This window comes from Monomorium pharaonis, chromosome 1 (genome assembly GCF_013373865.1).
Source record: "Monomorium pharaonis isolate MP-MQ-018 chromosome 1, ASM1337386v2, whole genome shotgun sequence".
NCBI classification, from domain to species: domain Eukaryota; kingdom Metazoa; phylum Arthropoda; class Insecta; order Hymenoptera; family Formicidae; genus Monomorium; species Monomorium pharaonis.
In genome coordinates, this window is record NC_050467.1 from 14,826,756 (window position 1) to 14,898,844 (window position 72,089).

Below are 72,089 nucleotides of genomic sequence, written 5' to 3' on the forward strand. Positions count from 1 at the left end.
TCACGCAGCTTCACTCTGGGCCCGACGGCCTGACGCGCGTCGTTACCGTGAAAATGGTTAACTCGGAGTATAAGCGTCCGACTAGACAACCTCCCCGTCGAGGATGTAGCGTCGAACGATTAAATCGTTCGCGACTGTAGTCTTTAAATTTAATTGCGTCGTTAACATTGGTTTAGCTTTAATTTGCGTTAGATTAAATTTAGTTTTAAGGCATGCGTTTAATATTATATTCTTTCTCCGTAGATTTAAGTAGCGTTCATTTTTTGTATCTTTCTCCTGTCATTACGATCTTGTCTCGTTACGGCAAGTCATCCAGCATCAATTGTTATTCTCGTTTCGTGTTCATAGCGGCTAACGGACTCGTATCTTCACGTGATCTTGTTTTCGCACTCTTTGAAATAGTCGTTTCAAGGCGGCCGGTGTTTAGAGCTCGAGCTCTAACGCGTTTTCGCTGCTTCATCTCGCGTATTGTCGACGTGCCGTGTCAACGGCTTTCGGCGATGAGCGAACGGTAACACAGCGATTACTCGCTCCCGGCATGAACCGAGACTCTGTGAGTCCGTGCGTGTCATCCGAGGACCGCATGATTTTCTGCGTTTAGGGATCGCACGACGTTTCGGCGCGATCGCCGATCGTCAGTCTTGCGCCTGCTCTTGCCCGCCAAGCAACTCACAATTTTCTTTCGTCTTTTCGCACTCTCTAAAACTCTTACATCCGCTACTCGGCGGTATTCCTCGTCTCAAGTATCAAAGGCGAACTCAACTCATTTTGAATTTAAGACTTCCTTCTTTTGTATTGTAGATTTGTCCCGGATCGCGAGTGCGAAGTGCATGGTGCTAATTTTCCGAGAAGCGACATTGATCTCGCGTTCGCGATCGAACGTTTGCCTCGCGATCAATTCTTCCGTTTCGTTCGCGTTCAAGATTTCCGTCTCGTTAGGGCGCTTTGACACGCGCCCGGCAAGATTTCCGTCGCGACGACGATAGGCAGGAATCGAGCGTTCGAATAAAAGATTTCCGGCTATCCGAATTGATCTGTCGCTCCCGAGCGTTATCGCAATCCATGATCCAGTCACTATAGCACTGCTGTACATTGACATTTTTTTTGTGTTATTACCAATAAAAGGAGTGACTGTGAATTAAACGAAACAACTTCTGAGTGGTCTACATTTTTGTGCTTATCCTTTCCTCCAGTGAGTCTCCGGATTCGCGCAACAAGCCCTCCGCACTCAACTCTGAGCGGTTCCGGCATTCAGCGCGAGCGTACGCCGTCGGCAACGCATTCGCGCGCACAAGGGCGTATCATGCGCGCGAATACTTGGCGCTTTTTCATCTTTTTTAAAAAAGGTAATTTTGTTGGGATTTTACTTATTTTGTAGTATCAGATATCTCTTTTTTTTTATTAATTAACTAACTAATTAATTATTTAATTAATTAATTCGGAGCCATCTGATAATACTAGTGCTTATTATAACTTCGTATCTCTAACCGTTCTCGAGATATACATGATACAAGGTTTAATAAATAAATAAATAAATTAATAAATTAATAAATAAATAAATTAATTCAAAGACATCTAATGATACTAGTGCTTATCTCAAGTTCGTATCCCCAACCGTTCTCGAGATACACATGTTACAAGGTTTAATTAATTAATTATTTAATGAATTTTAGATAAGCATTGACTCTCTAAAGTGTTCCGATGATACTACTGCTTATCTCAAGTTTGCATCTCCAACCGTTTTCGAGCTATACATGTTACAAAGTTTAATTAATTAATTAATTGGTTAATTAATTAAACAATTGATTAATTAAATCAAAGGCCTCTGATAATACTAATGCTTATCTTAAGTTCATATCTCTAACGGTTCTCGAGATATATATGATACAACATCTGATCGTACAGCCAATCAGCATCTGACGGCACAAAAAGTGAAAGTACAAATCCCCACCACTTGGCCGGGCGACGATAATAACGACGACTACGACGTTTCTTAAGCAAATTTATTTTTGAGCTAAAAATTTTAATCGCGATTTCTCCGCTCGTATATCACGTAGTGGAAAAATAAAAACACTTTTATTATATAAATCGGATGCGAGCTATCTATTGAGCCTATTGAGAAATCCATCGGTTCAGTCGTTATTGAGAATCCGATAACTACGGATTTTCGCGTACGTCTCGCGTAAAAGAAGCACGGTTGTGCTTCGCGCTGCGCGTACACTTGGCGCGAGGCACTACCGTGCTTCTTGATTTATAGAATTTACTTTTAATTACTTTTTTTGCAATTGTACTTTAAAATTATATTGTTTTGTACAAAAAAGGGTAAGAGAGAAAAAGAGAAAGAGAAACTGGCCAGTTCCAATCAATCATGTCACTAAATGCAAAATTTTTATTAACACTACTTGAATTTCGATAGATTACGATATTACAAATATCGGATTGGTCAGAAAGTTTGTACCGTTATCGACTTTTTTCTCGCATTCAAAGGGAGGGTGCGTAACGCTGAAAGCATCTGCCCTATGTTTGTTTTTTAACAAGTAAAAGTAGTCTTTCACCGATACTTTGACGCCTGTGTTATTTGGGTGGTAATTAAAAGTGTTGCTAATGCGTTGAAGAATGGACAATATCGCTAAACATTATCGTCATGCGTTACTACTTTCACGAAAGACTCAACGCTGCAAAAACGGCTCGTAAAATTTGTATAGTTTACGGGCCTGATGCTTTAAAAGAACGTGTAGTTTGAAAATGGTTTGCGCATTTCCGTGCCGGAAATTTTAGCGTTAAAAACGCAAAACGGTCAGGACGCCCGCAAACAGTGGATACGAATAAAATCACAACTTTGGTAGACGCAAACTCGACAGTCGAAGAAATCCAAAAAATTCTCAGTGTGTCGCACGAAAGCATTGTGGCGCACTTGAGAGGCGCTGGTTATATGAACAGAGCGGATATGTGGGTACCGCACGAACTAAGCGACAGGAATCTGCAGCAGCGCTTGGATGCATGCGACTTGTTCCAAAAAAATAAGGATCACCCTTTTTTAAAGAAGATGATTACCGGGGATGAAGTATAAGTCGTTTACAATAACGTACTACTGTGATAAAAAAATAAAGTGAATTTTTCATTTAAATTTCGCAGGTACTATAAAATCATGAAATTATTTCTTTGTGAGTTGGTAGTACTGTCCTTAACATCTATGCAGAGTTTCATGTCAATATATTTAATTGCTGCAGAGCTACACAGTGTTTTGGTAAACATACAAAAGTGAATTTTTCAATTTTTACTATGTATGATTTTGTTGAGCAAAGAATTTGCTTTAAATTTTGTTTGCGGAATGAATATTCTGCCGCGGAAACATTGAGGATGTTGCAGAAGGCCTTTAGCGATAAGGCTATATCAGCAGAATATTCATTCCGCAAAATTTAATGTAAATTCTTTATTCAACAAAATAAGACATATTAAAAATCGAAAAACTCACTTTTGTATGTTTACAAAAACACGTGTAGCTCTGCAATTGAATATATTGACATAAAACTCTGCATAGATATCAAAGGCATTACTACCAACCCACAAAAAAATAATTTTATGATTTTATAATACGCGCAAAATTTAAATGAAAAATTCACCTTATTTTTTGATCACAGTAGTAAAGCGCAAGAGGTCCTTTATATCAAAGGATAGTCCCCAAATTGTTTCTAAAGCTGGACTCCACCCGAAAAAGGTAATGCATTTGGTGGATATCAAAGGTGTGGTTTATTATGAGTTGTTCCCAGAGAATCAAACCTTCGATGCCGGCAAATACTGCGAGCAACTCGACCGTTTGAGAAAAGCTGTTGCACAGAAGTGTTCAGAATTGGCCAATAAAAGGGGCGTGACCTTCCATCATGTCAACGCCCGGCCACACACATCTTTGCGCACAAAACTGCTTGAGTTTTTCTGGCATGTTTTGCCGTACTCTCCGTATAGTTCTGACCTTCGGATTATCATCTATTCCGTAATCTTCAAAATTCTCTTAACGGAAAGAATTTCCGAAATTCGGATGCCGTCAAAATTCACCTCGAGCAATTTTTCACGGAAAAGCCTAAGATGTTCTGGGAGAAGGGCATTCTTGATTTGCCTAATCGTTGGGCTAAGGTGATCGAACAAAGGAGTACATATATCCAGAGTTCTAATGCATTACTTTTTGTAATGCATTACGATTTCATTAAAAAATATTTTTTTAACAACTAATGCGAAGATCCTTAATTACGCATTACTTTTTTTAATAAGTAATGCGATTTTTTTCATTACGCATTACTTTTTTAATAAGTAATGCGTTTTTTTTATTACGCATTACTTTTTTAATAAGTAATGCGATTTTTTAAATTACGCATTACTTTTTTAATAAGTAATGCGATTTTTTTTATTACGCATTACTTTTTTAATAAGTAATGCGATTTTTTTCATTACGCATTACTTTTGAAATAAGTAATGCGAATTTTTTCATTACGCATTACTTTTTTAACAATTAATGAGTAAAGAAATAATTATTTATTTAAAAAATAATAAGTAATGCATTATCTTTTAATTTGCATTTTCATTACCCTGCATACATCAATAAAGATTCGTACGTGCAATATATTTGGGTCCACATTTAAACCAAAAAAGGGTACGAACTTTCTGACCGACCCAATACTTCATACAAGGGAACCTCGCAAACCCGAAAATTCTGATTTTAATGAAACTTGGCATAAATGTAGAGGGAGTAAATGCATGAATTTAGAAATTTTTAGTTAGTGCTTATAAACGGTTTAAAGAGTTGAAACTACCCTTCAAAAATCGAGTTTTTGCCTTTTCTCGATATATCTAGTAAACTAAAAAAAATATTAAAAAATGTTTTATACAAAAGTTTTACAGCATAAATACTTCTATTTAACTATGCTGTTTTTAGAAAAAATTTTTATGAAATTGACTTTTATGTATCTAGCCTTTATAAAGTAATTATACTATCTTATACTACGTATCGGCCTTTTTTCCCACTTTTACAATTTCACGGTTTTTCTTTTCTTATAGTTACTATTTAAAATTTTGTTTTCTGGTTCACAATTATTCTCATTTTCAGGTTCATAATTATCATTATCATTTTTTAGAAATTCTTCTTTTTTATCTGTTACAATTTCTATGTCATTTAAATCCGCTTCCCAATAATTTTGAAATTCCAAAGCAGTATCGGTTCGTATAACAAATGCTACATTATTTGTTATAATATCCTGTATCACTTCATATAATTGTATTTTTTTTTTATTTATAAGCGTTGGGGAAATATGTGTAATTTGAAATAAAATAATTAACATATTAAGAACATTTGCAACATTTATATGTAACATTATGCTTTGATTAAAAATTTAAACAATTTAACAGAATAATCGAGCACACATTGGACGTCACTTGATACTGATGTGAAAATGACGCGTAACATCATTAATAAAGATACAAAACTTTTTATTAATAGGTGATTTCTATTTCATATATGATGCCGTGACATGACGAATGTAAAACATGAATGTGAAATATGTAACATAGACAGAATGAACATTGTGTGAAAACAACATGACTACTCTAATATTGCGCAACTGTCACTCAAAAAATAATATATGCAAGAATGCAGTTAATATAATTATATAGTATTATAACATAGGTAATATAGATGATATAAATAATACGTAGTATACGATAATATAATTACTTTATAAATGCTAGAGAGAGAGAGATACATAAGAGCCAATTTTATTTAATATATTTTTTATAAAAAAATATTTTCAATTAAATTTTTTTTTTAATGAACAGCGTAGTTAAACGGAGTGTTTTATACAAAAGTATTTATACTTTTGTATAAAACATTCTTTGATGTTTCGTTAAGTTTACGAGATATATAAAAAAAAGGCAAAGAAAATCTCTCAACATTTAAAGTATGGTTTTAACCCTTTAAACCGTTTTCGAACACTAATTAAAATTTTCGAAATTCGTGTATTGCCCCCCTCTACATTTGTGCCCCCCTCTACATTTCACTGAAATTAAAATTTTGATGCAGTAAATATTTAACATAAAGAAGGTATAAAGGGTAAATTTAAAAAAAAATTTTTTTTTCAAAAAATAAACAGCATAGTTAAATAGAAGTATTTATGCTGTAAAACTTTTATATAAAACATATTTTGATACTTTGTTTAGTTTACGAGATATATCGAGAAAAGGCAAAAACCCTCAATTTTTGAAGGGTGGTTTCAACTCTTTAAACCGTTTATAAGCACCAAGTAAAAATATCTAAATTCATGTATTTATCCTCTCTACATTTATGCCAAGTTTTATTAAAATCAGAATTTTCGAGTTCGTGAGGTTCCCTTGTTAGTAGTCACAATTTGCCAAGATTTTTTGCTTTTGCACAAAAAATATCTTGCACTTTGTTTCAGAACCCATAGTAGCGCGTGTTACATGTAACATCGTATACAAAGGATATGCCTTGTAAGACTGATTAACATATATGCATATCGATAAAATTTTCTTTGTTTTTAAAGATCGGTCCCCAAGAACCATATTTGTCATTTTTTCGTGATAATTGTTGCTGACGATACTGCTGCTGCTGCTGCTGCTGCTGTTGTTGTTGTTGTTGTTGTTGTTGTTGTTGTCTGGATATATGTTTTCCCTTGTCTTTCCTTAAACATTTGTAATTCAGCATTATTATTTAATATTTTCGCGCCTCCGCACATGCGCGCGCGCGCACGCACACACACACACACACACACACACACATATTTTTTATGTGCTCTAATATTTTTTCTTTAGTATATAAACAAGAAGGATTCTATTGAATGGGGCAATCGTCGGGTTGCGGGGAGGGGGAGTAGAGATCTTATTGTTAGAGGAGAGTTAGAAACTACTGGGAGCTCAGTGATGGGTGTGGTGGGAGAGGGTGATGGAACGTATGATAAAAGGGAGTCTCGGACCTAATCACTAGTCCTCGGTGAGAGGCATGAATAGATACAACCTGTGATAGAGGTTATGAATGAGAATCCGTAGTGGATTCTGCCGCATATCACGGATGAGTCTTTTGCTCGTTTTGCGACGTTCACATTATTATAAATGGACGAGTTATTTTTTTCTGTCTTGCGCTTTCGTAGAATGGAGATACGTGTGTGTTGTAAATCAAACCAAAGACGGGCGATTCTTTTTCCTGTTTTGTGGTATCGTCGTGTTCTAATCAGTATTATTTTGCAGTGGTAAGCGAAACGTGTGTTTTTGTTGTCGTTGAGTATATTGAAAGTATGTAATTAATTTAATGATATCTAGTGAATCATATTAAATATTTTATCATTTGTTAGATATTGAAGAAAAATATGGATGTCGAAACGATCGGTGAAGGGAATGCGGTAGGTCCATCGGCCTATCCTTCGTCGATTGATTTACTGACGGAAATATGGAACGCGTCGTTTTTGGCAATGCGGACTATAAGGATACAGCTGTACCGAGTTGTATAGCGAAAAATGGAACACTTGAGACACGTCGTATTTGCAAGAACATGGAGATAAAACATACAATCAAGGAGATTTACAAGTTGTGAGTTATGAACGGCCCGTTAGACTCTATATGATGCCAAATGGAGATGCAGAATTTTATGCAATGTAATATTCTTAACGATGAGGGGTCTAACGATATTTTTAGACCCAGGTTGCAGAGACGTTCTTGACGGCCATTCTTTTCTTATGTAATGGTTTGTTCGATCTCTACTATCCCATTCACATAGAAAGCATGGATTTTTTGTGTAACCTAATTGTTGACCCAATAATATGGTGAGAATTTTTAGATTCCCACAAATTTGCCACCTATGTTCTGTGTATTTAATTTTTTCAAGAATTGTTTTCAGGTTTGTGTACTCTTCTTTTATCAGTACAGTGCACTACAGAAATGGAGGCATATACATTAGTATTGTGCAGCAACACTGCTTTCAAGCTTTTCTTAGAAGAATCGATGAATAATCTCCATTCATCAGACTTGTAACGTCCAGGTTTCAGTTTGTTCATTAATCCAAACCTTCGAGAATGAATGAGTTGTATATAATAGAAAAAGAGAGTGAATTTTCTATGCTATTTACTCACAGAAATTTAGACTTGTCATACGTTTTGAATTTTCCTCGGATAATGTGGTTACGCAAGCCTGCACACTCTGGATTATACATTTGTGACCCAAACTACTTTTACAAGGTGTTTTTTGAAGTTAGGAAAAAAACCAATTCAGCAATTCTGACCTTGAATTTGGATTCAGCGAGTCAAGATACATAAGGATTGACTAGTCTGGTCCGCCGGACCAACATTAAAAAAAATTTTTTATTTGAGGTTAGAAAATGCGAGCTAACTTTGCAATTCTGACCTTGGATTTGGATTCAGCGGGTCGAAATACATAAGAATTGACTAGTCTAGTCCGCCGGACCACTTTTTTTTTGTCTGCCTGTGTAATTATTTTTCGAATTTCACGATGACAGGAAGAGAATACTGAAGGAAGACAAACTGCGCGCTCGACGAATTTGAATAAAAAAATTAATGTAATTCTCATATCGACCGCATATGTATATGTATAATATAATCTTTCGAGTGACATATGTACGCAATAATTGTACACAATAACTGTATTCATTATGTCGAAAAAATATAGTATACAAAAATATATACATAAAAAAGAAAAGGGTGTTCTGTTCGTTCGTATTTTTTTGACCGTAATTGGATTGGGAATAATAAAGATAGGCGGAGATATATATTTGTGCGGTGGAAAGATATAATTAACACGCGCGTCACCTCGCGGTTCATATTAGATAAAAGTGAATTAGAACTATACTCTCATAGCTTTGCCGTCACACACCTCCCCGCGCTTACACGTTCCCCCGTGCATTCGCACTCCCCTCGGAGGTTAGAACCCGATTAGTATGCGGATGTATATTCGCGCAAAAGATATATAAGAATTTGTTTGTGATATCGGTGGGGTAAGCGAAATAAATTGTTTCGAGGGAGAGGGAAAATATGTTTATTTGTGTGAATAATACATTTTTTAGTAAAATCCGAAACCAAGAAGTCGGTTTGCAATCAACAATGTAGTTGCTATCAAAATGTTCGCTTTCGCGAATTGCGTGCGGACAGTCGACGGGGGTATTTGATTTCCAGGAAGCGTTTAAATTTTTTGTGTCGATGTTTATCATGACCAAGGTAATCTCCTTGACGATGCGATCGATACAGTAATCGTGATCGAGCAGAACAATTACGTAGTGAATAGCGACAAGACCAAACGAGTCGAGGGATTTTCCAAACGTTGAATCGGTAGATTGTTTATTCTTCCGACGCATAGGAGGGTATTGTTATCAATACTGATTAATTCTGTTTTGTAGTGATTGTCGTTGAATCGGAGAGCCGATAATTTCGCAGATTTCAGTTCTATTAGTTTCTTCCAGTCGTCAAGTGAGAATGAGAGAATGAGATTTCTTTACCGTGACAATCTCTGAGAACGATATTCACCTACGATGAAGGTTTCACAACGATGCCGATGTCTAGGTATTTGTATCCTGTTTTGGTCAACGTGTACTATCTTGTCAAGATGCGAAGAAGAGAAGGTTCGAATCGCGCGTCGACATTGTTGAATCTATAAGGAACGTTATCTCATTTCATGGGTCGTAAAATAAATAAATAAAAGTAATATCAATATAAAAGTAAAATAAATAAAAGTACAATCTTTTATACATAAATAATATTTGGCTCAAAAATAAAAATATAATCTTTTAATTCACTAATACTATTTAACTTGAAAATAACAGTACAAACTTTTAATACTATCCCAGCAAATACAGAACATGTTGTAATATTGCTGTGATGTTGCTACAATGTTATAACATTGCCGCAATGTTGCTGCTATGTTCTGTGTTTGCTGGGATTAATACTATATAATTTTAAAATAAAATATATATTTAATAAATACAATAAAATATGTTCAAATACAATAGTTAAAATAAAATATAAACATAACTTATAATTATCACAATATGTATCACATAATAGGAAAGAATATACTACAGTGGAACCCCGCGTTAGTGAACTCCACGTTAACGGAAACTATCCTCTCCATATGCACTTAGCCCACGTGAGTAGCGTGAGTGGGGGATAGCAATGCAGTCGCGTAGTATGTACGCAGTTACGATGTGTTCCTAAAGATTTGAAAAATTCACGCAAATGTAAATAAAATAGCCAACACTATTTTGGGGACATGAACCGCAACTATCAAAGAAAGAGGATAATGAATTTAAAGCTGGGCACAAAGGGGATTGTATAATTTCCGTAAGGCTGAAACAGGAAAGTATGGAGAAGAAAGATAAGGTAAACTGCTTTAAAATATTAAACGCGCTGGTTAAAGAAGAAATAAAACCGGATAGTAAGTCGGTAAAAATATATACATGTTCAGTCTCTCTAAAAATAGATATACATTTGTTGTAATACATTTTCCAAAATATTAAAAGAACATAGTTAAAAGGAAATTAATTTAATTTGTTATACAAATTCAGAAGATTGACTCGTTAAATAGCTTTCACACTCTGGTCTAATATATGTATATCAATCAGATGTTTTATATTTTGTATATTGTCTACGTTTAAAATAGCGATATTATTCAAAGCCTCGGGAATAATAAAGTTTTGAGCAATTTGACTAACTATCTGATTACTGTTAATATATAATTTACGAATTAGGACTTTGCGCGACTGAAATAAAATATTAAACGTATTAAAATAATTTAATGTATATTTTAAAAATAAAAGATAAGCTTTAATACTATTATTATTTAATAATTCTAAAATATCTTCCGCGGTTTTTGATTGATCTTCTACAGTTGCAAAAGTAAAATAACTTTTTAAAACGTCCCAATTGTTCAGTAATCTTACAACACATTTATGCAAAATTAACCATCTTATATTACACAATTTTAAGATTTTATTTCTTTTAATATTAAAAGTCTTGAAATTCTTCTAAAATTGCACATCGTTTTGCACTGTCCGAAACATAAGTGGCAACTGTAATCAAATTTTCACAATTTTGCGGTAACTTTTCACAAGCTTTACTTGCAATTATCGTGCAGGAATGGCAAATACAATTTAACAATATTAAATTTGGAACTTCAGATTTTAAATTAAAAAAAAAAAGGAAATGTTACATCTGATCATGACTGATGCGTTATTGTTTGCCATTTCAATAATATTTGTGATCGGAATTTTGGTTTTTTGCAAAAAAGTTTTAAAAATTTGAAAAATTGTTTTTGCGCTATAATCCGTGGCATCTAACGTTAATAATTCTAATAATTTTGTTTTTACTTTTTTATCAAAAATTAAAAAATATCGTACAAGCACACACATGAATTTTGTATTTGTAATATTTGTACTGTCATCTACAAAAATTGAAAATTTACATATCTTTAAAATACCCACTAATCTTTCCGTTTCTCGTTTTGCCAATACATCTTTTACAATATTGCTGCACTTAAATCGACCTAGTGACAAATCTTGTATGTACAATTTTAAATTCTAACTTTGTCACTTTATCATTGCGACAAACGCGATTGACGTTATCGAGGCTTTTATTTTGATCTTTTATTTTATACATAATTATTTTTCATATATTTAATCGTTCATGAATGATTTATTAAATCCGATCTACAACATCTAATACTGATATTACCAATATTATAAAATGTTTTATTTAATTAAGAATCAATCATTCCTTAAACATGTCTTTTTTATAAAATTTGAAAATTTCTACTATGGTTTTTAACAACTCCTTTAACAACATTTGATTCCTGTTGATAAATTTTTCGCCAGCTGGTTGATGTGCTTGTTGATAGGTTGAAACCCACGAAACTTGTTTGTAATTTTCTTATAAGATTTATTAAAAGGAGCGTTTCTTACACGTGTCGAGTTGCGACGTGGTTAGTACAAGAGAGCTTGCGAGTCGCGGATGCGCGCGCCGAAGAGCTAGATGAGCGGCGAGACAGACCAAAGTTTTACGAAGATGCGCGAGCCAGCGATAGATCGATGGATGCAGTCGATAACTATTGAGAGCGACCGGGAACGAATCTATCGTACGGCAGTCGATAATAATTGCGCAAAAAAATGAATTTATCGTACAATTCCATAATGCACAAATTACAATTACCACACAAATAATAATAATAAAATTAATAAAATTAATAATATTAATAATATATAACATAATAACTAAACTTACCTATATTATTGTGTTTAACCTTCTGCTACTACATTTCGCCAGAATTGAAAATACTTATCTTTTGCATTTGCATACGTTACTGGTTGTGCTAATTTTATAGCGCGCATGCGCAAGAAAAACCGTCCCATCTAACAACAATAGATACGTGTACACTGATGACGTGAACACCGACATGTCGTAATATGATTTTTGCGCGTTGTGTTGGAAATGTTGGTAACGAAACTACAGTTTCGTCGTGGTGATCGACAAGGACAGTACGTTGACAAACGATAGATACAGACGAGAATTTAACGACTTCTCGTAGAACGATTAAAGCGATGAGTACTATTGAACGCGAAAGGACAACGAAGGAGATCACGAAGGCGCGCACGTCGATTCGTAGAAAGCATCGAGCCTGAAAATGGGAAAAATGGAGGAAGAAATTGCTCTGAAAATTCTCACCATATTATTGGATCAACAATCAGATTACACAAAAAATCCGTGCTTTCTATGTAAATGGAATAGCAGAGATCGAACGAACCATTACATAAGAAAAGAATGGCCGACAAGGACGTTTTTGCAATTTGGGTCTAAAAACATCATAAATTAACCGTTAGTTAAGCCTTCAAAAATTCTTTTTCCACTTCTTCATATCAAATTAGGGCTTATGAAATTATAGATGAAAGCTCTGAATAAAAAAGGCTACCAGTATTTACAAGAAAAATTTTTTAACATCTCTGATGCCAAATTGCGGGAAGGAATTTTCGATGGATCTAAAATACCAAGAGACGACAATTTTGTCACCAAAATGAATGAAGACAAAAGAGCAGCATGGCTGAGTTTTAAAGGTATCACAGACAATTTTCTAGGAAACCACAAAAGTCAAGATTACAAAGAAAGGGTAGCGGAAATGGTGGAGAATTATAGAAAACTAGGTTGCTTAATGAATCTTAAATTGTATTTCTTGGATTCTTATATCGACTACTTCCCAGAAAATCTAGATGATTATAGTGAAGAACAAGAAGAAAGATTTCATCAGGACATCAAGGAAATGGAGCATTGATATCAAGGCAAGTTGGATATAAACATAATGGCTGATTTCGGTTGGACGCTCAAACGAGATGTCTCTGTGAAAGAGAAGAAACGTAAGAGAAAGCCATTGCACAGAACCTTCGAGAATAAAAGAGTTAGATATAATAGAAAAAGGGAGTGAATTTTCTACGCTATTCATTCACAGAAGCTCAGACTTGTCATACGTATTGAATTTTTTCCGGGTAATGTCGTTACGCAAGCCTGCACGCTCTGGATTATACATTTGTGAACCAAACTGCTATTACAAGGTGTTTTTGAGGTTAGGAAAAAAATGAGCTAATTCAGCAATTATGACCTTGGATTTGGATTCAGCGGATCAAAATACATAAGGATAGACTAGTCTGATCCGTCGGACCAACACAAAAAAAATTTTTATAGGTTAGAAAGAAATGAACCAATTCAGCAGTTTTGACCTTGGATTTAGATTCAGCGAGTCAAAATACATAAGGATAGACTAGTCTAGTCCGCCGGACCAACATTAAAAAGAATTTTTTTTGAGGTTAGGAAAAAATGCGCCAATTCAGCAATTCTAATCATGGTTTCGGATTCAGCGGATCAAAATACATAAGGATTGACTAATCCGGTCCGCCGAACCAACCATTTTTTTGTGTACCTGTGTAATTGGAAATGGTGGAACCCATGCATATGTTATTATTTGAATGGATTCGACTTTTAATGTTCTTTAATTTTTGTCCTTTCAAAATTTTCAAAATGTTGCCAAAAAAGTGGTGAGGATAAGAGTAAATTATAAATGTGAATTTTTTGAAAAATGTAAATATACCATTGTAAAGAGTAGAAAATGCCAAAAAATTTGTGTATAGAACATTTTTTCATAAATCTTATATTTTCGAAGATATTCGTCAGAAATAAAAAAATGTGTTATTTTCGAGGGGTGGTTTCAACCCTTAAACGTCGAGATACGCCGCTAAAAAAAATATGGGTCTAATATTTTTTCATGTTCTACAAAATATCCCAAGCTCATTAAAATCGGTGAAGGACATTTCTGTCCCTAAGTGTATTTTTTCATTTACAACTGCTTGGTCGACGCACAAAAGTGTATACCGAGCTTGAACGAATAATTTAAAAAATAATAAATGAGACAATTTTCACAAGACGACGCAACTGGCAGAATTAATTAAAAATTCAACGGTTACGATGTTTCGGCTCCCGCTTTGGGTCCTTTTCAAGTAAATGTAAAATCACATATAAATTTGTGATTCGTATGAACGAATCATAATTTTAACTGTAAATTACAAAAATGAAGTGAAATAATTAATTTCTACGTATAAATTGATATAATAAAAGACAAACGCAAAATTTATGTATTGATACGTTAAAACAGGAGTGTACAAATTATAATACAAAAGGATGATAATTTGTAGAGATATTAATTCAAAAAGCATAATAAAAACAATAACGTACATCTTTACTGGTGAGCAGTAACCGTCAAACTGATCAAAAACGAAAAGAAAAATAGCGAGGTTCAAGTAAAATGCAAACATTCATGTGTATTTAATGACTCTATTGTAAATTGGGTTTAAATTTTCCGTGTCTTTTTGTAAGTTTTAAAGCATTGGTAGTTTTTTTTGTGAGATACATTTCAGCGATTTCTCTCTTGCGCGTGTGTTTCTCGCTGTATGTTATGTATGTAATACGAGAGGTGCCGATCAATTAAAGTCGTGATTGTTAGAGCATCGTGTAAACTGACAACAGATTGACAACTTTCGTGTTTTTTTATATTATTTATGTGTTCTTCGATACGCTTTTCTAAATGACGCTTAGTTTGCCCGACATAAGAAATCGAACAATATTTACGATACATTACATTTTTTAGGTAGTCAATTCTGTTTTTACCTCTCGTCTAATTATTACATTTAATTTTTTTGAAATACAGTTAAAATTATGATTTGCTCAATCACAAATTTATTTGTAATTTTATATTTACTTGAGAAGAACCCAAAGCGGGGGCCAAAATGTCGTAACCATTGTATTTTTAATAAATTCTGCCAATTGCGTTGTCTTGGAACATTGTCTCACTTATTGCAAACCATTATTGGCAATTTTTTAAATCACTACTGTTGACTTTGTTAAAAAATAATATCGAGACTTTGTTAAAAATAAAAAAATAGAAAAAATAATCGCCCGTCTTTGATTTGATTTACAACGCACATCGTATCTCTATCCTACGAAATCGCAAGACAGGCAAAAATAACGGGAGCGTCCCAGATGCGCACAGTAATAAACGGACACAGCAGGCTGAGTGAAACGGACACAGTAACAAACGGACACAGACCAAACGGACACAGTAATAAACGGACACAGTAACAAACGGACACAGTAACAAACGGACACAGACCAAATGCGCACAGAGCGAAACGAACACAGTGCGAAACGGACACAGTAACAAACGGACACAGACCAAATGCGCACAGAGCAAAACGGACACAGTGCGAAACGGACACAGACTAAATGCGCACGGACCAAATGCACACGGACCAAATGCGCACACTGCACATGCGCACACTGCACGTGCGCACGGACCAAATGCAATCCATGTACATTGCAAGCAGAGTAAAGTCCACATAAGTTAGCGACTTGGACGGGGTGGGTGCAGGAGGGGGGCCCCCCCGTGTGTGTGTGTGTGTGTGCGTGCAAAGCATTTACTGCATCACATGGGTTTGCGACTTTCCGTGTATGCATTTGGTCTGTGCGCATGTGCAGTGTGCGCATTTGGTCTGTGTCCGTTTCGCTCTGTGCGCATTTGGTCTGTGTCCGTTTCGCTCTGTGCGCATTTGGTCTGTGTCCGTTTGTTACTGTGTCCATTTCGCACTGTGTCCGTTTGTTACTGTGTCCGTTTATTACTGTGTCCGTTTGGTCTGTGTCCGTTTGTTACCGTGTCCGTTTCACTCAGCTTGCTGTGTCCGTTTATTACTGTGCGCATCTGGGACTCACTTAAAATAACTTGTCCATTTATAATAATGTGAATGTCGCAGTCTATGTCTTAAATAACCGCAAAACGAGCAAAAGATTCATCCATAATATACGGCAGAATCCACTACGGATTCTCATTCACAAACCTCACCACGGTCCATATCTCTCACCGGGGACTAGTGGTTAGGTCCGAGACCTTCGATCACCTGTTCCTTTTTCAACCACGGAGTTCCCAGGGCTGCGTTCAGAAATGTCACCCGAGTGCTCTTGGGCATCATTCTACTCTTGTCTCACATTCAACAAACAACAATGATAGAATGATACCCGAGAACACTTAGGTTGTTTCTGAATGCAGCTCTGTGGGTTAAGTCTGGCTCGAATTCCCTCCAAGGTATCTACCCTTTGCCCCGCAACCCGATGATTGCCCCATACAATAAAATCCTTCTTGCTGTTCTATTCTTTTTTTACCAAAAAATATATTAAAATCTTATAGACTATATGTACACTGTTCAACAAAATTAGCGTATACGAAAATTTGTGTCAAAATTTTGTATATTTCAAATAACATAAGCATAACCGCGGAAAATCATTGCATTTTTATTTTTCAAAAAGCATTTTAAAACATGAACTCTCTACTTTCAAATGAATTTTGGTGACTTTAATCTTTTTTCACGAAACGGCGTAATGATATAGCTTGACCCGTCAAATAAAAAATTGTTATGCAACTTTTTTCCATTACACCTGCTATGGAAAAAATTGCGAAGACTTTCTGTTACTTACTTTGCATCACAGTAGGATCTTTTCCCTTTATTTAAAGTTGTCGTTTATCGCTGCACTCAAAATAAAGAGAAAAGATTTCATTGTAAGATGCAAGTAACAGAAAATTTTTGCAATTTTTTTACAGCACGTGTAACGCAGGAAGAGAGGCCTTCATTTGCACACAGTACAATTGGACACTTTGCAATTGCCCACCGTGCTATTAGACACAAAAAATTGCACATCGTTCAATTGCGCACAGTTCGTTTGGACACAGTTCGATTGGACATCGTTCGATTGGACACCGCTCGATTGGACACCGTTCGATTGGACACCTTTCGATTGGACACTATTTAAGTCGCAAATTCATGGTGTAATGAATGCTTTACACACACACACACACACGCGCGCGCGCGCGCGCGCGCACGCACGCACGCACACACGGGGGAAGGGGTGTAAGAGAGGCCTTCGGCCTCCCTTCCCGCACCCACCCTGTCCAAGTCGCTAATCCATGTACACATTGCAAACGCAGCCATAATGTATGAATATTTAATATGCGTTTGATTGAACGATGTGCAATTGAACGGTGTGCAACTGAACGGTGCGCAATCGAACGGTGCGCAATCGAACGGTGTCCAATCGAATTTGTAATACGTCAAGTTAATAAGGCTGTAAAGAAAGAGAATATTGAGGGAATAGGTTTGATAGATATAGGAACGTGCAATTTACATATAGTCCATAATTCTTTTAAGAAAGATTAGATGCTTTTGGGTTTGACATAGGCTCTTTCTTGATCTACCTTCATGATTGGTTTCATGATTGGCCTAGCAGATTAGAAGATTATAGAGAAATCCAGAGAACACTAAATGTACCTGCTCATAATTTTTTGAAGCATGTTCCTTCAAGGTGGTTATCTTTGCATGCCCCTTGTAAAAGAGTCTTAGAACAGTGGCCCGCTCTTTATGAATATTTTTTGAAATTTATTCCCTCTAAAATGCCTTTTTCTCAAACTTCACAAATAAAGAAATATTCTGAAATTACGAATTGTTTAAAGTTTCCTACAATGAGAGCAGAAATTGCTTTTGTAATTGACAGTGCTGAAATTTTTGAGAAATTCTCTCGTGTATTTCAAAAGAAAGAATCTATGATCCAAATATTATATTCCGAAATGAAATCTTTGGTCGATACTTTAGCAGGCAGGTTTTGCAAAAAGGAAGCTTTAGACCAAATATATAACTCTAATAATCCTTTCACTCTAGAGAATTTACTGTTGGCTAAAGATATTAGATGTGGAGATTTAACGAAAAGTGAACTGTCCTCTCAACATATTAAAGAAATTGATATTTTCAAATTTCGGAAATCAGCGCAAGACCATTATAAGGCGGCAACATTGTATTTACTTAAGAAATCTATTTTAAATTCATCAACAGCAAAGCATTTCCGTTGTCTTCTTCTTTCAGAAATAAAAAAAAGCAGAAGTGTCTTAAGTTCAGAAAAAAAAGTTAAAATGCTTTCATTAAATCAGATTTCAATAAGTACATTCTTAGATGAATGAAGAATTCTTCAGAGAGAGAATCTTCTTGCATGGGATGGTAGTCGAATAGATCATTACTGGAGACAAATTTTTGATCTAAAAAGTAATTTCAGTGAACCAAAATATGCAAATATTCAAAAAGTTATAAAAACTGCTCTATCTTATGGTAGTTCTGATATTGAAAGGAGTTTTTCAGTCTCAGCACATATTTTGACAAATGATAAAACTAGAATGACTGAGAGAACTCTTAATGCAAAATTAAATATCAAAACAGGTTTAAAGTATTTTAATGGTAAATCTGAAATGTTGCCAATGACTAAGGATTTAATTATTTCGGCTAAATTTGCACATAGCAAATATAAAAAATATTTAGAAGAAAAGAAAAAATCTGAAGAAGGAAAGAGGAAACGAAAAGACAGTGAGGAAGGAGCGCAGATAAGATCAGAACTTCTAAAGAAACAGAATAAAGCTAGACAAGACATAGAAGAGCTTGAAAATAAAGTAAAAGAAGCTAAAAAAACTGAAAAGCAAGAAAAAGAAGCAAGTGATTCTTCTTTAAGAAGCAAGAGAAAGACTGAAGAAAGCATTGGATGATAGACTTACAAGGGGCTAAAGTAGCATATGGAATGTTTGAAGACGCAGAGTCAATTAGGAAACAATTAAAGTTATCTGAAGTTGAGCCACTTCAAAAGAAACTTGATAATAAAAAATAGCATTTAATAATTAGCTTTTTTAAAATCAAAGATTCAAAGAAAATGGAAAATAACGATAACTCCGACGACATAATACCTACACTAAAAAAAAATGCTGTAAAATCAATAAAAAAGTAACTTGTTTCAATTAAACGGTGTAATTGGGGGCTGCCAACTAAATAAATGATTCATGCAATTCAGTTGTTATTGGGTGTAATTTCTATTATGCATATTAAACGAATTATGTAAATATATATATAAATCAATGACATATAATATTGTAGTGAATACATATCAGAGTGTAATAAATTTTTAAAGTTGAGAATTAAATATTTTATAATTATGTAATAATGCTAAATGTAAACATTACAATTGTATTTCAATATTAATCATGTACAACTTATATTTGATTTGATTAAATATACAAATAAATGTATAAGTTATATATTTGCATAATTTATACATATGATTGAATTAAGCGTTGATTTTTGTCTTGAAAATAAAAAAATGATTGTTTTAGAAACATTTTTACACACAATTAAAAACAAAATTTGCTTTAATAAAAGAATAATATTGCATTAGTTCAACACTAAATGTGCTTGCATTAATTTTAATTTTTTTTAAATAAGTTTTTTCTACTTTATCTAAAATAAATTTAATTTAATTAAAACATTAATTCTCTTAAATAAAAGTTTTCATAATTCTGTCTTCCTCAGTCTCCTTTATAGACTGACATATTTCAGTTTAGTATTATATGTCGATGGCAAAATCTTGCTTTCTTCCACGCTCTTGACGAGCTCTTTTATTCATAAGGCAGTGCATTTTGTTTACGAGATAATACGCCACATAGCGGTGGGTAGTAAAAATGCCATTCTAAGAATAAAATATATTTTACACAAACCTATTTGTTATTGACACAATACGTAAATGATTTGAATCAATGTTCAACAATATTAAACATTAAATGCATCTTATTTTCATTCTATCATAATGTATTTGTGTAAATTACAATAGCATTAACTCTTTGGTTACTTTGTTTTAATCATTTTACGTAATTGAGTTGGCAGCATTACTTGAATTATATATTTTACTTCAATATTATTGAATTATATGTATTAATTTATTTACAGGAAATAGAAAGATTTTATAATAATTACACATACACTTGATGCAATTAAAACGTGTATTTAATAATATTTTTATCTACATATACACAACAACATTAAGGGGTTACACCAACCTAGACGGTCGAAAAACAGGCCTAACTTTGATATTTTATTCCTCCTAAACGGGTAGTGGGAATTAAATAAAATTTTGGGTGATTATTGACTTATGTTTCGACAATAAAAAAAAAATTTTTTTATTAAACAATGGCGACGGAAAGCAGAAATATGGCCGCCGACACACATTGAGGTTTGGAAAAACGCATTTTGCGGTGACCACTGTCCCGTCTAAACGATCCATCTGAAACAAAAAAACAAAATGGTGTTTTTAAGTTAACAGTAGTGGTTTGTCGGTGACGATCGCCGATTGTCGATTTTATCGTTTGTTACAAAATGGCGATGAGTTGAAGTTAAAATTAAAGAAAAAACGAAAAATTTTTGTCTTTTTCATTTTTTTAATTTTTAATGAAGACCGATTAAAAAAAAAATAGATCGTCACCGACAAAAGAATGTTTCTGAGAGTATTGTGTAAAAATTTGAAAACGATCCATCGATTAGTTTTTGAGATCTGGTGGTCACCGACTTTGAAAACCATGTTTTGAGAAAAACGCGTTTAAAGTTTCAAGTTTAGTTTTACTATTGTTAATAGCCGAATTTTGCACTTTACCTCTAGTCGACAATTCTGGGGCCATATAAGATTCCTTCCACATCAATAACAGCAGCGCTTTGTGAAGACTTTTGTTGACAGCGAGCAATCCTTTCTTCGCGCGTCGCCTTCTGCGCTCGTACTTCGGCCACATTGATGCGCGCTCGGTCTTGATTTTCGCAATATGCAGCACAATTCTTTTATTATCATTAATAAATATGCGGCAGCATCTTCATTAAATGTGTATGCAGCAATATTTGCAGCAATTTGCACAACGTGTGCACCGCTGTGCTGCACTTTTGGCGCTATGCGCCAAATCAGATTGTTCAAACTTTCGTTAACGTTTTGCGTAAATCCACCGACGCATTTCTCCAGTAAATTATCACTAGAAAGTTGTTTTCAAATATTGGACGAATGGCTTTAATCACATCATCGTCCAGTGGCGATTTATGTTGATATTACTCCAATTCGATCACTCGAACGCTCGATCCCGTTTTACTCAACTCTCTGTAATTTCGGCATTTTTTCAGATATCAACATAAAACTTTCAGGATATATTCTCGAAACTTGAAGCTTCAAGAAAATGTAATAAAAAAAAAATCGAATTTTTTTTTCCGCTAGGTTGGTGTAACCCCTTAATCATTACATGTATTGATTGTATCAAGCCTATATGTAATTAATATAAACATATTTCTATTTCTTCTAAAGATATAATTGTACATAAATGCAATAAGGAGTCATAACATCTGACAAATTCTTGATTTGTTCTAATATATAAAAAATATACAAATTAAATACATTGTATTTAAATTAAGAAAATAATGCATTTAAATCAATTGAAGTACCTTCAACTTCGCGGTTGATTTGTTTTTACTATTTTACGTAGTTGAATTGACAACAGACATAATTATATGAATTACATAGAATTCAACTACATATAAACAAAACTATTAATTGCATATGCAATTATAATAAAAAAATATATAATTGAGAGATGTATAAATATATTGATCATTCAATCACATTTTCCAAAAACATTGATATTACTAAACCAACTGTCACAATTATTAAAACAATTATTGCTGATTTTCGTTCATTAATATTGATGGTTACTTCAATAATATTAATTTCAATTACACTGATTTAGTTGATACAACAGCATTTTTTTTCTGTGTACAAATAAAATCTGTGATTTAATTTAATGACAAAGTTAACTATTAGTATGTTTTTAACAAAGAGAAACCTGATTAATTTTAGAGTTTAAGTTAACAAGAAGTTTAAGTTATTTTATTTTTTAGGAGATCTCATCCTTGATGTAAATGTAGTGCAATATAATGTAAATAAGTCAAAGTATTGTTTTTTATTTTAATTTAGTAATTATATTGGAAGAATACGAAGTTTTTAATTTCTGTTTTTTATAATAAAAATAAATTTTATTATATTTGAATATACCTAAAACTGAATTTAATAAAGTAGTTTAAAAATAAATGTTAAATTCTACTTGTTATGTATCTATGTATTACTTCTCTGTATCTTTTTTGTTTCCCCCTCCCCCGAAATAAAAATTTTGCTTTTCACTGGCTTGTACTGTAAGATCAATATTTTTATTCTTACAGAAGATGCAATATATTATATAAATATAAGTAATATAATAAAAAAATTAATTTTTGATGTTCAAATTCTCTGGAAAATACTTATCTTTTACTCACTTTTCTTAAACTGACTCACTATTTTCTCACTTTTTTTTTTACAACTACATTGCTCCCATGCCTGTGTCCAATCGAACGGTGTCCAATTAAACGGTGCGCAATGTTTCGTGTCTAATAGCACGGTGGGCAATTGCAACGTGTCTAATTGTACTGTGCGCCACTGAACCTTTCCCATGCAGAAAATTGTATAAAAATTTTTATTTTTTTATTATTGTGCCGTTTTGTAAAAAAAAAGATAATTAAAACCGCCAAAATTTATTCGAAAGTAGAGAGTTCAAGCTTTAAAATGCTTTTTAGAAAATAAAAATGTGATAATTTTTCGCGGTGTTATATTTATCTGAAATTATGCAAAATTCCAACACAAATTTTTGTATGTATCACTTTTGTTGACCAGTATATTATTATACTTTTATATCATATAAAACTCATTATTTCATTGTTTTTTATTAAGAGTACATTTTAGTGTAAAATAAAAAAAATCGATTTTTTATTACATATTTTGATTTTACAACATTTCATGAATACACTGTCAAATTTTCAGACAGAAATTCAAAGAATTAACGATTCTACAGCCAAAAGTCGAGCGGCGCTCAAAGTGCAGATAAAGGGGTGAAGGTAATTTATTAAGAGGCTAAGGGGCAAAACGATATGTTAAGTTGAGAAATGATGGGTTAGGACCATCTTTAAGGTGGTAGAACAGTGTGGCGGTATTGGTGATCCGCCAAGCGCTTCCTAGCGATCGGTGGTGACGTGCGAGTGAGCGCGACTCAACTTTTGAAGTTTGTGGGGAGTCTCCAGTTTCTTCTTGTTCATGCATGCGCGTCTCCAAGTACGACTTCATGTGATCGGATCCCTTCCCGCCTCGGGAAATATTTTTGGAAGTGGAATAGTGTAGTATAATTAACGTTGAAGCTGTTAGCCTATTTCAACATCGTGTGAGAATCATAAGTAACATGGAGGCTGTTAGCCTACTTCAATCTCATATGAGAATTTATCAATTCGTCGCGAATTGTTCGACGATCGAAAGTTTTGGCTCCTTGAGCCATCTTAAAATTAAGAGGCTAATGAACCTAAAAATCTTAAGGGGCTGTTAGTCCATGCATCTGCTGTTAGCCATCTCAACTCTATTTGAAACGCAAGGCAATAAGCATGTGTGAGCCTGTATCACCTTCGAGGGGTAAATTGAAAGAGTGTCCCCAGCTGGACACAGGCAGAAAAACGCTTCTTGCCATTATGCATATCTGCCCGAATCTCACGTAAGTCTGGTACCAGAGCATTATCCTTATACCATGATTATTTTTTATATGTACGATATCCCGTTGAAAAGATGAGATGGAACTCCAGATGGTTATCTACATGTATGTGGATTCTCATGGATTTTAGACGGTATGGATTCCATAGGGTTATCCATATGGAATCTATACAAAACCATCTAAAATCCATGAGAATCCACATACATGTGGATAACCATCTAGATTTCCATCTCACCTTTTCAACAGGGTTCTAATTTCTGTTCATTTTAACTGAAATTTGTGAATGGCGCCACAGCAATTCTTAGCCACATTTATTGAATGTGATATTGGCACCATAGTCATCTTAGCAATATTTATGAAATTTGATATTGGTGGCGGACATATTTGACGACGCTTGTACGCTCTTTTTGTTTTATTCACACGAACGGCCATTTCGTTCAAGTCACGTATTTTGCGTTAATTCAATGCTTACTATAACGCAGCTCTTTTCTTGATCACTTTCTTGATCTCCCTTAATTTATTTGAATTCTGAATGTTAAGATATCTGGTTATTTTTTATACGAATGCATTTTTTTAAATTTCTATGTTAATTCTATTTATTTCAGCTTATGTATTTGCATCATTTTCATGTATTTATGTTTTATTATGCTCATAATATTTATCCTGACATTTTAATTTATTGTATGTTATGTATTGTTATATTAATTATGTTGTACATAATGTATTTTGTTTGCCATGATTGAGCCTCTTCCGCATCAATCTTTTATAAACTTAACATAATCCTTGTAAAAAAATGAAACATGTCATGCTCAAATAAAAGTTATTTGAATGTCAATTTATAACATTTCTGACTACATTAAATAATTGTTTATATGTTATAATTCTGCATCCGAAACTAGGGCCGTGTAAAACTAAAAAATTATGATTCTTTAAAGTAAAGATGTTTAATTCTAAAGGTGTTTTTAGTAAAATTAATAAAATACATTTGTTAAAAGTATTATTTACTTTGTGCATCGTTCAGAATCCCTTAAATTTAATTCGTTTTAAATATATATTGATTATAGATCACTATCCGTAGTGAAATCTATCTCTTTCTTTAACACGATAATTTATTAAAGCTCTGCTTAAAAAGGAATGCTCAAAACAACAATGAGACTTACTTTATGGACCAAAAATCGCTGTTTAAAGATATATAGTTTAATTATCATTTTGTTTCAAAAAACTTTAAACTTTAATGTTTTTCTCGAAACATTGTTTTTTGGGGAGAGTTGACACGATTTCGGGAAAACGAATCGATCAATTTAAAAAATTCTTGCGGTGTTGTAAGACTCGCTATCGCGTATGCTAGAAACAGGTTTAACTAAAAATTAAATTTTTTATCCAATTTTTTGTTTTTGCGAAAAAAACGTTTTTTCGCATTACTTTCTAAAAACGTGTGTCAATTCGCAAATTTTTAATATTTTTCAATAATTCTACATTACGCGATAGCCACCTAAATAAACTTTAAAATAAAATTTAGTTTCTTTATTTCAAGCTATTAGTTCTTGAGATATCGTGTCAACCGGTTTGGATTTCATTTTTTCAACGCTGTGCCTCTTAATTAATTTCTTGGAATTTTGGAATAAAATAATGTGGTAATTTTTTTTTTAATATCTTGACATGTGTATTAATAAGTGTGTGAAAAATTAGAATTATATGTTTTATAGTTTTTTTTAAACATTCCAAAAGAAGTCTTATTTTTAGTGCGGTTAGACTAAAATGTACCCTTAAATATCAAGTCTAAATATTTTACATACTTAATTTCCTGAAAAGGTCCTTTAATCATGGTGCCACTTAGGTTGGTATAAACCATTTTTCTATCGTCTATAAATTTTAGATGTAATAAACAATATTTGTTTCTTCTTTCAATTCCAGTTAAACCAATTGGTCGAAGCAATCTGCATTAATGATGATTAATGGCTTGGAAGTAGTTTGTTGAACTTATTATTGGATAACACCTGGAAATTTAATTATAAAAAATTATAGTGTTTTTATTGCTGCAAAGAAAAAAAATGGAAAGGATAACAATATTTTAATTGTTATAAAATCTAATGTGTTCAGCATTGAAATTTTTCAGAGATATCTTCGGTATTTATCATCATAAAAGACTTCCGGATGAATATCGCATGAAATAGCATTGTGTTAACGCAACATTAAAACTTGCGTCATTAGGACTGGGAGCTCTAATATTGAGCTTTCTTAATTCGTGAATGTCTCCCCTTCCCCGACAACACGCATGTCTAAAAGCATCGGAAAGAGAATCTTAAAAGAGAATTTTTCAAGACATTGCCAAAAAGACATCTTTAAGACAACTTTTGATAATTTCTCAAAGACATCTTTTCTTAAAATATCGAAAAGACAACTTAAAAGAGATGTCTTTAAGATGTTACCGAAAAAAACGTCTTTAAAACATTTTTTAATAAAATCTAACAGACATCCCTTTTTTAAGATCTTACGATTCTTGAAATAATAGATTAATTTTGTGACAGCTGTCAATATGACATATACGTATTTTGTAACGTGTAATTATACATTTGTTATATATTTTATTATAATTATATTTGTGCAATTATACAAATAATGAACACGTATATAATTTGTGTATTAATTGCCAATAATGCCACGGTGTCAATTACACTGCTGTGTACTTTGTCTTTACGATAGACAGTTACGTGTATGAATATTGCATACGGTTTTAGTTTAATCCATTTCGGCCTAATGTTACATCCCAAGAAACCCCTTTCCCACGTTAGTAATTTTTCCATCTGTTCTGTAAAGGGGTCCACCTAAAATATTTATCCTAATCCACCGTCATGAGTCACACAGAGCATTCCCATGCGATAAACACAGGTGGCTAAAGCCCTTAAGTCGTTCCAGGCGACGTTCTTAAAGATAACAAATGCAGCCGCGACTTAGTCATTTTCAAACAAAGAAAATCAAGTTCCTTTAATAAAAAAGGCCCTTTTGCAGAACCAGTTAATGCACATTTGTAACAATTTATAACAATAAAAATTGAAATCATCCATTTGCGAGGCTAAAATATCTTTTCGAATAAATAAAAGACAACCTTTATCCAACTTTCATATATTTGTTATAACTCAAGAACTAAATAAGATAGAACAATGAATCAAAAGCACAGTAAATTTACTTCGCACAAGGATGAAGATAGACTAATCAAATTACATGAATCTTTATTATAAAATATATATTTAAGAACTTTAGGATTTTAACTCTTTAAGATCTCCTAGAACCGGCAGTAGGGCTTACGCGGAGCCCTACTGCCTATCTAACTTAAACAAGTGCGAGCATTGGTCCTCCAAAATTTAAGAAACAACGATTGGTCCCGAAAGGACACTCCCTCACTTAATAGAAGAATATAAAAAGAGCTGTCAAAAGCAGTTCAGTCAGTACCACAACTATCAACGGTAGTTGTCATTAGAGTCTCAGTCGATAAGTTCAATTCTAGAATCAGTGCTTCAGCCTTAATTCAACGTAAGGACCAAAGCTCCCGCTTCCTTTCTCTATCACTATCTTGTATCATTTTGTCTGAGTCTAAATATACGGAAATAGAATTACTACTCAGATTGAAACTTAGATCTCTCCTGTCCTGTAACAAAATTTCACTTCATTCTAAGGATTGCTCGATGGTCGCTGCCAATAGCGTGGCCCCAGTCTCGATTGTCGCTGCCAATAGAGTGGCCCCAGTCCTGACTGTCGCTGACAACGGTGTGGCCCCCGTCTAACGGCAATTTTGCGAAATTACTTATATTCTTTCAAATGCCCACGAAAGGCGGGCGACGACAGCGAGAGAAGAGATTAAAGTTTCAAATTAAAATAGCTTACAGCCTGAACCAAGATTCTTCCCTTTATTTGCAACAATTGGCTCAACTTCTTGACCATAAACAATCGGTCAGAACTCCTGAATCCTCAGTTATCCTTAAAATAATAGAATATTGATCCGCATTTCCAGATTATAAAAAAATCCGCAAGGGCGATCCACGAAGGTTTGCGTATAAAATTCGCCATCTTTTCGACATCGGGTTCCCCGTAACCCTACCTGCTCGTTATCCTATTCTCGCTCCCGTAAACACACCTTAAATTGCGCAACCAGGCCGCCTCCGTTCCCATATCCGGTAAATTGTTTAAATACATTGACCCCAAAAAGGAGACATTCTAAAAATTCGAGACGTAACATTAAATGTCCACTATTTTTTCTCCACGTTCAACGCTCTAACTTTTTACATAGACGTAGAAAAAAAACTTGACATAGAGTTTTCGATAGTTTGAAACCTCCTCTTTCGAATACTAGCATCAGAATTAACCTACAAAGCGAGTAAAAAAAGTTATGGCCCATTTTTCCAAAAAGGAGCCAAATTTTTCGACATTTTTTTCCAAAAATTTCGTATTTTGGATGCAAAAATTTGACAGAACCATTGCAATAGAAATAAATCATGGATTAAATATCTGCACTTTCAAATTGAATTGCAATTTTTCAAATATTTAACATGGCGGATTTAATATGGCGGTTAAAAGATGGAAAAACCATATATGGTATAATCAAAATATTTTCGATTTTCTTGCTTTTTCGAGGGGTGTAAATTGTATGACAACCAGCTTGACTGTATTCACAGAGATTTGTTTCCCCAAGGTTCAACCCTCAACTGTTAGGTAATTTCAAATATCCACTATTATACAGGGTGTAATGTAATCGGAAGCCATCCTGTAATGGAAAGATAGACGGGATCAAGATAAACATAAAAGTCCAATATTGTCTTGGGTTAGGTCTATCAATAATCGAGATATAAATTTTCCAAATTGTACGAATGAGAGCGCGCCGTGTGAAGAGCCGAGACGCTCGAGCTGTAGCGCGGCCCACTGTGTCGAGCATTGGCTGCCGGCGGCGGGGGGAAGAAGGAGAAGCGGTGCCGCTGCCTGTGCTTCGCCGCCTTCGCGTCTCACCGCACCGCGCCGACACTCGTGGCGATGGCAGCTATGCACATTACTCGCGATTACTTGACAAATTAGGAGTTAGCAAAGATATGACAAATTAAAACCGTAATAAACTGCTGTGATTAAGAAAGTCGAAAGAGCGAAAGCGATAGATACTTATGGAATCTACAAATAATCTAATTTCTATCGTAATTGTGAATAAAGTAAATTAATAAAAGTTTTTTGTACATTCACGAAAGATTCTTTCTTTTTCTTAAATATCTTATTTACAGTATCATACAATTCTAACTTTGTTTCTCATCGAATTGTGTCGTACTGTTAAATCCTTGATGAAGACATTAATAAAAAATTACCATAAATTCGCGATTGATTCTTAAAGTGATAATTTTCTTTTATAAGTGTATTATAATATTTGCCGCATCAAATTCTCTCATCGTTTCTTATTGTTTTTTTTCCATGGAATGTTAAATTAACGAAGGTTTATCACGATTAATATTTACGATTGATTCTTCATACATTCTCATTTCGTAAATATTTAATTAGAAAATTATAAAATGCGCGATATGTCCATATAATATGTTACACTCATTGTTCATAACACGATAGAAAAATATCTCTTGATGTAACGATTTTACAATAGATTATGCCTTCTACGATAATTATGCTTAGAGACGTTCAATATCAAATATTATTAATATAACGAAGAGTGCTGTAGATTATTGTATATTAAAGGTATGTATTATAATTATTTATATTTAGTGATTTATATTAAATATGCAAATATTTGTTATATAGTAAGAAAAGATATGGATGTCGAAACGCATGATGAGGCGAGTGTGGATTCACCGGCTTATTTCTCATTAATTGATTTACTGACGAAGATTTGGGATCCAACTGTTTCGGCGACGCGCAATTTCAGGATGCTTATCGCAGCTCTATTGAGTTACATAGCCAAGAATGGAAAATTCGAGACACGTCAAATTTGCGAGGGTTTAGAGATGAGACATACGATGAAGGATATTTACAAGCTGTAGGTTACGAAGGGCCCGTTTGATCCTGTATTGAAATTTATTCGACTTATTCAAATTTACTCGAACTAGCAGAATTTTATTCGACTAAATATTTTTAACAAATTATATGTGCGAATGATGCTGGGTATAATGACAGAGGATACGTATAGAGTTTGGTTGAATGAAGTTCGAGGGTATATCTTAAGGATGGATATGGATGATTGTGCAACACGGACGGATTTTCGGGCGCAGAAGGCGGAAGAACAGAGTAAGAAAGAGCGGCAGAAGAAAAAAAAGACGCAGGGGCTCGACACGGTGTTCGACTCGATCGGTGATCAGGACGTGGCTTTGATCACTTAGAATGTAACGAGGGTAAAGGATAAGCAAATGTTCGTAATGAGAACCCCTGGTAAAGATGGGGAGTGTTTAGTTCGCGTAAGCGTGTACGACGTCAATGATATAAAGACAAGGAATAAGTTCGGAATAATGCGCGAGCTGTTTGATGTCGTAGCGGATGATTTGACGAGGGTTTCCAGAGTCGTGAAGGAGGTACGAGATCAGTACAAAGGCAGCGATACTTTTTTCGGATTATAAGGACAGGAAGCGAAAATGCTTCGACGAGTCGGTGGACAGTGATAGTCGTCGTGACTGCACCGGAGGGAGACGGAGTTGAACCGTCGTGCTCGGGCTGTAACGTTCCGAATAAAAATAATTTGTTACATCAATGATATGTATATGCAAGAATGATAAATTGTAATCGCAATATAGTATATGTATATATGAATTTGGGAATAAATATATGAGATCGAAAAGTGTTTTTTACTCGGATGCTATCGCAATTGGAGCTTATATTAGCGCAGTGGAAAAATATGATTCATATCGCTGTTCGCGCGTTACGATGGAGGGTTACATAAATGAAGTTTGATACGTTTGGAAAGAGAAATGTTTATTTGTAATCAAGAATATAAATTTTTTTTGTTTAGTAGAATCCGAAACAGAGAACGGCTAGTTCGCAATCGACGATGTCGTTGCTATCGAAATGTACGCTTTCGCGGATCGCGGACCGCCGGTGAGGTTATCCACGTTTGCTGCGATTTCCTGAAAACGTTTGACCTTTGCGTCGATGTTTTTCGTCACCAGGGAAAGTGCCTTGACGATGCGATCGATGCAGTAATCGTGATCGAGCATGACGATTACGGTTGAGAGCGATAAAATCAAACGGGTCGAGGGATGTTCCAAACGCAGAATCGATATATTGTTTATTCTTCTAACGCGTAGGAGGATGTTGTTTCCAATTGTGGGTAACTCCATCTTGTTGTCGTCATCGTTGTTGTCATTGAAGCGGAGAGCCGATATTATCACATATTTCAGTTTTACCAGTTCTTTTCAGTCGTCAATTGAGAATAAGATTTCTTTCCCGTCTCGTCAGTATGCGAGAAGGATCGGATCGCGCGTTGACATTGTTGAATTTATAAGGAACATTATTTTATTTGTTTGGATAATAACGTTTTTTTAAATAATAATGGAATGATATAATGGTACTTACGCTTGTTTCTTTTTCATATTTTTTTTATTCGAGGAATCTGTATTTTTTTGTTTTGTATTACCATCGTCGAAGTTTTCGGGTCGTTGTTGTTGTTGTTTGGCCAATGTTGAATACATAGTTAAATAGAGGAAATTTTTTCTCTCGTTGCGTCCCAGTTGACAGATCGTACAAGACTAACCGTAGAAACAGTTCTTCATCCGTATTAAAAGTGATTTCTCTCTCTTTCCCCTTTCTCATTGTATTAAGTTTGTTCCTCTTTATTTTCCGCGTTATTTTCCGCAAAAGTATTGGTCGTTCGCGCGATTTGATTCTGTTTAAGCTAGGCTTGCTCAATATGAATATTATAATTTTAATACTAAATGTGAATAAAATAAAGAAATGTTGTGAGCGTTTGCTCGTTTTGGGAATTCTTTCCTGTCGGTAGTTGGGATCGTTCTGCCTGAAGGGTTGGGACCCAAAGGGTGATGGTTCGGCTCGGTGTATAAGAAAAGAAGACGCTTCTTACGTGCTTGTTCGTTGTCTTTATTTCTGTTTCTTGCGCTTACAATCAGCTGTGATGGTGTTAGGTATCACTCGCGATAAGGTGTATAGTACGCGACGCGGCTCGGACGTTGTTATGTTTCTCTTCGCTCGGTCACGGCGTGGTCGCGTTTATATATTATGATATGTGGCACAATTTCGGGGGCCAGTGACCGGGCGTCGATAGCTTCCGCGAGGCTAAGCGTTTCGACATCGGAACGCGGTAGCCTTGCGGTTTGATTTTGCAGCGTAGGGCCTATTTCTAGGGCGATACGAACTGCTTCCGAGTGCGCTGTTGTAATCTCACGGAAGTTAATTGAGGCTTCCGTGAGCGCGGCGGATTCTTGTGCGTCTTTCGAAAGAGGTGCTTCTTGCAACGTCTTTCGAAAGATGCGTGTCGCAATTTTAATAGATATAGTTGTAATCGGCTTACAACATCCCTCCCCCGTTAGATAAGAAAACGAGGGTGCGATGTTTTCGCTTACAACTTTGTTCTCAGATGACAACCTGCTTTGTTAGGCCTTGGTGGTTTGCTAGTTTGTTTTGTATATATCATGTAAATCATGATGGCTATTATGATTAAAGCGGTAACGCCGCTGGTTGTCATTTTCGACGAAAAAAAAGGCTCTTGGTTAATTTTTGGTTTTTTTTTTTTTTTACATGCACCTAAGAGTCTTTAGTTGTTTTTTTTTTCTCAGATTACACGCTCGCTTGGGAGATGATTCGTGTTACAATATTTGTTGTGGTTATGTATATACATATATTGCTTTTGTATCTATCTTATTTATTATATTTGTTTTGCAGACGATAAAGTATTTTTATAATTCGCAATAGCGCTGGTACTTATTAGTGCTAACTATTCGAGAATCTCAGTCGCGTCTTGCAGTAAGTCGTTTTGTTAAGGCGTTTGTCAACTTCGTCTGTTGTGTATGGGTGTTTGGTTTTGGATTTTGTTTGTGATTTTTTTTTTGTGTGTAAGTTTTATTAGTGTACCATTTTGTTGTGTTCTTTCTTTGGATTATTTTGGGATTATACTTGAATCTTTGCTTGGATCTGCTACTTGGTGAGTCCTTTACTCTTCTATGAATAGTTTTAATCGGTTCGCGTGTACGCGTATAGTTTTTCGTCCCATTTTTATTGTATAGTTGACGTCATTATTTTTCTCAATTATTTTGTACGGTCCGATCCATTTTGCGTCTAACTTTTTCGATCGGCCGCGTCTTACGGTTTTGTCGAAAAGTAGGACCTTTTCTCCAACCTTAAAAATTGCTGGCTTTGATTTTTTATCGTATTGCTTCTTTGCCTTTTGTTTTTCTTCTTGTGCCTTTTCTTTTGCTATTCTGCTTGAGGCTCGCAATTTTTCTCGTAGCTCCTGCGCATAGTCGTCGTAGGAATATGTCAGTCTAGGCGGTTGGTTTAGGGCTGTAGGTAAAGTCGCTCTATGTCCATATATCAGTTCAAAGGGGGTGAGCCCGGTTACGGTATGTGGTGTCGTATTGTACGTAAACATAGCGTACGGTAGCCACTCGTCCCAATCTGTTTGATCGGTATTTATGTAGTGACGCAAATATTCTGCCAGAGTCCGGTGTGATCTTTCCACTGTTCCGTTGCTCTCTGGGTGATATGCAGTAGTTTGCATTTTTTCGATCTTCAGCAATTTGCATACGTTCTTGAAAATTTCACTTGTAAAATTCGTACCTTGGTCTGTGAGTAGTTTCTCTGGTATTCCGTGTTCAAAAATTATTTTAGTGTGGCAAATGCTCGTGCCACTGTATTCGCATCCTGACTTTCTATCGGGATCGCCTTGCTGAATTTCGTAAGAATATCTTGGAAGGTCAAGATATATTTATTTCCTGTGGTCGTTATTGTTAATGGTCCCACGATATCCATAGCGCATTTTTCAAATGGTTTTTTGGGGGTATCCGTTATCACCATAGGCATCTTTGTTTTTGCTTTTAATTTGTTTTTCTGACAGTGTTCACATTTTGCGATGTAGTCTTCCACATCTTTCGTGATTCCTCGCCAATTATGGTCCAATCGTATCCTTTTTAGCGTACGTGCGATTCCTTGATGCCCTCCTAGAGGAGCGTCGTGATATTCATATAATATCTCTTCCTTTTCTTTTTCCGTGTATTTCCGGTTTGTTGTTTCTTCTTCTTCTTCCTCTTCTTCCTGTCGGTTTTTATCTTCGACGGTATTTACGTGCTCCGTGTCTTCTATTACGGGGTGTCGGCTCAGTGCATCGGCATTGGTATTGCCTTTGCCTGCCTTGTGTATTATCTCGTAATCGTATTCGGCGAGCTTGAGTCTCCATCTTATCAGACGAGATCTTGGATCTGTCACATTAAATAGCCATACGAGTGGCTTGTGATCCGTAATTATCTTGAATTTTGTGCCGTATACATATGGTCGAAAATGTTTCACGGCCCATACGATCGCTAATAATTCTTTTTCGGTCGTATTATAATTCTGTTCTGCTCGATTCATTATTCTGCTTGCGTAAGCGATCGGGCGGTCTTGGCCGACGGTGCCTTGAGATAACACCGCTCCTACCGCGTAATCTGACGCGTCGGTAGTGACGAGAAATTCTTCACTGAAGTCCGGATATTTTAATACCGGTGCGGTAGTTAATTTTATTTTGAGTGTGTCAAACGCATTTTGTTGCGTGGTCGTCCATGCGAATTTTTCCCCTTTTTTTGTTAACATTGTTAAAGGTTTCGCTATTTTTGAAAAATTTTCAATAAATTTTCGGTAGTACCCCGCTAGTCCAATAAACGCTTGCACGTCCTTTACTTTTGTAGGGGTGGGAAATTTCTCCACGGCGTCCAGTTTTTTGGGATCGGGTAAAATTCCGTCCTCGGTGATTACGTGGCCTAGGTAGTTCACCTCCTTGCGCATGAACTCGCACTTCTCCGGCTGGAGTTTCAAGTTACTGTCTCTCAGCCGTGTTAACACAGCGGCTAGCCGTTTGTAATGCTCACTCAGGCTCGGCCCGTAAATAACAATATCGTCTAAATATACTAGACATTTGAGACCTTGTAAACCCGTTAAAACTGAGTTCATTAGGCGTTGGAACGTCGCGGGGGCATTCCTTAATCCGAACGGCATTCGATTGAACTCGTAATGCCCGTACGGTGTGGAGAATGCCGTCTTCCCCTTATCTTTTTCTGCTACTGATATCTGATGATATCCGGCAGCGAGATCGAGCGTGGTGAAATATTTTGCATTTCCGAGTTGATCCAATATATCTGTTATGTTCGGGATCGGGAAAGAGTCTCCGATTGTAATTTCGTTGAGTTTTCGGAAATCTACCACTACTCGGAATCTCGGTTTTCCTGTAGCGTCAGGTTTTTTCGGGACGACCAGTAATGGTGCGTTCCATTGGCTTTTGCTTTGGCGGATTATTCCTTGTTCTAGCATTTCATGGATTTGTTTATCTACTTCCGTTTTTTGTTTTTCGGGCAGTCTGTATGGTCGTACATTCACGCTCGCAGATTCTGTCCTGGTGTGTATCTCGTGTTCCACGAGAGTTGTGTATGTGAGCTTATCTCCTTCTAGATAGAAGACGTCGCTGAACTCTTCGCATAGTGCTTGAATCGCTTTCTTTTCCTCTTCGTTTAAATGTTTTAACTGAAGTAGTTTAATTATGCGCTCTGCGCGAGGTATCGGTATCTCATGTTTCCATGCATCTCGGATTACGTTCGCCGTGTGGGTATCCGGTGCGTTGTTTATATTTATTTTTTCAATTTCGACACGAGGTAATTGTAGGTCGACCTTTTTGTCGTTTGTATTTATGATACTTATTGGGCACGTGTGATTTTCGGGTTCTACTAGGCAGCTTCCTAAGAATACTCCCGGTGCCATCTCCTCGGAGTTGATGACTCCTAGGGTGTTTACACTCGCTCTGACTTGCACTATCGTCTCGCTCCGTGGCTGCAGAGTGACTCGGCGGTACGGGTACAGCTTGAATTTGGTGTCGCCTAATCTTACTGTTTTAGTCCCATAGTTGCATGTGACATTATTTTTTCTTGTAAAATCAGCTCCTAGTATGCCCTCATATTCTATTGGGGCATCGTCTCGTATGACGTACATCGGATGCTTGATTTTTTTGTCGTGCATTACCACGTTCACGGACGTTCTTCCTAGTGTCATAATAGAATGCCCGGTTATTCCGGTCAATTTGATGTGTTCATCACGGATTTTGGTTTGTCCCTTCAATGTTTTTAATTTTATTAATGACACGGTTGAGCCGGTGTCAAACAGGAACTCAATCTTGCCCCGCTCTGCTTCGCGTACGGGCAGTGTAATCATGTCGAGGCCAGTGTCGCTGCCCCGTGCATGCTTCACGTGTGTCACACGATACGCATCAGCTGTGCGCGAAGAGCTTGCGTCATCGCTCGAGCTCTCGTCGCTGCTCGCTGTCTCGGCATGCTTAATCATTCTTATTTCCTTGCTCGCTCGCTTGCCGTTTTCTATCCTTTTCATAGTTTTAGGCTTATCGCTCCGGCGGTCATCGTCCTTTTTCTTGGGTCGACCGTGAAGGGACCAACACTCTTTTCGGGTGTGGCCTGCCCTTTTGCAATGGTCACAGTATAGTTCCACTGTGTTTACGCGAGGCCGTCCCTCCGGACGCGGTAACTCGAACCGGTTAGCGTATCGGCTGCTGCGGCATTCTCGCCCGTCATGTCCATTCTTGCCGCACTTTCCGCATCGCAGAATATTTCGTGCGTACTTGGGGATGGTGCGAGGGTCTTCCTTCCGATTTCGGTTAGGTTCCCTTACTTTTTCTTCGGCACTGGCGCCGGATATCGCGTCCTGCAGCGTTCTGTATCGCTGGGCGCGTACCAGGAGTTTGATGTCTTCATGCAAACCGATCTGGTAGTTATACAGGGCCTGTTCCTTAATATTATCCAGGATGGCTCGCTGTTGTTCGATAGTGTGGTTCTTGCCCTCCTCCATGGACTCATATAGTTCCATGGCGAGCAGGTCCACTCGCCGTCCGAATTCCTGCGCGCTTTCCGCGGGTTTCTGCTTGAGCGAGTTAAACTCTTGTTGCAGATGTGCGGTGCTCCGTTTGGAAAGGTACTCATTTTCGAGCTCTCTTTTCAATTGTTCGAAGCTGTATACATCGCGCGTGTAGAAGTCCATCATTGCCTTACCTTTAAATTTCGTGCATAGGATGGCTTCTAGCAGGGTATGTTCGTCGGCTGGGTGTATGTTTTTCATAGCGTATGTACCGGCGCTAATAAATTCGCGGACGCGGTTTCGCTGTGTGCCGTCGATGTCCGGTATCATATTTCGCGCTTCTTTCATACTCAAAAAATTTACTGTCGATCCGCGCTGATTTCTAATGTCGTTATTCGATCGTCCGTACGACAAATCTAAGGCGTGATCGTGAAAATTTTGGGGTCTCAAGGGTGCTTCCGTCCTTCTCTGATAACCCGGATCTCTTCTACTTAGACCTAATTGGAATTTCAGGTCGCGTAGTTCATGCATAACATCATGCAATAACATTGTTTCTCGTGGCGGGAGGTTCGGATTTATCCTCTGTGCCGGTCGTTCTTCTGCATGGTCATTTTCCTCATGCAGAGAATTATGAAGTCGCAATATTTCTGCTTCGACTTCATTTCGTGGTATATTTCCGGACGCTTCGGCGGGAGAGTGAGCCATTGTCGTGGGACTGGATGTCAGTCGATTGTCGGTCCGATTTTGTCCGTTTAAGTCACGCGTCGTATTAGGTTCGGCGCTTATCAAACTAAACTCGCGTGCGTCCGCTGTGGTTCCCCGTTCGGTGACGACGTGTGTTCCGCGGTCGCCTACAACACGTAGCGCGTGTTGCGTCGCGTCTCGTATATCGCGTAACGCGGTTTCCGCTATGCCTACTGCCTCGTGTTCTGGAGATTCTATTATTTCTCCCGAGGGCTGCTGGCCTTCGTTTCGCGGGCTGTCTCCGTTTTGGGACATTAATTATTTGTTTGAATTATTCGAGACAGTGTGCAGCTCGCATGCTGTATGTCTCGCGGTCGTCTCCCGAGTATTATCGGTGGAGTCGGATTACGCACGGCTAAGCGTCTTATCGCGGTCGTGTGTGTACGTGCTAGAGCGTTGTACTCGAATCAAAGTTTTATTCGCTGATACTGTACTATTGATTGGCGCGTATATAGAATGAAATCCCTTTTTTTTTTTTTTTTTGACAGACGTTTTCTTTTGCGGTTAAGCTTCGCGTTGCCTCGTTTTTTCGCGCGGTGTCAATTTTCTGCTGAATTATTATTTCTCGATCGCGTTGCCCTTCGCACGGGACATTACAAAGAGTGCGCAAATATTTGTTACAATTCTGACTTACATTAGTAGAACGGCGCGCATGGCGGTTGTCGTAGGTCAGCTCGCTGGATGGACTGGCGCGTACGGCGTTGTAGTAGGATGTGTTGCTTTTCCTCGTAGTCTACAGTTGTCTAGTCGTCGCCCCTTGTTATGGTCCACCTCTCGTTGGCTAGTCGGCCGTTCCGTTCCCCGGCAGGGAAGCTCGTTCTTCAAGGACACTTAGCACCGTGTAGTGACGCGTTGGCACAGATCTTTGCACTCGCGCACTGAATAACACGATGGTGCTGTCTCAGCTCGTCTTACTGTCGGCTGGTCTTCTTCTCGCAGGATTGTGCTTCCTTCGAGTTTTTTGGATTTGCTGGTCCTTTGTTAGTTTCAGCTTCTTCTATCCGTTTTTCTATGTTTTTTTTTGTCCTTGACGGCTTCTTGAATCCGTTTTTTCTATGTCTTTTGTTCTTGACAGCTTCTTGTATTTGTTTTTTCTATGTTTTTTGTCCTTGACGGCTTCTTGTATCCCACCGCTGCCACCAATTTTGTTGTGAGCGTTTGCTCGTTTTGGGAATTCTTTCCCGTCGGTAGTTGGGATCGTTCTGCCTGAAGGGTTGGGACCCAAAGGGTGATGGTTCGGCTCGGTGTATAAGAAAAGAAGACGCTTCTTACGTGCTTGTTCGTTGTCTTTATTTCTGTTTCTTGCGCTTACAATCAGCTGTGATGGTGTTAGGTATCACTCGCGATAAGGTGTATAGTACGCGACGCGGCTCGGACGTTGTTATGTTTCTCTTCGCTCGGTCACGGCGTGGTCGCGTTTATATATTATGATATGTGGCACAATTTCGGGGGCCAGTGACCGGGCGTCGATAGCTTCCGCGAGGCTAAGCGTTTCGACATCGGAACGCGGTAGCCTTGCGGTTTGATTTTGCAGCGTAGGGCCTATTTCTAGGGCGATACGAACTGCTTCCGAGTGCGCTGTTGTAATCTCACGGAAGTTAATTGAGGCTTCCGTGAGCGCGGCGGATTCTTGTGCGTCTTTCGAAAGAGGTGCTTCTTGCAACGTCTTTCGAAAGATGCGTGTCGCAATTTTAATAGATATAGTTGTAATCGGCTTACAACAGAAATAATACAACAAAATGAGTGATGTAATGATAATAGCGAAAGCAATTATTTCCACAAATAAGGAATAGTAACAAAAAAAGAATGTGCAGATTGTTGTTAAACGAGAGGTAATATGGATTTTCAGGAAATTGTTCTTACAACTTAAAACATATTACTGATGACAGATAGTTTACTTTCTTATTCTTAGTTTTCAAAATAAAACATGACAATATGCCAGCTTAATATTTATTATCATGGACATGCCTCGAGACACGGAATGGGCCCACTCACATCTATATAATGTTAAGACAAACACATAAAACAAAATTACAAGATTATAGTGGCAGTTAAGTTACAATATTCAGAAGTATAGCAAAAGTAAGATAGCGTGAAACAATAATACGTACGTGTCAGAGCCAACGATATCTCCTTTGTTTACACATACGCATGGCTTATTAGCTCTGGCCGTGGATATTTCCAGTTATTCGTAGTCTAATACATTGACGTGCAGTGCGTATGTTATATGCGGAAGAGAGAGAGAGATGCCCTAAGCTTCTACCGGCTTAGCCTTGATGACCTTCTTCGCCATGTGTTTTCGGCATCCCCCTCGTGGTCGGAAGGATAGAGTCTAAATGTCGTGATATGGCGTTAAGCCATGCGGGTATTCTAAGGCACGAAGCCAAGCGGTTGAGTCATGCGGGTATTCTAAGGCACGAAGCCAAGCGGTTGAGTCAAGCGGTTGTTCTATACAATGCTGTCCAACCATAAGGTCAGACTTCACAGCGTAACGTTCTGGGTGAATAATACCCCACGAGTAAGCGCAGCAATATTGCGGAATAATCTAGGGACAGGTATCTGTCAAGCGGTTATGCGTGTTGATATGTGCACTGTCTATAACGAGTATTGTTAGCGATCGGTTAGTCAAGCTATCCCCTAACACGGGATATTATGCCACAAACCAATTTCGAAGCAACTAGAATTTTTTCACAATGCGACTCGAGAGTTTTCAGCGTGCGTATCCTACTACGTGCGACGTACGAATCTGCCCTTCTCCCCTCGCGACCGGCTTCCGATCTCTCTCGTCCTTTCGACGACGCCCGAGCGTTCCCGATTTGCCCCGAATCCTACCTGTTCGGGCGAACGGTCTCCGATTGCACCGTCAGCCGGTGCTGCCGCCCAAGCTCTTTTCCCTTACTCTAGAACCGATTGCGCTACGCTATCTTTTGATTAAACAGATTCAGTAAATCGCGTAATTGTTGCAGTTATCCTTATTGCGGACATTGTATGTCGACGATCTGCATATCAAACTTACCGGCTGAAAGTACGGTTCCCGTGAACTCGTTGAATTTGTACAATTTGTTTGCTTCTTGAATATCCGAATGAAAAACAGGTGGATGAGAAAATAAAATCAAAGTTTCGGCGGCTTCATGTTGACGCCACTTGCACCACGATTTAGCGCCTTCGGGACAAAACGCATGTTGAAGGTCTTGGTTAGTCGATATTTTATGGTAATACGTGGCCCAAATTTCTTTGCGCATATCTTCGACTGAATCAGGATGTCGACGAATAGCCGTAATACATTGACAAATTCTGCATTACTTTGTTCGTCAAAGCCGCAGTTTTTGGCTTTCTTTTTCTTTGGTTTTGACTTCCTATTACTCTATTTATATCGATACCGACCGATGCAGCTGACCGACTTACGTCATCGGTGCTATTGATACCCTTTTTATCGTTATGAGTGTGTCACTCATAACATTAGAAACAATTGACATTTTAATATTGAATTGCATTGGACCATTACCGAGTTACAATTGATTTTAAGATTTCAGTTTAAAAATATTCAACTCAATTGATGTGAAATTGAACAATAATTGACACTTTGTATTCTTACTTTTCTGCTGCTTTTGTGCCTTTTTCATTTGGGTAAGCTGCTTTTTAGCTTCTTTAACTCTTCTATACATCTTTTTTTTACGTGTAACACGCATTCTCTTTTTTTTTTTACAATAAATTTGTTGTCGTAAAGTGAAGTTTCAAGCAAACTTTTATAAGTTTTTGTATCTCCGTCGCCAATATAAAATGCATTCCTTACGCCATGTATATCCAATCGTTGAAATATTTCAATAATGCCATCAACCTCCATTTTTCCAGCATTAACGTCGTGATTAGATTGACATTCTGCCTTGTGATTCTCGTGCCAATCTTCAGTGTCTTCTTTACGTTTCCAATATTTGCTTTACAGAAACTTGATTTGACGATGGTCTAAGATTTTATCAGAATATTTTCCAATTAAAGATACGATACCGAGAAGAGAAGAAAATCCTCTTTTTGACCAAAAACCGTCGCTAAGGAACTAAGAGCTCGTTTTTCGGATAACCAGCTTGAAGTTCAACTTTTTCTCTTCTTGCGCAGCCTTACTCATCACTAGGTCATAAACAGTGCTTACACACGTTTGTATTTGTTCAATAATTCCGTAATATGCACACTAATGCTCAAGCCTTTTCCCATATCCATTAATCCAATAAATATTCCGTGGAATTTTTGTTTTTTTCGAAGATAGCTAGGTCGTTTCGATGCAAATTTCTTCTGCTATTTATTTATTTTTGTAGTAAAATCAGCGCTTCTGCTTTCGCTTAAAAATTCCGCTCAGAACGTCCTTTTACTCGCATACAGCTATACATACAAAGCAGCTGCGAGCGTGCAAAGTCAAGCGCGCACGCAGAGCCGGTACTTTGAGCGTTGCAGTGAGTCGTACATGTCGAAATTGACTATGCGACTGTGGGATATTATTTTATAGATAAATACTACCAGAAAAAAAATTTTTTTAATCGATTTTTTTACACCAGAATAGCCCCTTAACTGTTTATATTTTAAAAATAAATTACAATAATAATTGTATAGATAACCATCTATACAAATTTGATAGCTGTCAAATATCAATCACAATGATTACTCTTGCAACACGAAATAAGCGCAGCGAGAGAACCAATCAGCATCGCGGAATAAAGACAATAATACTTTCGAGCATCGATTTAACATCGCCTTTTTAAGGTAAGATTTTTGAGTTGCTAAATTGGATTGCTAAATAGGTTCTGATCTCAAATTTGGAGCCAGCGATTCTAAAAATGTAAAGAATGCGGATGAAACTGTAAAACTTTTTTTTTCATCACAAAAATGGCACAGAACATTGATTTCTGCCCCCAGTTAAAAGGTTAAATATCCTGTAATTTAGTGACTTGTAATTCATTCTGTAATTAGCGTTGTACCTCTAGTTTGGAGTACTGAAGGGATCGCTGCCAGAGATCTTGCAAAGAAGGGATGGAGTTACTCACCGTGCCTTCGTAACGAACACTTTATTATATTCTCCGTTTACAATAATGCGGTTAGGTCACGACCCCGCAAAGCAGAGTGTCGTGTCTGTGTATCGTATAATGTTTCACATCTGAGATACACGACCCTGAAAAACAGAGTGCTGTGTGTCGAACTCAGATTAACCCGTTCCTCACTTTCTTTCGGCGGCTTATATACTCATTAATTTGGTTGTCTGGTCGAGAGAAGCGGAGAATTGCGCTAGGACATAAATCGCTCAGTGGTCCAAAACCTTACTTAGACAGCGAGTGCTGTCTAAGGAGCATTGCGCTAATTATCGAGCGAATTGCGCAGAACCTCGTGCAATGCACTCGATACTGACCGATGCAGCTGTCCGACTTACGTCATCGGTGCTATTAATACCTTTTTTATCGTTACTAGAACAACACAGGCGCGTTATTTAATTTTTTACTTTTTAAAAATAACAATTGCAATAATAATTATCCTTTCTAAAAAAGGGCATGGCATCGATACTCGCATCTCTCGAAATATTGTTGTCGCTTTTCCGCGATGCCGATTAAACGTGTGTGAAGTTAGCATCTCAAAATTTAGCATCTCAAAAAATACTGCAGAATTACTTGCATCCAGCATAGTTCTACAGTTCTTGATAAGTTTCAACAATAGTTACGTTGAATTACGTATTTTAAATAAATTTTTATAAATGAGATGCTAACTTCCAAAATCACAAAATAGCATCTCACCGTATTTCGAATATACGACCACAATATGTTTAAAAAATGTTTCAATTAATTATATCACCGGAACTCTTTAGAAACTTATTGTACGCGTCCGGAACTATATGAGAACTGCGTTAAAAGAAATAGAAATGTCGATATTCGACCAGCATCTCACGTCTAGCACTCAAAATTCAAGTTTTCCGGGCAAAATAATTGTTTAATAATGTTTTAATTAATTATATCACCAGAACTTTTTAGAAAACTATTGTACGCGTCCGAAACTATATAAGAACTGCGTTAAAATAAACAGAACTGTCAATATTTGAACAGCATCTCACGTCTAGCCCTCAAAATTCAAGTTTTCCGGGCAAAATAATTGTTTAAAAAATGTTTTAATTATTTATATTACCGAAACTTTTTAGAAAATTATTGTACGCGTCCGTATCTATATGGGAACTGCGTTAAAAGAAATAGAACTGTCGATATTCAACCAGCATCTCATGTCTAAACCTATAAATATGTTTTCCATCTAGATAATTGTTGAAAAATACTTTTAAAATTTTTAAATTAATTAATTTTGTCTATCTGAGATGCCAGTTACACCAAATCCACGTGCGCAGACGTACACGCATATATACGTACGTTTTCTAACAAAAAATTATTTTTTTATTAATTTAATCATCAGAACTATTGATAGGACGTCTCTAAACGATAGAACTCTATAGATTTAGTCTTATCTGTGGTCGTATATTCGAAATACGGTGAGATGCTATTATGTGATTTTGGAAGTTAGCATCTCATTTATAAAAATTTAATTAAAATAGATAATTCAACGGAACTATTGTTGAAACCTATCAAGAACTGTAGAACTATGCTGGATGCAAGTAATTCTGCAGTATTTTTATGAGATGCTAAACTTTGGAATGCTAACTTCACACATGTTTAATCGGCATCGCGGAAAAGCGACAATAACACTTCGAGAGATGCGAGTATCGATGCCATGCCCTTTTTTAGAAAGGAAAGGATGAGTGTGTCACTCATAACATTAGAAACAATTGACATTTTAATATTGAATTGCATTGGGCCATTACCGAATTACAATTGATTTTAAGATTTCAGTTTAAAAATATTCAACTGGATTGATGTGGAATTGAACAATAATTGACACTTTTATATTCAGCTTGAGAGTAACCTAATTGCTTTATTTTGCAGATATACTTTTAGACCAATAGTTTACCAATGTTCTCAATAGTGTTCATCAGTTTTGCAAGAATTTTGGAAATATTTTAATTGCTTTGGGTTACATTATAATTTTTTTTGTTTATAATAAATAGTAATTTTAACCTTAAAATTTTAAATTTAAAAATAAGAAAATGTTTTTAATTTAGTTATATGTATATGTATAATTAAGTTATATTTAGTTTAGTTATTATATATAGTTAATAATTAAATTACGGAATAAAATACATATTAATAAAACATTAATTATTTATAAATAAAATTAAAACTTTTACAGTTACATAAAATCTTACCAAATAAAAATAAGATTTTTTTTCAAAAAATAAAACAAAAACAAACTCTTTTTTAAAAAATAATACAAAACATTCCTTTAAACAAAATTAATCTTTTCTTATTTTTATTCTCATTTGCACAAGACATAAGTAACGGAACATAAATATTTTGTAACAATTCCTCAGTAATGAATAATAATATTGATCGATAGATTACTGACTTTTAGTAATACGACTTACAATTATTTTGTTTATATTTTTTGTTAATAATCAAAATTAAATAATCTAATGTTACATACTAAGTACTCCGAGATGTGCCAAAAATAGTTTCGGCGGCAGTCGAAGGTTCGGCCATTTTTTGGCTAAAACCGAAATGTAACCGAAGATAGTGTTCTGGGCCGAAACCAGCCGAAACCGAAACCAAAACCGAACCTTCAGTCGAAAGCTATTTAATTTTGAAACTGAATCTTGAAATTATCATTCGACGAATTCATATGTGAATTTAATTATTATATTATGTTATATAATTATATTATAACCCTACTATAATCTGATTTATTTGTGAAGAGTTACGATCGATCAAACTTGGTCACGAATTAAATGTGCAAATAAAGAAATGATGGTTATTCTGTTAGAATAAAGGTTACTCTGTTAGTGTCTTTAGGTTAAATGCAAATTTAAAAATTAAGGTAAAATGTGCACCATCATAATTTAATAAAATAAAATTTAATACTTATCTTTTCAAACACTAATATGTCAAATAAAACAATTTAACGAATTAAATTAAGTATTATCAAGTATAATTCTTGAATTTTGAAGAAAATTAAAATAATTGTGAATTATTATCTCTGGCACTATATGAAGATTTAAAATTTTCTTGTTGACCGATTATCCTTTGTTCAAACTTTTATTTTATATTGTTCGAATTTTATGTCACCAATTTTTATATTGCTTCCAATAGAAAGGGCTTCCGGATACATGCCGCGTCTTGGTACAGCGTTGCGCCGACGTTTCGCAAACGTTGCAGTTTGCATCATCAGGGCTGGGAGCTCCGATACTGAGCTCTCTTGAATTGTAACCGTCCTTACCCTTTGTCCTGGTAGGAATGGGGGTGAGGGGAAGGGGCGGAATTGTTCGTCTAATAGTAGCACGGTTCATTGGCCTACTATTGGTCAACTGTTGGCCAATCTTAATACAATATTGGCTTACTATTTTCAAATTAATATGTGCTGTTCGGAAATATTTTTATTAGGTGTACAACTTATGAAAAAGTAAAAAATTGGATCGATTCGTGGATCATCTCAAAAATGACTAGTTTTTTCGACGCAGGATTTGTATGCTGCCAGAAGGATAGGAGAAAGTAATGGCCAATGATAGACAATACTTTGAATCGTAAAAGTATAACCAGTTTTTCACAATAAAGCCTTAAATTTCGAAAAAAAAACGGCGAAAGCAAATTTCGAAATTCGAGGCTTTATTATAAAAAACTGATTATACATTTACGATTCAAAATATTGTCCAGGAAGCCCTTTCTATTGGAAGCAACATTAATGGCCGTAAAAGCTTTAAGTCTAAAAAAAAATTTTTATATTGTTTGAATTACATGATCCGAGTTTCATTCTATACTGTCAGACCTTTACATAAAAACTTTACACGAATGTTAAAATTATGGAACAATTAATTTATTATATGGGGAGAAGTTGAAGATGGCGGAGGAGAGTGAATGGAAATGAGGGCTGCTACAGGAATCAGTTGATAAAGTGGAGTGATGGAGTAATAGGAGGATAAGTAGTGATAGAGTGAGGGGAGTAATAGGAGGAAAAAGAGAAAATGAAAAGGAAGACCGGTCATTGAAGGGAAATGTGCGGAGGAGGTAGAAGAGGCAGGAAGCGGATAAGAAAAATCGGAGCAGGCAAGTGAGAAGATGATGTGGCGGATGGAAAAGGAAGGCAATGCGCAGGCGCGACCGGAGTGTGAGAGGAGATAGGAGAAAGAATGAGGAACTGGGAGTCGGTTGACAGCAGTAACGGCGGAGAAAGCGGTAGACCTGGTATCGGGAGCAGGGATTGGTGAAAGAAGCGGATGATGGTGAAACGGGTGGACAGCAGGTGGCGCGGAAGAAGGAGAAGGATGGTGGTAGCGGGTTTTGGGAACGCATGCGTTATTAAACAGGTGGTCCACCAGGAGAAATCGAACGGAGCGAGATATCGATAGATCGATAGAAGAAAAGGAGGAAGGTGATTGGTGGAGAGAGCAAAGAGAGTCAGTGTGGATATCGAGTAGAAAGATAGAGATGTGAAGTGCCGCATGGCAATGACAGATAAGTTATGGTAGTAAAGAAGACGGCGAAAAACGGAAAGCGGAATACGGAAAAGAGTGAAGAAAGAATGAAGAAAGAAATAGAGGAAAGGAGGTGGAAGACAAGAAAATGAAAAATAGAAAGAGTTGACAGAAATAAGGGAGGAGTTGAGAGAGATAAAAGAGTGCCTGATGGAGATGATGGGGTTATGGAAGAGATGGCTGGGGGGAAAAGAAGGCACAGGAAAAGGAGAAGAGGAGGAAGGACAGAAAGAGAACGGAAAGAAGGAGGGAACGGAGATGCAAGAAGAACAGAGATCAGGAGAAGAGAAGAAAACAAGAGGAGATAAGAAGGAGAGCAAGGACAGGCACAGGGAAGGCAGACGGAGAGAGACAGAGGAGGAGAGGAAGAAAAAGGAAGGGGGAGAAGGAAGAGAGGAAAAGACAGAGGTTGGAGAGAAGGAGGAAGAGAGAAGAAAGGAGGAGCAGCCAAGAGGGGGAGACCTGGAGAAAGAGGGAAGAGAGAAGAGTAAGGAGAGGAGGAAAGAGAAAAATGAGGTGACAAAGGAGAGGATGGAGGAGTGGTGGAGAGAAGTGGAGGCAGAGGAGGAAAGCAAGTGGGAAGAGGTGAGAAGAAGAAAGGAGTTGAGAAAGAGAGAAGAGGAGAAAGATGGAAGGATGGCGGAGATGAGGATGCAAGGAGATATAGTGAAGGAAAGGGAGGAAGGAGATTGAAGAGAGGTCCCGATTAAGAAGGAGGGATATGGACAATGGAGGGAGAAGAAGGGAGGAGAAGGACAGAAGGAAGAGAGGAGCTCGGGAAGAAGGAAGACGGGAGGAAGAAGATGGACAGGAGGAAGAAGATGGAGGAGAGGATGAAGGAGAGACTGGACGAAAGAGAGAGAGCTGTGCACAGAGAAAGATAGAGGACAAGGAGGGAAGAAGAGGACAAAAGAAGGAGAGAGAAGAACGTGATGTAGAGAGGGGTAGAAAAGGAGGACGAGGAGGAGAGGGCATAATTAAGAGGGTGTTGAAGAGAAGGGTAGGGTTGGATAAGGTGGAAGAAAGGAAGCGAGAGGGGGGTGAGATGGGTTCTAATAACAGAGATAACAAGGGAAGTTGACAGGGAGGAGTTGTTGGCGAGGGGAGGGAAGTGAAAGGGATATGGAGGATGGGAATCGACGAAGACTTAACAATGGAGAGAAGGATGAGATGGAGAATTTTGGAGATGGTGAGAAGAGAAAAGGCGAAGGACAAAAGGGTGGATGTGTCGAACAGAGGACTTTGGGTGGACGAGAGGAGATGGAGTTGGGACGAGGAAGAGGGGAGATGAAGAAAGGAGGGAGTAAGAGGGAAGGAAGAAGGAATGGTAGGGGGAATGGGAAGAATGGGCACGGGGGGGACGAAGAAAAAAAGGTTAAAAAGGAGAAAGAAAACAAAGGAGTGAGAGAGAGAGGAGGGGGAACGGTTATAGGGCAATGTAGAATAAGGTCTCATGATATGTACTTTTATGCAAACAGGTGGCAAAACCAGGAAGGAGAAGATCAGGAAAGGTGGAAGGAGAAGGAAAGGAGAGAGGAGAAAGGAGGACGGAGGAAGGGAAAGAATAAGAGAGAAATGGACAAGGATGGAGTTACTGAAAGATCGACTGTGAAGAGAGAGAAGAATGGAGAGGGGTTGAAACGGCGCAGGAGGAAAAGAGGGTTTATAATTAGAAGGGCCGTGAAGAGGATGGAGGTAGAGCATGTGAAGGTTGCACAATTGCCAAGGCGCATAGGGGGTGATGAAAATGTGATGTATATTGATATATTGATGTATTGATTTTAATGTATAATATGGAGAGACTGCAAACCCTGAGGGAACGCAGTGAATAAACATACATACATAATTGTTAATCTAATTTTTATTATGTGATATTTATTACATGAATCCCGAACATATTATTTTATATGGAGGATTTTTACATAAACATTAAATGTGTTTTAAATCTTCGTGCTATATTGAGATCTAGTTTCTTTACAAATTATTATTTGCCAAGTTGAATTTATTATATGAATCCCGAACATATTATTTTATATGGAGAATTTTTACATAAACATTAAGGGGTTACACCAACCTAGACGGTCGAAAAACAGGCCTAACTTTGATATTTTATTCCTCCTAAACGGGTAGTGAGAATTAAATGAAATTTTGGGTGATTATTGACTTATGTTTCGACAATATAAAAAAAATTTTTTTATTAAACAATGGCGACGGAAAGCAGAAATATGGCCGCCGACACACATTGAGGTTTGGAAAAACGCATTTTGCGGTGACCACTGTCCCGTCTAAACGATCCATCTGAAACAAAAAAACAAAATGGTGTTTTTAAATTAACAGTAGTGGTTTGTCGGTGACGATCGCCGATTGTCGATTTTATCGTTTGTTACAAAATGGCGATGAGTTGAAGTTAAAATTAAAAAAAAAACGAAAAATTTTTGTCCTTTTCATTTTTTTAATTTTTAATGAAGACCGATTAAAAAAAAAATAGATCGTCACCGACAAAAGAATGTTTCTGAGAGTATTGTGTAAAAATTTGAAAACGATCCATCGATTAGTTTTTGAGATCTGGTGGTCACCGACTTTGAAAACCATGTTTTGAGAAAAACGCGTTTAAAGTTTCAAGTTTAGTTCTACTATTGTTAATAGCCGAATTTTGCACTTTACCTCTAGTCGACAATTCTGGAGCCATATGAGATTCCTTCCACATCAATAACAGCAGCGCTCTGTGAAGACTTTTGTTGACAGCGACCAATCCTTTCTTCGCGCGTTGCCTTCTGCGCTCGTATTTTGGCCACATCGATGCGCGCTCGGTCTTGATTTTCGCAATATGCAGCACAATTCTTTTATTATCATTAATAAATATGCGGCAGCATCTTCATTAAATGTGTATGCAGCAATATTGGCAGCAATTTGCACAACATGTGCACGGCTGTGCTGCACTTTTGGCGCTATGCGCCAAATCAGATTGTTCAAACTTTTGTTAACGTTTTGCGTAAATCCACCGACGCATTTCTCCAGTAAATTATCACTAGAAAGTTGTTTTCAAATATTGGACGAATGGCTTTAATCACATCATCGTCCAGTGGCGATTTATGTTGATATTGCTCCAATTCGAGCACTCGAATGCTCGATCCCGTTTTACTCAACTCTCTGTAATTCCGGCATTTTTTCAGATATCAACATAAAACTTTCAGGATATATTCTCGAAACTTGAAGCTTCAAGAAAATGTAATAAAAAAAAAATCGAATTTTTTTTTCCGCTAGGTTGGTGTAACCCCTTAAATGTATTTTAAATGTTCGTGCTATATTGAGATCTAGTTTCTTTACAAATTATTATTTGCCAAGTTGAATCTATTTGTGAGTAGGCATGACCAAATATAATTGAACGCTGTTTCGACTCTATTATTTTAAACCTTACACTATGAAAAATCATTTGAAATACCATATATAATTTGAAATAATTACGAACCTTATGTATCGATTTTAATATTATTCTTGGGTTAGAGAATCATAGCCAATCCTGATTGGTATGGATCTTAATATAAAATTATGTGAACCTTATTTTACAAATAATGAATTGTTAACAAATTAACTACTCCTTGTTATAAACCGTTATAAACTTGAATTAAATAATAATTAATCAGATATAATTATTATCTTATTAATTAATATAATTAATATAATATAAGATATAATTAATATAATATAATATAAAATATAATTAATATAATTAATCAGATATCGTTAGAATTCTCACCCCCCCCTCAAATTATTCATCAATACCTCCCCCCTCTCTTTCCCAAACACCATGTACACAAATGGAAAATTTAGAAATTTATAACTTAGTTCTAATTCTGAATGGCTGCCAGTAACCACAGGAAACTAAAAACGATTAAATTTTATTTTATCAAGCTCTCTCTTCCTCCCTCCCTCCCTCTCTCTCTCGCTCTCTCTCTCTTTCTCTCTCTTTCTCTCTCTCTCTCCCTCTCCCTTTTTCTACGCAGTTCGCAATTCCCCCTAGACGAGTAACTATAAAGAATCTGCGAGACGCTTCTGCCTATAAACTGAATAAGCTGAACGCAAGAAGTGTAATTTAGCATAATATTTCCTATTCTAATAAGAACAGTTCACCGTTTGCGAATAACAATGAAGCGCTAACAAAGTCGCATCCGCTCGCAAGTTGAAGAAGCCGAAAGCCGGAAGCGTAGCCTAGCATAGAATTTTCTACTAATTTTTAGTAGAAAACTTCCCAGACAGCAGACTCCTCCTAATGTATTCATAAAGAGCTCATATAATTGATCACTTAATGATTTGCATTAAATGAATTCAAAATGTTATCTAAAAATATTACTTTTCTAAGCTCTTGAACACTAAATCATAAACAGCTTTTTATGAGTTCCCATTATATGATCCTGTATAATTCATAAAGTGATCAGAAAAATATCATTTTGATATCAGAAATTTTCATGATTTTTATAATATATTGATGATCAAATGGATATATGCATAATCCGCACAGTATATCATCAATATATGAAAAATATTTATTAATTTTAATAAAAATTGAAAATATAAGTTGTGTGTTCTACAAAAAATTTTAGAGGAACTACATTAAAGTCTGTTCGTTTTAATTAAACTGGCTACACTTAAGTGTAGCTAAAACAATCAGACTTCTATTCTACAGTGGTCCCAAGACGCAGCCTACAAAGATTAAAAAAAATTTCGAATATATTTTACAACTTTTCTATAAAGTTATACAAGTGGTACAAGTGACACAACAATTAAGTTAATTGAGAAAAAAATTTTTACAACTACGATTAAGATACACATCGGTGAAGAAAATAAATCGTAAGTTTTGAGGTTAGTACATGCTCGAATCATTATTTCATTATTAATAACATTAAAATTTAAATAAATACAATTTTAATTGCATTTTAATAAAAGCTTATTTATTATCATAAAAAAAGTTTATTTAGTCACAATAATTTTTTTATATTATAAAAAAATTGGTACAAATATAAATATTGAAAAATAATTCGGATAAATATGTCAATTCACTTATTCATTAAGTTTTTTCAATTTGTCAATAGTTTGTATAATAAATTTGAATCTAAATTGATATCTATAAATTTCAGACTTGCAAATAAACATGAAAAAACGATTTAATGAATTATCACGTAGCCAAAAAAATCGAAGGTTAAGGGTTTTAAAGGAAAGTTTTGATAGATCAAATAGTGTTGGCAATATTTTAAATATTTCTAACAATAGTAGATTTGCCGAATCTGAACTAACCAATTTTGGATCATTCGAATCTGAACTAATCGAACTGAGATCAAGTGTATTGCCATTAGCAGTATCAGAATGTGAATTCAATATTCAACAAAATAAATGTGACATAAAATTACAAGAAAAATTAGCAAATTGGGCTATCCGTTATGACATTTCTCAAGAAGCAATCAAAAATTTCCTATTTATTTTAAAAGAAGAAGGACTAAATGATTTACCCCTTGATTTACCCCTGAACATTATTGTCCACACCAGTGCAAACTAATATAGTACCATTACATCCATGGGGTTCTTATTTCCATTATGGATTAGAAAACGCTTTGAAAGATCAACTTCGAATATTGGAAACACCGTTCAGTGGTACAAGTATCTCCTTCAATATTAATATTGATGGATTACCACTGACAAAAAGTTCTAAGAGTCAATTCTGGCCCATATTAGGAGAAATTGTTTCTAAAATCGGTGAACCATTCGTTATAGGAGCATATCATGGATACAAAAAACCTCCCTCCACTGAATTTTTAGAAGTATTTATAAATGAATATAAAGAATTAAAAAAGCATGGATTTATGTACATAAATCGTAAATATTCAGTTTCAATCAATGCCATAATATGCGATAGCCCAGCAAGGTCATTTGTTACTGCTACGAAAGGCCATAATGGCTATAGTGGATGCAGTAAGTGTATTGATGAAGGCGAATATCGCAATTATAAAATGCTATTCTTAAAATTAGATGCACTATTGCGAACAGATGAATCATTTAAACAGCGTTTGGATGAAAATCATCATACTGGGTTTTCTCCTTTTCTAAGAACAGAAGTAGCAATGGTTACCCAGTTTCCTTTAGATTATATGCATCTTACCTGTTTAGGTGTGATGAAAAAAATGATAAATTTATGGATGTATGGACATTACAATGTAAGGTTGAGTGCTGCAAAAATAAACGAGTTATCGCGTGACTTAATTGCATTAAGAGAATGGATTCCAGCAGAATTTCAGAGAAAACCCAGAGGTGTAGACGAGGTGGAGAGATGGAAAGCGACAGAATTTCGCTTATTTTTATTGTACTTAGGAATAACGTTAGTTGATAAATATTTACCACAATCATATGCGGTTCATTTTTCTGCTTTGAATTGTGCACTTCGTATTTTAAGCCATCCTGAAGATTGTATTCGCAATAATGTATTTGCTAAGGAATTATTGATTTACTTCGTAAATGGATGCAAAGATTTATATGGGGAAGAAACTGTAATTTTTAATATTCATAACTTAATATATCTTCCTTCTGATGTACTTCAATTTGGATCTATTGATTCGTTTAGCGCATTTTCTTTCGAAAATTTTTTGCAAAAAGTAAAAAAGCAGATAAGAAAAGGTGATAAACCATTAGCTCAACTCCATCGAAGAATTGTGGAGGAAAATTCTAGTAAATTATCAATAATGAACACCACATTGATAAAAAGGCCTAGTTTATTACGAAAAAATAATAAACAATTAATAATGGGATGTTCTTCTTCTTACGATAAATTAATACTTCAAAATTTTATAATATCAATTTTAAAAAAGGCTGATTCATATTGTTATCTTAAAAATAATAACGTAATGTGGGTTAATTTTATAGGAGAAAAAAATAATGAACCAATTCTAATTGGTAAAATATTACTTAATCCAACAACTTTCCGAATTATCCTTGCCAGTCCAGTAATATACAAATTGTAATAGGCAACGAATGGTTTAATCCACAATCAGTCAAACTAGAAAACATTGTAGGAAAAGCAATGGGTCTTCCATTTCATGGATCCATGTGCTTTATCTTGCTACTTCATTCAATGTAATGTTTCTTGTAAGTTGATAATTATATGTATAAATAAATACCAGTTTTAAAAACTGAAATAATTGAATGGAATCGATTCTTGTATAATTATTTCATAATAATCCATATTTTTCTCTTACAGATGTATCGTGTTGTCTTAGTCGACGATTGGACATCAGTTGTACCTAATAGTTGGATAGAGGCTGATAACATGTGTCGATGGCCACCAAAACATATTAAAACGGCAACTGCTATTATGAAACGTATTCAACCTAGTGATGATTGGTTGGCCTTACGTTTCAAACAAGCACTTGGACCATTTGGTAAGTGAGAAAACGTAAACCTACATGTATTAGCCCCTTAAACTTCGAGAAAACTTTTATATAAAATTATTATTTTAATAATCCCTGATACAAAAGGTACAATAATATAAATCTTCTTTTTAAAATTTTTTAATAATCACTTACATTACTATCTCTATAATAAAATTAATCATTTAATATTTATATTAATCCAACCAACTATGTTTACAAAAAATACGCTGTTACATTTTTAATTAAACTTTGTTAACAGATTCTTATGCAACAGCTAAGGCAGTTGCATTAATTAATAATAAATTAATAATAAATAACATTCAGGTACAGTCAACGTAAAAAGAAATAATATTGCTGAATATATTTTATCTACTTTGAATAATTTTGTACATTTTTTATTTTTAAAATTTTAAATAACATTAAAACGAATTTACTTTATTTTTTTATATTGAAAATATTTTAATATTCCTAAATAATGTTCAATATTCTCTAGGATAATAAATAATTGTGCATCTAAATTTAAATGAACAATTGATATTTTATAATATTTTATATGAAAGTTTATTTTATATGTTTGTAACAAGTAAATTTTTATAGTATAATTTTGTTTCTATATTATATAGCAGACACTAATTTTTTCACTAATAATGGATTGACGAATACTGCCTGTTCGTCGAGCTGTGCAATCAATCAGGAGACTGAACTTTTTAATAGAACAAAGGACAATTTTAATATTCCCAGTGGAAATCATGACAATAGAAAAAACAAAGAGAGGTACCTACAAGATATAACAAATAATTTTAGAGAAATTACTGAGGTTCAAAGGAAGAATGTCATGAATAATGGTGAGAACTACAAATAATATTGCAGTTATAATGTTTTATTTTGAATAAAAATTATCAGCAAGTTGCTAATATAAACAATAGTTTTAAAATAGAATACAAATAATAAATATTTAAACTAATTATATTTCTAATATCTGAAAGAGAAATGACTTCGGTTATTTGCAATTAATCATTGAAATTTATTATAGTTGAACTTAAATTATTTGTTTTTTAAGATTCAACAAATGAAGAAAGGGCAGAGGTTGCACAAATTCCCAAAGAATGTGGTTGCCGTAAGTTTTCAAATCTTATTTACAAATAAATAAAGTAATCAAATAAATGAAAAATTTAATCTTTTTATTGTACAGTTAAGATCCCGGAATTCTGGTTACTTTTGGACAGTTATTCCGATTGTAAAATGTAATAATGAACCAAATAGCACAGAGCTTTAAAAAGAACTCAATTATATGTCACCAATTATGAATTCTTTTTGAGATGCAAAAAGAATTATTTTTATAAAAGAGATCTCAAAAAGAATTCATAATTGGTGACATACAATTAAGTTCTTTTTGAACTCTGTGCTATCTGGGGAGCTGCTTATAAAAGTAATATTAAGTATTAATAAACGTTATTTATAATGTTATTTATAAATTATGTTTTAGGAGGATGTCACGAAAAAATAAAAAAAATATATAAAATCATATGCGAAATATATGCCCAAAATATGAATAATGATGCAGGATATCAAGGCAGAAAAATTACTGAAAACGACGATACCTCATTGCTGCCACCAATGCCACTGCAAACCATAAAAGATTTTAATGAATTGGAGGCGTTGCTGAGCGAAGAGCCGCAAGCTCGACGTCAACTGGTACAGGACCTTTTCATATTTATTTATAATTATTATAGGTATTATGTGGTATACTTCCGGTGCGATAGTAAATTTGCAATTGTATTATTTTATAATCAACAATTTCTATTTGAAATTGCCGTAAACGTAAGAAAAATACTAACATTTCGAACTCATGATACCAGAAAGTGTACTATTTTGATATCACATCACAGATATATACTATTTTGATATCCTTGATGAAAATTTCTGAAATTTCTCTTATTTCTATAGTTCTATAAAATTCTACATATAGTTCTATATTCCACAGAAATTTTATTTAAACTTTTCTCTGACATTTCTTTAAAAAGTTCTAAAAAATAAAAAATATTCTAAAGAAATAAATAAAAATTTTAAGAAATAAAAAATTTTTGCTGGGATACTCTTACAATTTATACCATACAAATTAATTTCGTTTAATGTTGTGTTTCAATTTGTCAGCGCATAAAATTTCTTCGAATTGGAGGGAATACGCCAGCGAAACATACGCGAAACATTTTATATGGTTCACTTAACAATCAACTGGCCTATCAATTATCTTGGTCGGGACAGAAAAACACAAAAGGGATAAGCAAAACCAAATTTGCTGATACAATTATAGGTAATATAGATATTACTCTCTTGTAAACATTTTCATACATTATTTAAATTGATTATATTGTAAATTATATTTGTTTCATTGAAATAATAATATTTTTATCATATTTACAGATAGCGTAATTCAGTTGATTCCAACAGCAACCATAAATGAGGTTCAAACTGTGATTAAATTCTGGCTCCAGCATGCGGGTGATCGCATTAAATATAAAGGAAAAACAAGAAATTAATGTTAACGTTAACAATTGTCATTATTTTTACTTTTATATTTTTGTTTCTTTAAGTTTTTATTTACGTTCTATAGTATATTATATATTCCTTTAATATATATTTTAATATAGTACATTATATATGTATAATAATATATATGTTATTCTAAAAAACCTATTATATGTCAAAACGTATTTGTCAAAATATATTTTATTAAATGTTTGAATATGTAACGGTTTTCAGTGTTTTAAATTTTATAATATATCATGGGAATAAAAAAAATAAGGTGTTGCAAATTGTAAATATTTCGGTAATTACAAAAATATTTGGAAAATTATTAAAAAACTATACAATCTGCACGAATTTTCTTAATTACCAAAGTTTTTACAATTTGCAATAATATGCACAACCAATTTGGTTTTCGCCATGAAAACTAAAATTTGCAATTTTTTATATTATATGTGTAATTAGCGTACCAAAGTACATAAGAGTAAGTAGTTTCAGAAAAATCGAAAGTCCAACCTAATCGGAACTTTATCCCTACTTTTTGGGTGCACATTTAACATCTTTTAGTAGTGCTAAAAGATCTTTTTTAGATATCCCAAAAGACATCTTTTATCATATAAAAATTATCTTAATGAGCGCTTTAAGAAAACTTTTTTTTACTGGGATAAGGCAAACATACAAACAGTAACCAGAAATTGTTAAGTAAACTCGAAATCGGACTATTTGATGCAAATTATTCTTAACAATTTTCTTTTACCTCAGCTGACAAAGAATTTTGCACACTTTCTTTATTTCTCTGTGCATTCTCTGTAGAATTCCATCAAAAATATTTACATCAATATAGAACCTTTTTCCAGGAAAAAAAGAAAATATGATTTTATTTGGCTATCATGTTGTCTTTAAAATTAAAACTCATTTTCTTCAAATAATCGAATTTAATTTATTCGTTTGATTATTCGTACTATTGACATATTTTTTTTTTTAAGAATGCCTAGAACGGCAGCGACAGACTTGAGGTGTGCCAATAGCAACATATTTTTGAAAAAAATAAAAGTAAAAAAAATTGTAAGAAATATTCTAGTATCCGTCTTTGCCCAAGATCTCCAGATAACCAGATAAAAGATCAGTTCAGGACATTGTAAAAAGAAAACGATCAGCAATAATGATATATTATATTGTTTGCGATATAACAGCAACATGACAACAACAAATGATTGATAACAAATTGAAGCTTACACGTTGCTATTAATTTGCCATTGTTAAAAATAAAATTCATGTAAGTTTACCCTAACAGACATAATGCTCTCATCTTGTTTAGAGTTAGTATAAATCTGGGATTCAGTATGAATTATCCTCACCCTGGATGGCAAATAATGTTTCACTGAGCATTTAGAATTTATACATATATTACATATTATTTATAATATTACATTATAAATTATAATGTAAAAATTTTCATTAACAATACAAATAAAAACAAAATCTAAATTTTCATAACATGAACCAATATAGTAGTAATAATATTCAAGAATCTGATATAAAAACTAGGTTAGTACATTCAGCCATGTATGTGGCTGGAGCAAGTGTGCTGTGAAGACGTGATGCCGCACCGCGCCGATTTTCATCATTTTTCGCCATGAAGTCCCTCTACGAAAAATTTGAGAAAAATGTATGTTGAAGTAGACATTTAAAATTTTTTTTTTAGATGTGTACCTCTAAAACCATAAACTTAAAAAAATTTTTTTTAATTAAAAAATTTCTTAACAGTTTTATTGATGTTTATAACATTATTTTTTAATCAAAATTGCCATTTTGAGACAAATGACTTTTTAAATTTTACTTTGCCCCTTTATAACACTTAAAAATGCAATTTTAAGATTGATTTTGCAGGATTTTTTAGTCACATAGATGTCAATCTATGGTATCAATTTAGACTTGTTACATGGGGACAGTACGTTGCTTCCCAGGTAGCAAGGTGACGTTAATACGACGTCAATAATTCGTCATTTAAGGTCGCAGACGTCATGTTACCAAATTAAGACGTAATAGTAACGTCATTTTTTGACCTATTAATTACGTCAGTCATTTATCCATCCTACAACGTATTTCCGACGTCATATTCTTGACTAATTAATAACGTCAGTTAATTGATCATTTTACGACGTATTAATAAGATTTTATTAGTGACTAATTACTGACCTTAACTATAATTCTTTGTAATAATTGACGATTTGACCTCAAATGACAAATTATTGAGGTCTAGTGGACGACACCTTGCTACCTATAACTATCATTATTTAAAGATTGGTTAATAAACAACATTATTAAAATTAATATAATATTTTATATAATTAATACTATCAATATTTTAGAATCATCCTAGGCAGCACATAATATTTATGATAAATATTTATTAATATTTATTAATATTTATTTTTTCAAAATATATAAATATTTTACACATATTTTATATATACGAAGAAAGAAATCTTTATTCAACATATTAAAATATAGATTAAATATTTTATATAATATTTATGGTAAATAAAAGATAAAGATTTGTATAAGTAATATTTTGTAAATATTTATAAATATTTTATACAAATATTTTTATAATATTTATGATAAATCTTTATGATTTGTCAAATCTAAGACCACAAAAATATTTATAAAATATTTAGATAAATATTTATAAAATATTTAAATAAATATTATAAATATTTTATAAATATTTTATAAATATTGCGTTTTGTCTGAGATATAATTTAGCTTTATCAAAAGAACAAAGCAAAAACATATTTCTATAAGTTATTCCACATGTTACTTTGCATATGTAAAAATCAGGAAAAAAACTGTAAATTTATATTTATTTATAAAAATATTAGTTAACTACAAGTTTCATGTTTCTCGCATCTATTAAACTGATCTATAACAAATATGTATTCATGATCATCAAGTGTTCATGGATCATCACAAAGGGCTAAGTAGCGTACGATCTTCGAAGTCAAGCAACGTCGACGGCGGTTCAGAGTTGGATGGGTGACCGCGGAAGTTAGGCAATTCCAAACGTGACTATGGTGTGGTGGGTCGTGATGCTTGTTGAGAAACAACGTAGATTTTTTTTTACATTATAATTATGTTATTTCGATATTTTCATAATGCAAGTACTGCATATATAGGACATGTACCCGAAATATTTTCTAAAACGTCAAAATAACGGCTTTTACTACCTGGGATAGTCATAAAAATGACGTTAAAATGTCATCTTTATTAAATGTAACCTAAAAACCTATGTTTTTTCATAAAAATAACAATAAAATACCGTCAAATGTACGATATTAGCTTCTTGAAAATGACGTCAATAATATGAAAATAATGACGTATTTTTGACGTCAATATATGACGTCGTTAAGATGAGACAAATGTACGTCAGTTTTACGACATTTAGACGTCATTTTATCTCGACATTATGACGTCTGGTTCGTCATAAAATGACCAAAAAATGCCGTCAATTAGACGTCACCTTGCTACCTGGGTTATCTCCTTATGCCCTTTACTTTGTTTTGCTATACACAGCAAGATTTTCCCTAGTTATATAATAAATTTGCTATTAAACTGTACACAAAATTTGATGTAAAGTTCGTCACCGCGAATGGCATCATTTGTGATTTTTCTACGTAATATTTATGTACAAGTCTTTCTTTGTTATTTACAGCATCGTGTAATGAAAAATTTTTTTATAAATTGGCTCAAAACTTTTACAATACAAAACAAAGGACAATTAATTGTCATAAAATTGTTGTAAAAATTAAAAAAAACTTTGCTGCAAAGCTGCTTTGACAAAATATGATTTTAGCATTATTAGCTAGCTGGGGAACTTGTACACAAGTGTACCATATACAACTTGGATATACATGTTTCACTATGTTAAGATACGAATAAGCAATATAAAATCCAGAGAAAATGTCCTTCGACACCTACCATGTTAACTCAGAAAGAAAAGATTAATGCAAACTGATCTAACTTACGCATGGTGTCGGGCACTTGATTGGTGCAATTTAATATCACGTGTATATTACGTGCATATTACGATTATCATGCGCAGTTGGATTACAATTCTATATGTATAATTAAGCAATTATTGAGTAAATATGGAGAAACAGCTTTTGAATCAAAAGTTTTATAATTGATCTAGAAATGCCAATTTAATGAGTACAACAGTTAGTGTATAATTAAGAAAAAAAATTACTTTATGTTTTAAAGCAATAATTGTTCGAGATACGTCCGCTTACAGGGTTAATAATTGATTATTGATAATTCAGATTTTATATCCCATTTATTGGACAATAACTAAGAATTAGTATGGTGTTTTATTTTTATAAGGTTGTATTTGATTAAAAATTTGATCAATTATGGTATTCTTCACGTTATGGAGTAAACATGGAATTGGCGTTTTTCTACGATTTGCTATCTAGGAATGTATAATATATTTACTGTATTGTAGCAAACACTTTTTACGAATTATGAATAACTTAATTAATACAAAAAATTGTTTAAATTAAAGGAGGATGTTAAAAAAGATCGATTTTTCGACTACAAAAGGAACCTAAAATTTGAGTTCCATGAATATCTATGAGCCGTATAAGAAGTGGAAATGACAGTCTTTTTTTCTGGAGACCTGTGAAAAGTGTCGAAAATCTGTCAAATTGTTTGAAAATTGCGTCTATCCGGAGACACGTCAAGTCTGTGGCATGAAAGAATTTTCAGTCAAACCAGTTTCTGGTTAAATACTTATTTAATAGTTTTTGAGATCGCTAATAATGTTTGAATATCGGGATCTCGAAATTCAAAATGGCAGAATATCAAATATGGCCACGAATACCACACTCAGCCACTACATACCGAACCCAGAAACACGAACGAGGACGTGATGATCGTTATCTCCATTTTTTTAACTTTTTTCGTTAGAAAATTTTTTAATTTTTTTTTAATAATAATTAATGTTTTTATAATAATTACAAAAACAAAAAAATAAAACAAAAAATTTTTAATAAAAAAAGTTAAAAAAATGGAGACAACAACCACTACGTCCTCGTTCGTGTCTCTGGGTTCGGCTGAGTGTGGTATTCGTGACGATATTTGATATTCTGCCACGCCATATTGAATCTGCCATTTTGAATTTCGGGATCTTGATATTGAAACATTATTAGCAATCTCAAAAACTATTGGATAAGTAGTATTTAACCAGAAGCTGGTTTGACTGAAAATTTTTCCATGCCACAAACTCGACTTGTCTCCGGATAGACGCAATTTTCAATCAATTTGACAGATTTTCAACACTTTCCACAGGTCTCCAAAAAAAAAACTATCATTTCCACTTCTTATATGGTTCATAGATATCCATGGAACTCAAATTTTAAGTTCCCTTTGTAGTCGGAAAATCGACCTTTTTTAATATCCTCCTTTAGTATTATTGAAAAATCACTCTAATTTATAAAAAATAAATTTATATTTTAATAAGCATTGACTGTTTTACATAAAACAGTTTTATAATTCGTCTTAGTAAATAATTTAGTTTAGTTAATAGGAAAATTTTGTTTTTCAAATAAATACAATTATTCTTTGTAAAAAAAAAAAATATTCACAGTTGTATGCAAGCATATGATACTAAAATTCAAGGAAAATTTCTTTTTCCTCAATAAATTTTTTCCCCAATATAATAATCAGTGTTGTATGACTATTCTTTTCAAGAAAATTTTATTTATACTTATTACATACTCTACGGCACGTGATGTAAATGAACCAAGACTAATAATTCAAGCCGATTTCCAGCGTTGCCTCGTCGACTTCCTTTACGTGTTCCAAGATTTTTGGTTAGCCTGCAAAAATATCAATAAATTAAATAATTAAATAAATTAAATAAATTAAAAAATAAAAATAACAAAAGAAATGATATTTACATGCCATAATTTATACATATGATACCTAATCTTTTTCAGATTCTAGAGAAATCGAGATACTCGTGATTTTGATTTTAACTATTTATTTGATATCAAAATAGTATATTGTGTAACAAGTGCGATAGATTGACTATTTTCTACGAAGAGTGGACGCACGAGCCGAAGACGAGACGTAGGTGAATGCGTTTACCTGTACACATGTAGACAGGAATGCCTGGCCATATGAAGTTACCTGCGTTCCGAGACTTCTATAGTGCATGTATTTTTTTATAAAAATCGGAAAGCAACTAATTTCAAATGGCCAGGCATTTCTGTCCGCATGCATACAAATGGAAAAAGCTGAGGTTTATGTATTGCATAACGTATTTTTTATTACCAGTGCGTCGAATGTGGTCTTTGAGTGCCATGGTCCTCACAAATTGACAGGTTACACAAGGTTTGTGAGAGTGTCGGTAATTTGGTGAGAGTTACTATATGCATGTCGCGAGATGACGTGCATGTGGTACGACGCGAGTATGATAACAAAGGCAAAGATGTGAAAAAATGATCAAACGTGTAGGAAATATTTTTTCGATCCACATCATATATTGGGAGAATAAAAACGGGGGGGGGGGGATAAAAAATAATAAATTGGTTGTGCGAGAAAACTGTCCCATGAAGAATCGACAATTTTCTCCACAAAAATGTGACACGAAAAGGACCACTTCCAACGCACGTATTATAATAGTACATTCCCTAACAGCACATAATATCCTATGTATCATCCCATTTTTATACTCAATGTACTGTAATCATCGTAGAATGTTGAGATCATCGCTACAATATCTTTCACAGTATTATTCGATTTCTTTTCGCGCGCGTATAATCTCGGGTTGTACTCAATGTACGGAAACGATACGTACGGCTTTTTACCGCGCGCGTACATTCTCAGGTTGTACTCAATGTACGGAAATGATATATACGGTTTTCTACCGTACGCGTACAGTACGTATTTATGCAAAAAAATGTAAAGCTATAATAATTAAAACGTTTTGTGTTAAATATCTTATTTGATATGTATGCAGTTTCTAAGTAGCATCGGGAACGTGAAGTGATACAGTCAACATATTCGTCCGAACTTATTTTTTATGGTTGCTGATGTAATCAACCGTCTTCGTTGTATTTGTTATTATTTGTGAAAATATCCGGAACGTTCCGCGGACCTTATTATTATATTAGGAACGGATGCCAATAAAAATTTTTAACTTCAATTTGATATGCCGTTTCCGCAACATAGAGTAACCTATAAATTATCAACAGAATAGTTTCACAAGTTATTTATTAACACAATTCTTGTTTTATTTGTCGTTGCCTGCACTTTGTGATGAATAACAATTTTATTATATTTTTTTAAAGATCTAAATTAAATTTGTTTGACTTGTAATTGTACAATTTATATCTGTTACAGGCAAAGCTCGCATGGTGTGCGTCAGTGTCAGTATTGCCCGGGAAGAGCCTACAGGAGGGCAGTACCTAAAAGATATAACCTAAAAGATATAACGAGATTCAAACCAAATTGTATTCGCGACACACCGGACCATATTCGCTATAAACAAACTTTGCCAAGTTGCATTGTGCAATACTGAACTCGGCCCAGGCAATGCCGACACTGCACACAGCATGCGGGCTTTGCCCGTAACACATTTATATTCGTTTTTTTAATATAAAATCGATTGTAACCATCTGTTTTATAACATTAACAATACATAAAATTGCTTTCAGAGGTGCTTACTTTTGCGGTATAAATTTATATTATTTGAATTAGCCGCTGGTTTTACGCTGGAGAAATTGACGTGACAGGTATGCTTTATTCAACACAACTTAAAATTAATTTAATTAAAAGAAGTATTAACTTGTATCCAATTCTGATATTGTTATAAATATATCCTATATGCAATTATACAATCTTTATACAAACTTAATTAACATGGAAAATATTAAATTTTTAATTGTAACTACTCAAAGTTAATTATAAACATTTTATTATTTTTTATTTATTTTATGAAGTAATGCTTTTTTGAAATTAACTGTTAATTTATTTTAACTTTAATTTAACTTTTCACTAATTGTTAGTTTTTTCTCAAAATTATGAGAGTAGTAGACAACATAGTATTTCAAAGAATTTTGTGTAAATTTCTCTGATTTATTATTATCTACCGCAATAAAATATAAAATAATTCCGTTAAATTTTCCTAAAATTATAGTAAAATTTGAAATATTGTGTTGTTCCATTACCATGATTTTCAAAGTAAATTCTAAATATATTTTTGTGTAACTTTAAAAATTCTACTTTTATTATTACGGATTATTTTGTTATAGCTACAAAAGTATTGTTATAACTGTTAAAAAATTCTACTATTAGAAATCTTATGTACTATTCAAAGTATAACAAAATATCTTTTTAAAAATGTACTTTTTTTATTTTTAAGCTAATTATTTATATATGGAAAAAATGTAATAAAATTATAATTTTGTTACTGTGTCCATTTCACTTACAAGGGAACCTCGCGAACTCGAAAATTCAGATTTTAATAAAACTTGGCATAAATGTAGAGGGGGTAAATACATGAATTTAGAAATTTTTAGTAGCGGCCCAAAAACGATTTAAAGGAGTGAAACCACCCTTTAAAGGACATTTGAAGGGTGGTTTCAAAGGACATTGAGACATTTTTGCGTTTTCTCGACATATTACGTAAACTAAACAAAATATAAAAATATGTTTTATACAAAATTTTACAATAAAAGTACTTCTATCTAACTACAGTAATAAAATTTTGAAAAAAAAATGAAAAAAAATTTTTTTGAAAAAAAATTTTTTTTTTAATTTTATTAATGTTATTAGATAGAGATATTTTTGTCATAAAACTTTTGTATAATACAATTTTTGATATCTCCAATACTTTTTGAGATATATCGAAGAAAGTAAAAATCTGCTCTACATCAGGAGCAGTTTCATCCTTTAGATCGCTTTTGATCGGCACTTAAAAATTTATAAATTTATGTTATAAATTTACCTAATTACATGTTTTTTTTCGTAAATGGGAAAAATGCATTGTGTATCTCCCACGATCGGTCCGTGGGGGTATATGGAATCCATTAAAAAACCCACAGCTTGGACAAAAACACGAAGGGACAACATACTGTCACCGGAAACAACTAGGACTATTTCGGGGACCTAATTACATGTGTGTTTCATCTAAAGTTATATGAAAAAAAAAACATTTTTATTTAATCACGTTAATAAAATTCACAAGAAATAAACTTTTTTGGGGTATTTCTCATATAAAAGAATTTTTTGGGTGACACATTGAAAAATTTTCGGACATCATCAATTCCTGATAGGAGTATGATTTCCATCCCTAAAATGTGGTGTAATTATTTTTTTGAGGAATACCATAATTGTAAACACTACAAAATATAAGAATTGTTCGTAAGTAACAAATTTCTTATTTAGATAATTATAATGTTTATTAGTAGTGTTTATAATAATTTAAATGTTTTTTATACATTATAGACAAACTCTATGTATAAATCGTAAGATGGAAGGACGGATGGAAAGAATTTTTCCAGAATATTATGCAATATATCCAAAGTCCTTCCTGAGCATGCTGACAGTAGAGCACCGCAGACATTTTAAAGATGGAAATCATACTCCTATCAGGAATCGACGGTGTCTGAAAATTTCTTTATGTGTCACCCAACAAATTCCTTTATATGGGAAATACCCCCAAAAATGTTTATTTCTTGTAAATTTTATTAATGTGATTAAATAAAAATGTTTTTTTTTATATAACTTTAAATAAAACACACATGTAATTAGATCTCCGAAATAGTCCTAGTTGTTTACGGTGTTGTCCCTTTGTGTTTGTGTTCATCCAAGCGGTGAGTTTTTTAATGGATACCCACATACAGGGTGTCTGGTATTTTTTTACGGGATTTTTATGAGCAGGTAGAGCGCATGAAACTGAAGAGAAAAATCCTTACCGTTTTTCCATTTTCGCAATAGTTAACAAGTTAGTGACTTGTAAAATTTTCTGTATTAGCCCGGCCTACCGGCAAATGCAAGCGCGCCGAGCGCCCGGCCGCGGCGGCCGCCCCTCCCCAGCGCTTGAGCCTTGAGATTGCTAGACGCGCGGGGGGAGTTGTTACAATAAGCGGCAATGGCTACACACGAGCGACGCGTAACGCTGGATTCTCCCTTTGAATTATGATAGTTTCTTACTTTTTTTAATAAAAATAAAATTTTCTAACGACAAAAGTATGTGTGTACATACATGTATACAGAAAAATATCAGTTCTAATGCTTAAAGAAGCGATTAGTAAATTTATTTTTTTAATAAATAACGATTATTTTTAATAAAAGAAATATTTTTTAATAATAGTCTTAAACGTCGTAAATTGTCATTATAAATTAAAAAAAACTGTTATCATATACTCGAAAAAATAATTTATACTTCTTCAAAAAACATCACAAAATTTTATCGATTAAAATCGAAATAACAACCAAATAAAATTTTTGTTTATCTTTATATTCTTAATTAAACATTAAATAACTAGGAAATTTATATTTTTAATAAAATTAATCCCCGTGATAGACTTATAATACACAGAGAAAACTTTATAATAAAAATTATTATGGTAAGTAGTAAACGCGAACCAAGGAGGAATTATGGAAATTTATATTATGTTTTTTATCAAATTACGATAGTATTTACACCACTCATATGGTTTAATTCTCTGAAATTTTTTACAATTCGTGATTACTATCGTAAATAATAAATCATACATAATTTTTTTATAAAATTTTCTCCGTGTAGATTTACGAATACATGAATTTATAAAATGTTTGAAAGTTTATAAACAATATTTATTTAATTCAAGAAACTTTTAGTATGTAATTTGTGTGTGCGTGCGTGCGCGTGCGTGTGTGTGTGTGTGTGTGTGTGTGTACATACAATCGCGAGCTAAAGAATAATTTTTCAATAATCAATTTCTTCTTTTTGTGATAGGAAAATTATTATTCCTTAGCTCGCGATTTTATATCGCTATTGCTATTCATGCTAATTGCTATAAACGCGCACGTATAAAAATATAATTCTGGTGTTAAAAAAAATTAATTATTTAATTTTACTTTTATTTTTTTAAATAATTACCTTATTTTTAATGGTTGGAAAGAATATTCTGTCGATGATAATAAACACTTCACATTACATAAAACAAATAATAATTAACATTTTCCTGTGTATACACACATACACACAAATTACATGCTAAAAGTTTCTTGAATTAAATAAATAAATAAAAATAATTATTTTTATATGACGTACGCGTGCATAAGCAACGCGTTTATTTTTGTGAAGGTATTTGTTAGTGTTGATTTTTTATATTCGCGATATTCCTAGCGTATACTAATAAAATATGTATAGGTTTTCTCGCGCAATGTCGGCGGGACGAAGATTTTTATAAATTCATCTTTTGGTTCGACGAATCAACATTCACACCAAACGGCGTTTTTAATTCCCGCAATAATGTGTATTGGGCAGAGGAAAATCCTCACGTCGTTCGCCAAGGCGCGTTTCAGTACAGATGGTCCATAAATGTATGGGCAGGAATGATCGCAAACCAAGTAGTAAGTGTTAATCGTATAAGTAATTTTTTTTCGCTGATAAATGCAAATATTTTTGTCAATAATTTTTAGATCGGTCCAGTGTTTCTCCCGCCGCGTCTAAATGGCGAGAATTATTTGGATTTTTTGGAAAATCAATTACCTGTGCTTCTTGAAGATGTACCGCTTCATGTACGAGCACAGATGATTTTCCAACACGATGGAGCTCCTCCGCATTTTCGCCGAACAGTTCGCGATTTTTTAAACGCACGTTACCCCGATAGATGGATGGGTCGAGGTGGTCCGATCATCTGGCCACCACGATCGCCGGATCTAAATGTGCTAGACTTTTTTCTATGGGGTTATATAAAAAGTTTAGTCGAACATGCGCGTAATGGCACAGAACGAGAAATGCGTCAAGCCATAATTGATGCTTTTAATACTATAACGCCAGAAATGGCGCATCGTGCAACGCGTAATATTGTTCGAAGAGCCGGACTCTGCGTACGAGAGAGAGGGCATCATTTCGAACAATTTTTGCATTAAAATATGAGAGTGGATTAGGCCTATTGGGGAAACCACTATAAAAAAAACGCACTATGCTATCTACCGCAAGGTGGTGTGGAAATGATAGCGCTCTGTCATTTTCTTACTGAAAAGACGAATGAAAATTATAAAATTATTTCTTGCTGCGCGGTACTTGCATTGCACAATCCTCGTTGCTTATGCACGCGTACGTCATATAAAAATAATTATTTTTATTTGTTTATTTAATTCAAAAAACTTTTAGCATGTAATTTGTGTGTATGTGTGTATACACAGGAAAATGTTAATTATTATTTGTTTTATGTAATGTGAAGTGTTTATTATCATCGACAGAATATTCTTTCCAACCATTAAAAATAAGGTAATTATTTAAAAAAATAAAAGTAAAATTGAATAATTAATTTTTTTTAACACCAGAATTATATTTTTATACGTGCGCGTTTATAGCAATTAGCATGAATAGCAATAGCGATATAAAATCGCGAGCTAAGGAATAATAATTTTCCTATCACAAAAAGAAGAAATTGATTATTGAAAAATTATTCTTTAGCTCGCGATTGTATGTACACACACACACACACGCACGCACGCACGCACGCACGCACGCACGCACGCACGCACGCACGCACGCACGCACGCACGCACGCACGCACGCACGCACGCACGCACGCACGCACGCACGCACGCACGCACGCACGCACGCACGCACGCACGCACGCACGCACGCACGCACGCACGCACGCACGCACGCACGCACGCACGCACGCACGCACGCACGCACGCACGCACGCACGCAACGCACGCACGCACGCACGCACGCACGCACGCACGCACGCACGCACGCACGCACGCCGCACGCACGCACGCACGCACGCACGCACGCACGCACGCACGCACGCACGCACGCACGCACGCACGCACGCACGCACGCACGCACGCACGCACGCACGCACGCACGCACGCACGCACGCACGCACGCACGCACGCACGCACGCACGCACGCACTCACGCACGCACGCCGCACGCACGCACGCACCACGCACACACACACACGCGCACGCACGCACGCACGCACAAATTACATACTAAAAGTTTCTTGAATTAAATAAATATTGTTTATAAACTTTCAAACATTTTATAAATTCATGTATTCGTAAATCTACACGGAGAAAATTTTATAGAAAAATTATGTATGATTTATTATTTACGATAGTAATCACGAATTGTAAAAAATTTCAGAGAATTAAACCATATGAGTGGTGTAAATACTATCGTAATTTGATAAAAAACATAATATAAATTTCCATAATTCCTCCTTGGTTCGCGTTTACTACTTACCATAATAATTTTTATTATAAAGTTTTCTCTGTGTATTATAAGTCTATCACGGGGATTAATTTTATTAAAAATATAAATTTCCTAGTTATTTAATGTTTAATTAAGAATATAAAGATAAACAAAAATTTTATTTGGTTGTTATTTCGATTTTAATCGATAAAATTTTGTGATGTTTTTTGAAGAAGTATAAATTATTTTTTCGAGTATATGATAACAGTTTTTTTTAATTTATAATGACAATTTACGACGTTTAAGACTATTATTAAAAAATATTTCTTTTATTAAAAATAATCGTTATTTATTAAAAAAATAAATTTACTAATCGCTTCTTTAAGCATTAGAACTGATATTTTTCTGTATACATGTATGTACACACATACTTTTGTCGTTAGAAAATTTTATTTTTATTAAAAAAAGTAAGAAACTATCATAATTCAAAGGGAGAATCCAGCGTTACGCGTCGCTCGTGTGTAGCCATTGCCGCTTATTGTAACAACTCCCCCCGCGCGTCTAGCAATCTCAAGGCTCAAGCGCTGGGGAGGGGCGGCCGCCGCGGCCGGGCGCTCGGCGCGCTTGCATTTGCCGGTAGGCCGGGCTAATACAGAAAATTTTACAAGTCACTAACTTGTTAACTATTGCGAAAATGGAAAAACGGTAAGGATTTTTCTCTTCAGTTTCATGCGCTCTACCTGCTCATAAAAATCCCATAAAAAAATATCAGACACCCTGTATACCCATGGACCGACCATGGGAGATACACAATGCATTTTTCCCATTCACGAAAGAAAACATGTAATTAGGTAAACAGATGAATTTATAAATTTTCATGTCCTGATCAAAAGCGATCGAAAGGCTGAAACTACTCCTGATGTATAGAGCAGATTTTTGCTTTTTTCGATAACCTCGTAAAGTATTAGAGATGTCAAAAAATGTTTTATACAAAAGTTTTATGGCAAAAATATCTCTATTTAACTACATTAATAAAATTTAAAAAAAAAATTTTTTTTTAATTAAAAAACAATTAAAAAAAATTTTAAGAATTTTATTACTGTAGTTAGATAGAAATACTTTTATTGTAAAACTTTCGTATAAAACATTTTTTTATATTTTGTTTAGTTTACGAGATATATCGAAAAAACGCAAAAATGTCTCAACCTTTGAATGGTTTCACCCCTTTAAACCGTTTTTGGGCCGCTACTAAAAATTTCTATATTCATGTATTTACCCCCTCTACATTTATGCCAAGTTTCATTAAA

At 34.6% G+C, this 72,089-nt stretch overlaps 2 protein-coding genes across 6 annotated transcripts; one reads left to right on the forward strand and one right to left on the reverse strand.

Moving 5' to 3' along the window:
• Window positions 1–6,334: 6,334 nt before the first annotated feature.
• LOC105831764 (mitochondrial substrate carrier family protein U) lies at window positions 6,335–26,030 on the reverse strand. The gene is made up of 2 exons (XM_012672142.3): window positions 25,830–26,030; window positions 6,335–6,686 (listed from the first exon to the last, which is right to left on the reverse strand). Exons 1-2 carry the CDS (start codon window positions 25,883–25,885, stop codon window positions 6,506–6,508), a joined length of 237 nt encoding a protein of 78 aa, XP_012527596.1. The 5' UTR covers window positions 25,886–26,030; the 3' UTR covers window positions 6,335–6,505.
• A 25,174-nt stretch (window positions 26,031–51,204) lies between these two features.
• LOC105828374 lies at window positions 51,205–57,446 on the forward strand. Of its 5 annotated transcripts, XM_036284067.1 has the most exons (8): window positions 51,220–52,264; window positions 52,540–54,535; window positions 54,648–54,828; window positions 55,443–55,664; window positions 55,880–55,936; window positions 56,306–56,514; window positions 56,974–57,133; window positions 57,244–57,446. In XM_036284067.1, the coding sequence occupies exons 2-8, from the start codon at window positions 54,527–54,529 to the stop codon at window positions 57,357–57,359; spliced, it is 954 nt and encodes a 317-aa protein (XP_036139960.1). In that variant the 5' UTR covers window positions 51,220–52,264; window positions 52,540–54,526; the 3' UTR covers window positions 57,360–57,446. The 5 variants fall into 5 exon arrangements, with proteins under 5 accessions (XP_036139950.1, XP_036139955.1, XP_036139960.1 ...); XM_028189759.2 differs by lacking the exon at window positions 52,540–54,535 and having other exon boundaries at window positions 51,221–52,252; XM_028189758.2 differs by lacking the exon at window positions 52,540–54,535 and having other exon boundaries at window positions 51,224–52,264.
• The last annotated feature ends 14,643 nt before the right edge of the window (window positions 57,447–72,089 follow it).

Excerpts from the sequence above, each read along its gene's own strand:
- LOC105831764 (XM_012672142.3), bottom strand. The coding sequence starts at position 25,885 with ATGGTTTATACCAACCTAAGTGGCACCATGATTAAAGGACCTTTTCAG. Across the intron at positions 6,687-25,829 it reads GGACCTTTTCAGGAAATTAA|GAAAGACAAGGGAAAACATA; the intron begins GTATGTAAAATA and ends CAAATGTTTAAG.
- LOC105828374 (XM_036284057.1), top strand. The coding sequence starts at position 53,260 with ATGTACATAAATCGTAAATATTCAGTTTCAATCAATGCCATAATATGC.